The sequence below is a fragment of the Theropithecus gelada genome, chromosome 8 (genome assembly GCF_003255815.1).
Source record: "Theropithecus gelada isolate Dixy chromosome 8, Tgel_1.0, whole genome shotgun sequence".
NCBI lineage: Eukaryota > Metazoa > Chordata > Mammalia > Primates > Cercopithecidae > Theropithecus > Theropithecus gelada.
The window spans coordinates 37,093,871-37,164,922 of record NC_037676.1 but is presented as its reverse complement, the minus strand read 5'-3'; the positions used below and the strand labels follow the sequence as shown (position 1 = coordinate 37,164,922).

Genomic DNA, 71,052 nt, shown 5'->3' with positions numbered 1-71,052 from the left:
ATTTGCCCTAACATCATTAGGTATAGTAACAGTAGGTTGCAATGCAGCCAAGATGGCAGTACAATCTTCTGCTACCCTTTGATATCATATCATAGTGCAAAATGTTGTTCATCGGCTGATAACAAAGTCCAAACTGGATACAGGAAAAGCCATTTGAGGCTGACAGTGTATGTAATAGATGAATGTGCAGAACAGTCCCATGTCCTTTGTGAGAAAGGACTGGAAGGAAAAAGTGAAGGAAATTAACTGTTTATGGTGCTGCATTTACAGATCAATTTTGTTTTTATTTCCTTGAAACGGAGTCTTGCCCTGCCACCCAGGCTGGAGTGCAGTGGTGCAGTCACATCTCGCTGCAGCCTTGAACTCTCGGGCTCAAGTGATCCTCCTGCCTCAGCCTCCCAAGTAGTTGGGACCACAGCCATGCACCACTACACCTCGCTGATATTTTTTATTTTTTGTAGAAATGGGGTCTCACTGTGTTGCCCAGGCTGATCTCAAACTCCTGGCTCAAGCAGTCCTCCTGCCTCAGCCTCCCAAAGTGCTAGGATTACAGGCAGGAGCCACCACACCTGGCTTGTTTTTCTTTCTAACTGAATTCCGTGTCATAGCTTATACAGTAGATAAAAACAGGAGAGGGAAAAAGCCAGCGGTCACCTTTGGTAGTGACTGCTCTGCAGCTGAAACATGCAGCTCTGTGAAGCAGAGCGGTGCTTCTCACTAAGCTCACTCACCACATGCCACCAAAGGAAGAGTCAGGGAGGTTAGGGCCCTTCTAGTTTAACCATTCATTTCTTTTCTCTTACTATAATCTATTTTTATCAATAGACAAAGATTAAATATTTTAAAGACCATTGGCTTATGTTCTTAATGATTTTCCACAATCAGAAAACGTGATGCAGTACTTCTCTTCAGATAGTGACTACCAACAGTTCTGTGACACCAAGAGCTATAAGAAGGGCTAGTGGAAATTTGTGGGGTGGAGGGAGGGAGGGAGAATAGGACAGAAATCTGATAAAATAAGCCAATACATTTTTGTTTTTCAAGATATTTATTTTCCTCTAAAATATATTTGTAAGACTGGTAAGTCCTTATAGAGAATGTTGACCTAGACTGAATCAGCAATGCTTTTGAGGTGAAAAGGTTAATGATTATGTAATTATAAACACAAAATGTTGAATGTATAATATTTGCTCTTATTTTAAAAGGAGCTTATCACTGTATGCCTATTAGAACAGCTAAAATGATAAATAGTGGCAATACCAGATGCAGGCAGGACGTGGAGAAGGTGGATCTCATGAACTGCTGGTGGGAGCATATGACGGTAGACAACTCTGGACAATAGTTTGGCAGTTTCCTTAATAAGGAAACATACACTCACCATATGGTGCAGCAGACGCACTCCTGGCCATTTATCCAGGAAGATGAAAATCTATGTCCACACAAAAACTTTCGCCAGAATGTTCATAGCAGCTTTATTTGTAAAGCCAGTATCTGGAAACAATTCAGATGTTCCTCTATGGGTGAATGGCTAAACAAATGGCAGAAACACTACTCAGAGATTTAAAAAGAACAACCTGTTGATATACTCAGCACCTTGGGTAGATCTCAGGGGAATCTGCCTGAGTTTTTTTCTTTAAAGCCAACCTCAAAAGGTTCTGTACTGTATCATTCAATTATAAAACATTCCTTTTTTTTGTTTGTTTTTGTTTTTGTTTTTTTTTGAGACAGAGTCTTACTCTGTCACCCAGGCTGGAGTGCAGTGGCGCGATCTCGGCTCACTGCAGCCTCTGCCTCCTGGGTTTCAGCGATTCTCCAGCCTCAGCTTCCTGGGTAGCTGGGATTACAGGCATGTGCCACCACGCCTGGCCAGTTTTTGTGTTCTTAGTAGAGGTGGGGTTTTCACCATGTTGGCCAGGCTGGTCTCGAACTCCTTGACCTCAGGTGATCTGCCCGCCTCAGCCTTCCAAAGTGCTGGGATTACAGGCATGAACCACGGCGCCCAGCCAAAACATTCTTGAAATGACAAAATTCTAGAGATAGAGAACAGATGAGTGATTGCCAGGGGTTAGGATGGGATGAGTGGAGGAAGGATGGAGGAAGGGTGTGATTATAAAGGAGTATCACAAGGAATCTCTGTGGTGAGGCACCAGCTCTGTATCTTGATTGCAATGGTGACTACGTGATCCTATGCCTGCTAAAACTGCATAGAAATATATATAAACACAAATGCATGCATGTAAAATTGGTAAAATCTGAATAAAGTCTGGATTATACCAATGTCAGTTTTCTGGTTTTGATATTATAGTGTAGTTATGTCAGTTGTTACCATTGGGGGAAACTGAGTGAATGTTCTCAAGATTTCCCATGTACTATTTTTGCCACTTCCTCTGAGTGTCAGTAATTACTTCAAAAGAAGCTTAAAAACAAAAACAGAGCTCACTTGTTTCAGATTCAGATCTCTTCCAGGTCTTACCCCGAAACCTGCATAGCCACAAACTAGTAAAAGTCTGTTATAATATAGCTTCAAAGGCTAAAGTTAGCTTTATCCCCAGATCCCAGCGATGTACCACATGTTGTCAGTTGGACTATAAAAATAGTATTGTCAGCAAGAAAAGACAAGCAGATTGTCACCTTCTGAGGCACTTATACCAGAAAAATAATGCCACCTGTATGCCTATGAATAAATAACCATTTCTTTCTAGGGTTGAAGTTATATTTTCAGGGTTCTCTTTAATTATTTTGGGTTATACATGCGTCATTAAGCAATGCTTTATATAATACACTGATTTTAAGTTACGTATTGCACATTTATCTCCAGGGTGAATTTGTAAATGAATACGTCGGTGAATTAATTGATGAAGAAGAATGCAGATTGCGAATCAAGCGAGCCCACGAGAACAGTGTAACTAATTTTTATATGTTAACTGTTACCAAGGTAAAATTGCTTTTTTTTTTTGTAAGAAAAAGGGATTTGTTTTTGTTTTTGTTTCGTAGTCTTAATTTGAACTCAGTTTCTTTTAATTTGATTTTTCTTCAGGTAGAGCATAATGATTTGCAGTAGCTAGTGTGCTGCCTACTATAATGTGCCAGTTATACCAGAGTACAAAAATGAATGATACTGAAGCTTTGCACATGTCATGTGAGACAGCACTGTGAGTGAAAATAAAACCAAGAGCAGGGTTAGCATATCTGGATTTTAGTCTGAGTTCTTTGTCAAAAAAGTCCTGGGCCTCAGTTTCTTTATTACTGAAGGAGAGAATCAACTCTGTGATTCTAAGTTATAAGCCACCGTTATTAAAGTTCTACTGTAGCCAAAACTCCAAATTGTTTTGTATATTAAAACTTTTTGGCAGGGCACAGTGGCTCACGCCTGTAATCCCAATACTTTGGGAGGCTGAGGAGGGCAGATCACATGAGCTCAGGAGTTTGAGACTGGCCTGTGCAACACAGGAAGACTCTACCCCCCTGTCTCTACAAAAAATAAAAATAAAGTTACCCAGGTGTGGTGGCACGTGCCTGTGGTCCTAGCTCCTCAGGAGGCTGAGGCGGGAGGATTACTTGAGCCCAGGAGGTCAAGGCTTTAGTGAACTGTGATCACACCACTGCATTCCTGCTTGGGCAACAGAGCAAGACCCTGTCTCAAAAAAAAAAAAAAAAAGAGGAAAATAATGAGTTCTGTCATAAGAAAAATGACAGTAAAACTGCTAGTTTAATCCCTGCAGTTGTAAGACCTATTTGATACACATTACATCCATTATCTCAGTTAACTTTTTTGTCAGTTCTCTCATTTACAGAGGACAAGAAGCTGATGTCCAGCCATGATAAGTGATTTGTTGACTATTTTGTTACAGTTTTAAGAACGAAGACTAGTACCCATGTTTCCTGTGTTCTAGGCTATCATATCTCTAAAACTGAGATTCAGAGTGTCATTAAAGTAAGAAATGGAGCTTAAAAGTATTTTAACTGATATGTCATTGTTTGAAAGTTTTACAACTTTCATAAACATGTTTCATAAACATCAGTTAAAATGCCATTCTTTATGATTGCTGGGATCTGGCTCCTTCAACCCTATCCTCCCTGCCAGTGGCCCCTCCAGCCAGCGTGACAGCACTTGAGAGGCTCAGTTCTGTGGAGCTTATCCAGATTATTAGAGTTCAAATTCAGGAAACCTGAATATTCAGCTTTTTAATGTATTGTGAACTTTAAAAACAGAGCAAATAGATAAGCACTGGAGAATATATCCTACACAGTAGTCCTTCCATCAGACAGATCTCCAAGTTTTGTTTCTCATTTTTCTTTCTTCTTTCTGGCCTAAGCTCTCATGTATCCCCTCCTATACCAGTTTTGCTTCCTGCTTGGAGCAGAAAAGGGGGGCTGACAGCAAAACACCAGAGTAGTTATCAGAACTTTGAGCTCTCTAATCAGAAAATATCATTCCTAAACCTCTGACCCACTAATCTTCTAAATAGCATTATTCCGTGGTCTGTTTGTTTCTAGAAGCAAACTTAAAAAGCAACTAAATCCCACTTTATCCTAATTACTTTACTTTGACTTGAAGGTCATCAAATAAAGGAAAGAACTTAGTAAATTGCCCAGGCAGTCTCACATTTCCTGATTTGTCAGTTGTCAGACACCAGCTGGTAGCAAAATGCTGCTGCCTGTGATCCTTGACTGAGTTGGATGTTTCTGGGAGAGACTTGATTTATGAAACAGGTACCTTTCTTTTCTTTCTGAAGGATCGTATAATTGATGCCGGCCCCAAAGGAAATTATTCTCGCTTCATGAACCACAGTTGTAATCCCAACTGTGAAACACAAAAGTGGACAGTGAATGGAGATGTTCGAGTGGGACTGTTTGCTCTCTGTGATATTCCTGCAGGTAAAAAAGTGACTCGTTCCCCATGCTTTCCTCCCTAGGAAGAAAGAATATCCTATAGAGCCAGGACATGGTTCTTCAAGGCTTGATGCCTAAGAACTTATTCAAATAAGAGGAAGGTTATATTTAGAAAACGTATTCAAATAAAAGGCAGGTTATATTTAGAATTGAGTGTTAGCTGCCAGTGAGAGGCAAAACTCTATAACCTCAGAAAGGAATTTAGTGAGAACTTTTATGTAAGAGTGGGTATGATAGGATTCTGTGTCCACAGTCCTGCTGAATGAATTCTCCAAGTAAGCTGCTGTCCGTACAGTGTAACCAGATGTTTTAGCTGTTGTTTTCTTTTTAAAACATATTAACAGTAATTAGCTTGTGTCAGCAGCAACTGGTTCCTTAGTTGCTGGTATTTTTTGTTGTTGTTTTCACTTTGAAAGATCATTCTGTTTCAAATTAGACATAAAAGCCTCTGAAGCCAGAGCTGCTGTTTTCATTTTTCCTTACCCATCCAGCATCTGAACAAAACTTGGTTTCTCCTTTGTTTAGTTTGTAGAAAAATAGGTGAGAAGAGAAATGCTGTAGCTAAAACAGATTTAAACTGTGTTTCTAGAACTCATTGTGGATTGTTTAAGCCCAGCCAGAAGAAAGCTTAGGAGTCCCTAGTTTGAGTCCCTGGATCTTTGGTGTATGCAGTGAACCTTCATTTTGGATCTTTATTTGATCATAATATAACGCAGTAATTACTGGAAATAGTATTGTCACAATTCCATGGTCATATTGTTCATTTAGAAACTAGTGTGACTTAGCTATAGAAAAGAAGGCTGAACTAGAACCTATTCTCCTGCAGATTCTTAGATGCTGTCACATTGGTTTCAACCACTGCTTTGAAAAGGACATGACTTCTTTTGAGGATGTGTAGTTTTGCTGTCCTTGTTCATGGGTGGGGATGTTTTTCTCCTTTTCTTTTTTTACCATCACTGTTATCAATGAGGTAGAACACTGGCAAGGGAAACGCCTTCATGCCAGAATGATGTCTCTTTTTTCATCAGGGGAATGTGCCTGTGAGAGCATTTCTCTTCCCCATGACTCGAGTTTGAATAATTATTTCTCCTGTGTTTCAGGGATGGAGTTAACATTTAATTATAACCTAGATTGTCTGGGCAACGGCAGAACGGAGTGCCACTGTGGGGCAGATAACTGCAGTGGTTTTCTAGGAGTGCGGCCAAAGGTCAGTCTTGCAGGGGAGCGCCCCCAGCCAACAGGAGATAAGGAGTAGGGCTGTTAAGGAGTCTGTCTGGCCGGGCGCGGTGGCTCACGCCTGTAATCCCAGCACTTTGGGAGGCCGAAGTGGGTGGATCACGAGGTCAGGAGATCAAGACCATCCTGGCTAACATGGTGAAACCCCATCTCTACTAAAAATACAAAAAATTAGCTAGGTATGGTGGTGGACGCCTGTAGTCCCAGCTACTTGGGAGGCTGAGGCAGGATAACGGCATGAACCCGGAAGGCGGAGCTTGCAGTGAGCTGAGATCGCGCCACTGCACTCCAGCCTGGGTGACAGAGTGAGACTCCGTCTCAAAAAAAAAAAAAAAAAAAGAAGTCTGTTTGTGTGTTTGTGACCATCTCAGGAACCTGCTGGCAGTTGGGCACCTGGATTAGTTTGTGGGTCATCAGCTGGGCTTATCAAACATTTAGACTGTGACTTTCCAAGGAAGCTTGTTTTGGTAACGTCTGTTAGGTTCTGAGAATGTATTTTATTTCAGGTTGAATATGAAATTAGCAAAAAGCTAATTTAAAACTTTTAAAAAAATCCACAAAATACTAAGGGCCATTGAATTATACACTTTAAAATGGTGAATTCTGTGGTATGTGAATTATACCACAATGAAAAAAATTAACAGGTTGCCTAAAGTTTGGATTTACCACTACCCTTGCAATTAAAAATAAAAAGCACCTGGCTGGGCGTGGTGGCTCACGCCTGTAATCCCAGCACTTTGGGAGGCCGAGGCTGGTGGATCATAAGGTCAGGAGTTCGAGACCAGCCTGACCAACATGGTGAAACCCCATCTCTACTGAAAATACAAAAATTAGCCAGGTGTGGTAGCACACACCTGTAATCTCAGCTACTCAGGAGGCTAAGGCAGAAGAATCGCTTGAAACCAGGAGGCAGAGGTTGCAGTGAGCCAAGATCACGCCATTGCACTCCAGCATGGGTGACAGAGTGAGACTCCGTCTCAAAAAACTAACTAAATAAAAATAATAAAAAGCACCCTATTCAAAAGTCAATGAAGGCCAGGCGCAATGGCTCATGTCTGTAATCCTAGCTCTTTGGGAGGCTGAGGCAGGCGGATTGCCTGAGCTCAGGAGTTCAAGACCAGCCTGGGCAACACAGTGAAACCCCATCTCTACTAAAATACAAAAAATCAGCCATGTGTGGCAGCACGCGCCTGTCGTCCCAGCTACTCAGGAGGCTGAGGCAGGAGAATTGCTTGAACCCAGGAGGCAGAGGTTGCAGTGAGATGAGATCACCCCACTGCACTCCAGCCTGGTGACAGAGTGAGACTCAGTCTCCAAAAAAAGTCAATGAAAGGCTGAGGCAGGAGGATCACTTGAGCCCAGAAGTTTGAGACCAGCCTGGGCAGTATAGCAAGACCCTGTCTCAACAAAAAAAATTACAAAAATTAGCCAGGCATGATGGCATGCGCATGTAGTCCCAGCTACTTGGGAGGCTGAGACAAGAGGATTGCTTGAGCCCAGGAGGTCAAGGCTGCAGTGAGCCAAGATTGCACCACTGCACTCCAGCCTGGACAACACAGTGAGAACCCTATCTCAAAAAATAATAATAATAATAATTTTTAAGTCAGTGAAAACAAAACTTTATTTGTGTTATAGTATTTGTTGCAGCATAAGGCCTTCTGATGTTTTTAGGTAATTGTACAACAGATGAATTTAAATGAATGTGAGGTTGTAGGGTTTTCCTATCTGTGTCCAGCTTCATGCACTGTCTGTGATGTTTGAAACGATGATCCTTTCTTTCCTGCCAGTCGGCATGTGCGTCAACAACTGAAGAGAAGGCAAAAAATGCTAAGTTAAAACAGAAGAGACGAAAGATCAAAACAGAACCAAAGCAGATGCATGAAGATTACTGTTTTCAATGTGGAGATGGTGGAGAGCTGGTCATGTGTGACAAAAAAGACTGTCCCAAAGCATACCACCTCCTATGCCTTAACCTGACTCAGCCACCATATGGTAAGCTGGACCTTCAGGACCCTTTCCCTAACTTGTGTCTTTGCTAACTATGTGTAACTCAGAATATATTCCATGCCTTGGGATAGGAAATGTTGAATAGAGCAAACAATAGCAAAAAATTATGCTGGCAAAAAAATCTTTTCCCTTACACATTTGGGATACCCTGTGGTTCATCAAGGATTGGTTTCTTCTTGTATACTGTTCCCATAGGTGGGTAGTTGGTACCTATGGCGTTGGGTTTTGGCCAGTAGCTCACATCCGTCCTAAATAATACACCCAGATCTGTGTTTGGTTGAAATTTGGAGTTGTATTCAATTGAATTCCATCTCCAATTAGAGAAAAAGGAACCTGGGTTTTTCATGGGTAATCAAGACAGGCACTAACTTGGGCACTTCTTCTTCCTCCCCTTCTCCCCGAATTAGGAAAGTGGGAGTGTCCGTGGCATCAGTGCGATGAGTGCAGCAGTGCAGCTGTTTCCTTCTGTGAGTTCTGTCCACATTCATTTTGTAAAGATCATGAAAAGGGGGCCCTGGTTCCCTCCGCCCTGGAAGGCCGCCTCTGCTGCTCGGAACATGACCCCATGGCTCCTGTGTCACCAGAATACTGGAGCAAGATCAAATGTAAATGGGAATCACAGGATCATGGAGAAGAAGTAAAAGAATAAATGTGTGGTGTCCCCTCCTTTCTATTTACGTGAAAAAAAGCAAATAGATCATGCATTTAAAAAGAAGAGACTGCTACAGTGCATACAGCCTTTGCCATCGGAACTGCCTTATTAAAGCCAAAATGGGAAACCAGTTCATGCAGGCAGAAGCAGTTGGTGGTGTCTGGTTTTTCTGTTTTGTTTGGTTGGTTTGGGGATTCTTTTGTGGAGGGTTAAATTCCCTTGGTCTTTTCTTGCCTTTTATTGTGCTTCAATGCCATTGCAGCTTGAAAAAGAAATGTTTTTGCTTTTAAAATAAGAACAAAGAGAAAAGAAAGTTGTGTTAATGAGATAAATTTAAAGTCTAAGATGTGTTCCTTGGTTGTATAAAGCAAAAGTAGCCATCATTCCTTTATTTATTTTCATTTTTAGGAATTTCAAGAAGTGTAGTTCAATAGTCTAATGAAGTGTGTGTGTGTTTTAAGTAGGAATCTGAGAAAGCCCTCTAGGAAAGGGTGTGATAAGCTTTATATACCTCTTTACTGAGCAGTAGGTAGGCTCACTTCTCTTTCCCTTCAGAATGCTTTTCATAGACTTAGAGAAGGGCTCTATGGAAGTATTAAATCTGGCCTCTTAAAAACAATGCCTCGGTGGATTTTACCTCTGTGTTCTTAAACAAGGTGGGCTTTGTACTATGGTAACTTTACCTAGAAAGGTATATGGTGTGTTTCCTTGGTGGAAGGGAAAAGAGGAATGGATGTGCTCACTGATTTTTGAAACGTTCTCCATTGACAGGGATGGTTTGGATTTTCGATGAAGTGCGTTTCTGTGGATATGAAGCATAGTTGGAATGGTCACACCTATTTTCCTGACACTGATAAAGGCAGCTAAAGGGGGATGAAGGCACAAACCAAAAGTTGTATCATATAAGCACCATTTCCTGTCCAATTTTATTGTAGACCCTGGTCTAAATTGGAAAGAATTACAGGCATTTTATTTTTTGTCTCTGTTTTCCTCTCCTACTCAAACATTTTTTTTGTCACCTGACCATTCAGTCATGTTTCCTGGTAAAACCACACAAGTGAGTTTGAATTGTATTTGAATAGATCTTTTTGGTTGAGTTCCTAATTTAGGGGGTGAAAGTTATAGGGGCATCCCCAGGTTACATGTAAAGAATTTCTATTATTATCCAGTACTTAAGATTGCTCCCATTGAGTAAGGGGAAGAACTTCTACTTTTAGAGGGTACATAAGAGCCACACAAACACACTTCATCTTAGGAAGCACTTGGAGAAAACTCTCAAGAAAGTCAGTGTTAGCAAAAATGGTTGACGGTGACGCTTGACTCTTATAGACGCGAGTATACCAAGATGTCTGCTCACCAAACTCACTTGGCTTTTAATGCTTAGGAATATCTATATTCCAGTATTCCTTGTATGAAATAATTAGTAATGTCAGACATTGTTGTAACACTGTACTAAGTAGAAGTCTAGGGTTAGCTTGAATGAACGTTAACTTTCTCTGTGAATTTTGACTGCTTACAATTGCTGGTACCTGGTTAGCATTTATTTTCCCTCAAGTACCTAGTAACCTTATGAAGGTAGGGAGGGTAGATGCTCTACCACATTCCTTCAGCTGTACTGAGTGTTCCATTTGCTTATCAATTTAGAGCTCTTCTATGGAAAGAGGGTGAAAAGCTGTTTTGTGCCTCTTTTTTTTGTATGTAAATGTGCAATTATACTGGATTTTCTCTTGTAAAAAACAACACTACAGTTCTTTTACTGAAGCTCCTAAACTGCCATTTGCCTGACTCCAGCAATTAATTCTGCGGTGACTCATTGGGCTTCCAATACTTCTGTTGATTAGATATGGTCCCAAAAGAGCAAAATGGAAAATGCAATCCATGTCACCAAATATAATTGCTACAAGTAAGATGAAATACAGCTCACCAAAACACTAAACTTTGCTCTTGAGCAATTATAGAGTTTGATGTCCTTTTAAAAAATAAGAAAACCTAGGTTTTATCATACTAAAATTTTATTTTGTATATGATGTTTGGTTTTTTAAACTTACTAACATAAGGATTTCCTTTAATATTCCAAATACAGTTCTTGTTGAAACAGTATCCAACATGAAATCTTATCTCCTTGCTTTTAGACTTAGTGCTATTTACTATCTAATGACTTTTATATGGTAAGCCAGGGTACATCCTATATACTACAGATACCTTAGGTTTCAGTACTTTTATGCAGCTTCTTCATTGTGTCATATCTGTAACAGAGCTCTGATGAAATTAAAAAATATATGATTAATAGGATTGTTTCACCATTTCAGAAATCAGAGTATAAAACAAAATAGCTGCCGGGTGCAGTGGCTCACACCTATAATCCCAGCACTCTGGGAGGCCGAGGTGGGCAGAACACGAGGTCAGGAGTTTGAGACAAGCCTGACCAACATGGTGAAACCCTGTCTCTACTAAAAATACAAAAAGTAGCTGGGCATGGTGGCACATGCCTGTAGTCCCAGTTTCTCAGGAGGCTGAGGCAGAAGAATCACTTGAACCCAGGAGGTGGAGGTTGCAGTGAGCCAAAATCGTATCACTGCACTCCAGCCTGGGCCACAGAGCGAAACTCCTGGTCTCAAAAAAAAAAAAAAAAAATGCTAACCATAGTTCTGAAGTCTTTGGCCATGAGTGTTCTTTAATGGTCTAAAAAGCGGTTTTAGTCATGCCGGTGCCAAGGAGCTCTCCTCACATCTCCATAGCGTCAATGTTGACCTATTTTATATATTTTTAAGTTGCAGATTATAGATACAGAAAGAGAAAATTGTCCTTTATGTGTGCATGAGTATACATGCACTGTGCCTGTGCTACACCAATGAAATATTCCAAAAGACACATTGCTCACTCATAGTCTGAAGTTGATATTTGTTAACTTTTAAATCTATATGTGGTCAGTGTAAGTGGTTGGTTTTTATTCTTGTCAAACAATGAAATAACTTAAAGCAGCATGGGCTAATGGTGGTATTTTTTTTTTTAACCACATGTTAATTTGTTGAAGGAAGAAGTGAACATAAGATTTTTGATAATCAGCCTAAAGCTTCAGAAATTGGATCATTAAGAGCTAAAGATGAAATCCTGGGAAACCTTCCCAGGCACTGTGCAGGGGAGGGAGGGGCTGGACCGCCACTGCTGTGAGGGAGGAATGGGAAGAGCAGCCCCTGGCTGGGTGAGAAGGGCAGAGTGGATGGCCCTTCATTCCTGGAAGGCTGAAGCAGCCAGAGGCAGTGATTCATCTCTTTAATGTCTAATCAGGGAGAGATACAGGAGTGACGTGAGTTTTATTTTCATTTTTGTTTTAACAAGTTCCCACTGTATGTTAATTCTCAAAAATGATCTGGCCTAATCTATAGAACTGGCTGAGTTTGAGAATCATTTAAAATTTGGAATTATCTATACAAGTCAGGAACATACCTGAAAGCTAAAACATTTAATGGAGGCAGGGGGGCTGCCCCCAGCTCCCTTCTGCCATTTACACAAAATATTTGAAAACATGTCTGTAAATAATGTTGTAGAACTGAGATACTGAGTATCATGTAAAGGACCCTCAGATGGGACAGGCTGTTGAACAACTTTCCTAGATCATGAAGTGGAATTTCCTTTTTGAGTAGTTTCTTGCATGGTGTATTCCAATAGTTCAAACCCAGACCTACAGTTTGCAACCAGGCCATCTGTAGACAATATAATCTCTGGACTGCCCAGGACTTGTTGCTTGTCTTTCATTTCATTTTAAATACAAAGCTCTTCCTTTAGCATTCACCTTAAAGTCAAGGTGCTGGCTGCCACCTGCCATGTCCTCTTAGAAGATAAGAAAACAGTGGCTATGGAGCCCTCACGGCTGGGAAGCTGACATTCTATGTACTTCCACATGAGAAAAAGGACATTGGAAAGTTGCTTTATTTCTGGGCAGCGTAGACTAAAGTTACTTTTCACAAGGCTGATGCATCCAGCCACCCCCAGTTGTCCAAGTTGGTGCAGACATGAATTGATGAACTGAAACACTTTCCTTTGGCCTAGGGCCACCTAGAATTGGTCTCTGGTTATTTGTAAAACAAAAAGTAGAACTTGGTTCCATTTTCAGAAGGACTAGGGAATACTATAATTTGACAGCTTTGCAATGAATTAACAAATACTGAAAAGTTGGAAATGTGTATATACTGAAATCTCACCAACTTTTACCTGGGGTGGGGTACCAGGAGAAAGGGGGTTATAATAGGGTAAGGGGGGGGGATAATGTTTACCACAGGTACGAAGTAGTCACTTTAACATTGAGACCTCTGCCTCATTGAATTCAGGTTTTTTAAGTACTTGAAACTCTTCAGATTCTCCTTATTTTACAGTTTCTTTTTACATTTATGAAGTAGAAAGCATTGTTTTGTAAACCGTTTTGAAAATAAGTAGCCTAGTCTCTTATCCTCTTTAGCGTGGATTAAAGGTGAAGTTTTGCAAATGGGAGAGTGTTCACAGTAGATAGCTCGGATTGACTGAACACATTTGAGGAAGAGACTCCTGCATGAGATACCAGCATTTTTACAAATACTTCTTATGTACGTTCTTTATTTTGTCATTTTGTCAACCCTGTCCCCAAGCACATCTTCTTTCCTTTTACTATGTCTATGTAGGGAAAAAAAACAAAAAAATTGCACTTACGTTACACTCGCAAAATGTGGGTAATCTGTGTCTTTCAAAAAACATTTCTGTTTTTTGTTTTGTTTTGGTCAGTCCATTGCGTAAGTGGCAAGTTTGGGTGCTTGTGGCAAGTATGTATGAAGTGGGAGGGGGATGAGAATTGCCTGTCCTTCAGTAGGCTGTAAAAGTAATTTACATGTAAGTAAAAAGGGAAAATAGAATAGATGCCGAAGTCATTTATTCAGTCTTTAAGTTTTCTTATGTGGCATTACTGCATCTGCTAGTTAGTGAGAAAGCACCCTAAGCTTTTACTGCTCCCCTCCCTGCCTGCCAACACACTTGATGTGTGCAAACAGCCCTCAAGTATCTGTCAGATTACCTATAGAAGGTATTGATAAGGTATTCTTGTCAGTTTAGAAATGGACTGGATAAAACTTACTTTGTTGTCATTTTATCTCATTTGTCCTGTTACATGCCCTATGTTAAGAAAATCATATTGCCACTAATAACCAAGATGCTAAATGAGTATTACAACTGGCTAATATCATTTTTTATATACAAGGGTATGTGTATATTTGGAATTGATACAAGAAATTCATTTGTACCCATTTGAGTGATATTGCACAACAAAACACAGATACCTACAGACTCTGTTTTCATTTTCTCGTGTTCTTTATGATGATGATCTTTGTAGATTGGTTATTTCTGTACTTTATCTGTAATAAACTTTGTAGATCCTGTGAACTGTTATTTTGCCTAAATCACTTGAGACTTGAGTCTTTAATAACAAAGCATCAATATTCACTAAAGTCAATCTCTTTTGAGTTTCTGTGACTTGGCTAGAAGCTCTTGACACTAAGGGATTAGTGTTCATTTTCCCTGGGGGTGTTCCATTAGGGCATTACTGTATAATGACTTGATGTTGCCACATAGACTTCAAGATATATAATATTTTGAGGATTTTGTTGATTGGCCTATGTTTTATTGCATAGTGTGAAATGTGTAAAGCTTGGTTAACCTGTATATAGATAGCTTATTGTTGACTAGTTACAGTGTATTTAGGATTGCCTATAATATTTAAGCTTCTTTACTGATGTGTGTGCTGGTAGGAACATATAATTTTTGTACATTATATTTACTGATGTTGCCTTTTTTATTTTACAAATACTTTGGAATTCCAATGTGTTTTTTGCTTCCGTGAGGATTAATTTGGAAAGGTTTTTAATGACATTCCACTGATTTCAGATTTTGCTTGAGATTGACTTCAATAAATTGTCCTGTATGTTCCAAATTAAATATATGGGCTTGTTCTTTGCCAGTAATTTTTTGCTACAACACTCTGAGCAGGAGGCCATCCTGGGTGGGAGGACTAAATGACACAATCTAGCCAACCTCAGCCAGTGTAGTTTCCTGCAGAATGCGGCTGTGTTGCTAGGGAACCAGGATCTGAGAGCGAGCTGTTTGGTTTTCTGTTTAGAGGCGAGGTCCCGGGAGAAGGCTGCTCCCCGCGGTTGTGTGGTTGGGGTGTGGAGAGGAGCTGCTCATGGACCGCACGCCGACCTACTCGGCTGAAACTGGGGCGTTGGCTCCCTGCTGAACGCACCGGAGGGCAGCTCCGCTGACTTTGCGTCCCCTTTGCCCTCGGCACAGCTGCCAGGCCGGCTTCCTGGGCAGCGGCCGGAGCGCGGGCGGCTGGGAGAGGGGGCGGGGAGCAGTTCCCGGCCCGGCCCTCCCGGCGGAGGCGGCCACGTCAGCGCGGCGTCGCTCGGCGCTCGTGGCCGGATGGGGAAGGCGGCGGCGGCGGTGGCCTTTGGGGCCGAAGTGGGCGTGCGGCTCGCGCTGTTCGCGGCCTTCCTGTAAGATCCACGGCCGGGTCCGGGCGGCCCCGCTTCCCAGGCAGGCAGGCGGCAGGGGGCGGTGGGCCGGGCAGTGGGGAAGCAGGGAGGAAGCCAGGCGACCTGCTCTGCGCTTCTTTGTTCCCCTCTAGGGTGACGGAGCTGCTCCCCCCGTTCCAGAGACTCATCCAGCCGGAGGAGATGTGGCTCTACCGGAACCCCTACGTGGAGGCGGAGTATTTCCCCACCAAGCCGATGTTTGTGCGTGGAGAAAGATCGTCCCTCTTCCCTCCCCGAAACCGGGCTTCCCGCGGGCACCTGTGCTTTTTCCTCCGTGGAGACGGCCTCTGTAGGGACCTACTACCCACTCCGCTGCTATGCGCTGGGTTCCGCCTCCTAGGGCTCTAGTGTTTAAGATCCTGATTGAGAGAGGAGGCTGTCCGAGCCTCTTTCGGCTGATACAACGTTTTCCCGGGTGCTCTGTGCCTCAGCCTGAGGTACCGGGGCCCGAGCCGCACAGTTGCTGCTGTTCGCTGGTGGCGCCGCCTGGCTCCCGGTTATGCGCTTTCAGACACCTTATGTTAGCGCTAGTGAGTCCTGCTGTTTCACGTCCCTCTTTCCTGTAGGAGCTACTTTAACCATGAGTGTGGCTTTTTTTTTTTTTTTTAATTGTTTTTAACCTCTGACATTCTAATTCAGGTTATTGCATTTCTCTCTCCACTGTCTCTGATCTTCCTGGCCAAATTTCTCAAGAAGGCAGACACAAGAGACAGCAGACAAGCCTGCCTGGGTGAGCACTAGTCCTTTCTGGCCGGTGTCTTCGTGCTGGGAACCTAGGAACTCGTTGTGGGGTTCAGCCACGGTGAGCCTGTGTGGAGGCCACTGAGTTCTGCATTCCTAAAGGAACTCCATCCCCGCGGGAGAGGAAAATAGCACTGCAGGGACTTGGTTATGCAGGCTACACCGCAGGCAGCCCTGTGCCTAAATGCACTGGGTTATTTGTACTTCAGAAATGTCTTTGGCCTAGTACAAAATTCTCGACTACAAAAGTGATCACTGAAGACCTTAATTATTTTTGGGCCCAGGTCTTGTTGGATTCTATCCATCTCAGAAACAGTACGGCTGCTCTCTTAATGAGGCTATGACCATGCCTTTCCCCCTAGACAGATCCTTCTAACTTAGGGCTTTGCTTTGCAGCTGCCAGCCTTGCCCTGGCTCTGAATGGCGTCTTTACCAACACAATAAAGCTGATCGTAGGGAGGTAAGTGACGACAGCTAACCACCTCAGCGTCTGCTTCAGCCCTTACCCACCAGGACAGTGGTGGTGTCCACCACACGTCTTTCTCATTCTTTTCCCTTTATCTTCACTCTGATTTTTCTTTTCTCATTCAACGCTTACTCCCTTCCCCATACCTCAGTCCTCCAGGTGACACCTGGGCTCTTTTCTGCCCTGAACAGCATTTCCCACCAGCGGCCACAGCAGAGCCGGTCAGTGTCCTCTCGAGCACCTCCTGAAGCTGCAGTGTCATTTGCTGTTTGCCCTAGAAACTAATCATGTACTGGAGTGGGGTTTCCCCCTAATTTAAATGCTGACCTTGGAAGTAAGACTTTTCTGTTAGTGTGGTGACTATACTAATCCAGTTACTTTATTTTGCCTGGGGCACTGTTTGACCAATAGTTAACAGGATTATTAATGTCTGCTACAACTGAAAAATAATTTCTGGAGTTAATGATTTACGTTCCAACCATGCTTCTTGCTTCCAGGCCACGCCCAGATTTCTTCTACCGCTGCTTCCCTGATGGGCTAGCCCATTCTGACTTGATGTGTACAGGGGATAAGGACGTGGTGAATGAGGGCCGAAAGAGCTTCCCCAGCGGACATTCTTCCTGTATGACTATCATATGGACTCTACCCCTATGCTTGTTTTCATGTCATTGAATTTAACCTAGAAAGCTAGTAGGCTAGTAGGGATGGGAAAATCTGACTACTCTTGTTTCTAGAATTTGGAAACCCCACCCCCTGCCCCCCCCCCCCCCCGCCCCTTCTTTAGTAACTCCACAGTTTAGCAAGTCTGAGCCTTGACTATCTCGGTAAATATTACAGAACAGAAAGAATTTACCTTTATAAGATTTGCACAGTTAATTATTATTATATTATTTGCCTAGATCCTGCAATCTTGTACTAGCAGTAAAAATACCTTTAACGAAGAGTTTATGTGTGTCAGGTGCTTGGAAGCATTTTCATTTACCTAATTATAGCTCACAATAATCCAGTGAGGTGGGGACTATTATTTTTATGAGTCCCATTTATAGATGAGGAAACTAAAGCATCAACAAGTTAATTCATATAGCTAGTATTCTGAAAACTATACTCTGATAAAACATGAACTTTGGGCCGGGCGCGGTGGCTCAAGCCTGTAATCCCAGCACTTTGGGAGGCCGAGACGGGCGGATCATGAGGTCAGGAGATCGAGACCATCCTGTCTAACCCGGTGAAACCCCGTCTCTACTAAAAAAATACAAAAAACTAGCCGGGCGCCGTGACGGGCGCCTGTAGTCCCAGCTACTCGGGAGGCTGAGGCAGGAGAATGGCCTAAACCCGGGAGGCGGAGCTTGCAGTGAGCTGAGATCCGGCCACTGCACTCCAGCCTGGGCGACAGAGCTAGACTCCATCTCAAAAAAAAAAAAAAAAAAAAAAAAAAACATGAACTTTGGGGCACTAAGTCCTTCATTTTTCTTTTTGTTTCCCTTTCCTTCACAATGATTTACACTAGAAGTATACACAAAAAAGGATTAAAACATCCTCATGGCCGCGTGTGGTGGCTCATACTTGTAATCCCAGCAATTGGGAGGCCAAGACATGCAGGTCACTTGAGGCCAGGAGTTCGAAACCAGACTAACCATGGTGAAATCCCGTCTCTACTAAAAATAAAAAAATTAGCTGTGCGTGGTGGCACATGCAAATAGTCCCAGTTACTCAGGAGGCTGAGGCAGGAGAATCGCTTGAACCCGGGTGGTGGAGGTTGCAGTGAACCGAGATGGTGCCACTGCACTCCAGCCTGGATGACAGAGCAAGACTCTGTCTCAAAAATAAAGAAATAAATAAAAACATACTCATGCTTCCTAGCCTCCTATGTGGGGATGAATGAGGTAGCTTCCTTTAAAAGACACACCACTTAAAAGTTTTTCTTGTTCCAGTTGCATTTGCTGGTCTGGCCTTTGCTTCCTTCTACCTGGCAGGGAAGTTACACTGCTTCACACCACAAGGCCGCGGGAAATCTTGGAGGTTCTGTGCCTTTCTGTCACCTCTACTTTTTGCAGCTGTGATTGCACTGTCCCGCACATGTGACTACAAGCATCACTGGCAAGGTAAGCAAAGTACTCAAGCCATGGAAGCTTGCATATTTCACTCATTTTATTCTTAGCACCTAGCATAGAGGAGACGGTTACTAAATATCTGCTGAATGAACAAAATAATGAATATGGATGGTCTGGGTTCTATACTAAGAATATACATTTAAAATTATAGGAAAGATAAGATAAAAAGAGTTTACCAAAGATATCCTAATTTTTCCATTATTTGAAGCATTGTAAGTTCAAGTTAAACTGCATCTACAGGAAATTTAAAACCTCAGAGTTCAATTTACTCTCTTAAAAATTAGGTTCATTGTCATAGGACTTTTGTTCAAAAACATAAGTAAAATTCAAGAAAACGTAAAATTATAATCAAACCAAACAAGTTTAAGCTGAATGCTATAGTAAGTAAAATATCCAAATTGTAGAACACCTGGCTGGGCGTGGTGGCCTACGCCTATAATTCCAGCACTTTGGGAGGCTGAGGCAGGCGGATCGCCTGAAGTCAGGAGTTCAAGACCATCCTGGCCAACATATTGAAACCCCGTCTCTACTAAAAATACAAAAACTGAGGCCAGGCGCAGTGGCTCACGCCTGTAATCCCAGCACTTTGGGAGGGTGAGGTGGGTGGATTACCTGAGATCAGGAGTTCAAGACCAGCCTGACCAACAGAGTGAAATGCTATCTCTACTAAAAATACAAAATTAGCTGGGCGTGGTGGCACATGCCTTTCATCCCAGCTGCTTGGGAGGCTGAGGCAGGAGAATGGCTTGAACCTGGGAGGTAGAGGTTGTAGTGAGCCGACATCGCACCACTGCACTCCAGCCTGGGCAATGAGAGCAAAACTCTGTCTCAAAAATAAATAAATAAAAATACAAAAATTAGCCAGGCATGGTGGCACATGCTTGTAGTCCCAGCTACTCAGAAGGCTGTGGCAGGAGAATCGCTTGAACCCAGGAGGTGGAGGTTGCAGTGAGCTGAGATCACGCCACTGCTCTCCAGTCTGGGTGACAGAGTGAGACTCTGTCTAAAAAAAATAAAAAATTATAGAATACCTTCAAAACCACAATTCCAAAAAAACGTTGGAAGTACTGCCCACAGGTCCTCAGGAACCCTATTTTAAATAAACTAGTTTTCTGCAAAGAGAAGCAACTTTTTTTTTTTTTTTTTTTTGTGATTCTCCTGCCTCAGCCTCCTGAATAGCTGGGATTACAGGCATGTGCCACCATGCCCGGCTAATTTTTGTATTTTTAGTAGAGATGGGGTTTCACTTGGCCAGGCTGGTCTCGATCTCCTGACCTCGTGATCCACCTGCCTCGTCATCTCAAAGTGCTGGGATTACAGGCGTGAGCCACTGCGCCCGGCGAGAAGCAACCCTTAAAATACTTCATTCCTTCCTCTAGGACCCTTTAAATGGTGAAAATGGGTAGATAAATAGCAGTAAGTGGACCTTTGTTACTCTTCTGAGTTAGAAAAATTCTAATTTAGTACACTCAGAACAAAGCTTATTATACTTACTTAAGATGTGTTTTGATTTGGTGTTCAGAGAGCAACCTGACAATGATAATCCTGTAACTATGATAAAGTTGAGAATAAAAATATTTTATTTAGAAACCATAAATCTGGAATTGAGGTTATTTTAAGCACCACTGTAGAGTATCCTGGAGGGCCAGGTCCTCTACGCTACATGTGTTTGTAGTAGGATTTAGGAGCCTAATATTAAGAGAAGACATTGTTTCCACTCTCTTCAGATGTACTAGTTGGATCCATGATTGGAATGACATTTGCCTATGTCTGCTATCGGCAGTATTATCCTCCTTTGACTGATGCAGAATGCCATAAACCATTTCAAGACAAACTTGCACTTCCAACTGCACAGAAGCAGCCTGGGGATTCTTATTGTTTTGATATTTAAAAATTGAATCTGGCTGGGCATGGTGGCTCATGCCTGTAATCACAACACTTTGGGAGGCCGAGGAGGGTGGATCACCTGAGGTCAGGAGTTCGAGACCAGCATGGCCAACGTGATGAAACCCCGTCTCTACTAAAAATACAAAAATTAGCCGGGAGTGGCAATGTGCCTGTAATTCCAGCTACTCGGGAGGCTGAGGTAGAAGAATTGCTTGAACCTGGAGGCGGAGGTTCCAGTGAGCCAAGATCGTGCCACTGCACTCCAGCCTAGGCAACAGAGCGAGACCCTCCTCAAAAAAAAAAAAAAAAATTGAAACCTTAATGGAAAACAGGTGAACTAGCCCTCCTAACTGGACCATGCACAAGACAAGAAATTCTGGCCCTTTTTTCCTCTTCCAAGGTGCAAGTGAGGACATAAGCTACACTGTATTCTGCCTCCAAATGATTACACACTTTTGTCCCTGCTCACACAGATCTATCTTGAGGAGTTACGGTTCTTTTCTACTACTGTATGCCATACATTCTAGTAAAAGGATCTTTCAAAGGTGTCCAACACCTTATAAATCTGGTCTATCAGATTGATATCCGAAGATCTACAGTGTTTTTACATTTAATTTAAACGCCATTCTTAGAAAGATCTTGTCACAAAGAAGCCTTTACATAGCCCCATCTTATCTCAGAAGCTAATTATCAAAACTTAATTTCCATTTCGTATAGCTCAAGATCTTAAAATCTAGGACATGGCCAACTAAATTACTTTGATTCTGTTTACCTTCTCTGATGACAATTCCATCAAGCCTTAAATAGGAAAATGTTGAATCTGGGGTAATTTATCACTTTTGTGCACATCTTATCTGAGTCCAGCCATCTGGTACTGCTGTACATTTTGAACACCGTGGGTATAAACAATTTGTTGAATTACTAAGTGAACACAATAATAAAGAAGAAAATGGTCAGGAGTGTGGTTTCAGCACTACTAACAGATGACTGTTTCTACCTCATTTGACCATAACTGTGCTCGTGAGCTTCCTTCCTTCCATTCATGACTGAAGATCTGCTCAAATGCACCAACACTGCCAAGTGACTAAGGCAGAAAAGAAAAATGACAGGTATCATCATCTGAAGGACAGATTAATCTTTTTCTGCCTCTTCTTCACAATGGGATATAAGGAACAATTACAGGATGTCATCAGAACTGATGCTGTAGGACCTACAGCTCCCTTTCTCTTTATTGTGATTGTACTTTAAATATGACCTTGTCTTTTATGTGTATCTTCCTATATTTTCAATATATCTATCTTTTTCCTTCAGTAAACCTGATATTCAAATAAAATGGTAAATGTGTGCTTTTTAAAATATTTAAATTACATTAAGGGGCTGGAACTTTAGTAAAGCAAAACACTGAATTCCCCATCCGCCATAAGTGATTCAACTGCTGTTATCTATAGTACTGGCTAATATTTACAAATACCAAAGGAAAGTCTCTTATAATTGCCATGCTTTAAATTCTGAACTTAAATTCTGCCTATGACAATGAAAATACCAGTCAACGGGAAAGAATTTACATATTAGTTCTTTGCCCAAAACTTATTTTTTTGTTTTAGTAATACATAAAGGCAGATAAAATCGTGACTGTATTGATTTTCTTGACTTTGTGACGGGTGAGTCCAGGTAAAAGTAGGCCACTAGTCAGTATGGTTCCATTTTAGTATTTACTAAATTTTTAAATATAATCACGTAAAAAACAAACATTTCAAAAGTGCAAAATATTAGAAATCTAATCAGTGCTATTAATCTTTCCATGCAAACAATCTCTTTTGCTGAGATAAGTGATACTAGTTCTGCAGCTGGGAATATGTACAAAATGATGCTATACCAGACTTTAAAAATAGGCTTGGTCTAGAGATTGCACATAATACAAATGAAGCAGTGCAAATAATATATGACTAAATACAGGATTTCAATCAAGCTTATTATCCTGGGAATATACAGCTATAATACCATGAATAGACAAGATATAAAGTTCTTTCACAGTTACCCACCCTTCACCACTAGGAAAGAAACATTCCTTAATACAAAGAGTAGTTTATCTGGCTATCCAGGGCTATGCTGTCCATCTTTGGTTACAGGGACTCCCTCTGCTTATCCTTTGGTTTACTCTTAAACAGCGCCTGTTCTGCCAATAGGAAGAGTAAACATAAATTTGAAGACCACAACTTGGCAAAAGCTTCCCCTTAATATACAGTGAATACTTAATTCTCAATAACTCAGAGTTTATATACTTTTTAAAAAATAAAGTATTCCATATATCTGAAACTTAGTGGCATACTTAGCATTAGGCTATAAGGAGATGACAAAGAAAGGCCAGGCCTGACCTATACCCCAACCTTACCTCTACAGTCTCCATGGTGACAGTAATTACCCTTCATTTTCCTTTTCTCTCCAGAAAGGGATAAAGATCACTGCTGTCTAAGGAATGGCTTAGTAAATATTAAATGCCAGTGGCTTCGGAAACCATAACATTTATAAAAAAATTTATAAACAGTAAACCACAGCTCGCCTGCCTTTGCCACTCTATAAACAGAGGCCTGTGGAATCTGAGAGCAAGTATAAAGGATTATCATAAAGAGAACTACAAAGACAGTGACAAACTCTGACCAATGAAGAAGAAAAATCTACAGCAAAGTAGTGAAAAGATGCCTTGACAAAATTAGTGTGCAGTCACTTATGTTCTTAGAAGTAAACCTCACTTCATATGTTGCAGATTCGGCTGACACTGACTGCAATAGCTGTTTCTTGGACCCTACAGAAATAAGTTTTTCTTTCAGAATAAGTTAAACATTTCCCCCTAGCCAAACCTACCTGCCAACCAATGCTGCCTATGCCAAGAGCCTTTTAAATATGCTTTGCAGATTATGGATGCCTAAGAAGGAAAGAGGATACACAATACTACCTTAGCCCAAGTAGAAATGGCAGGTGACAAATTCTGTTTCACCATAAAGGCACCACTAAAAGATTTTATTTAGAACCTCAGCAGCCTGTACAGGCTACGTAATTTCAGGTTCATCAGCTTTTACAACTACTTTCAACATAAGAATAGAAGCTATTAGCAAATAACTTATATCAAATATAAAAGGGAGGCCTAGGATATACAACATCTTTGCTTTATAAAGATGCATCTAACATGAACTAACTTGTCAACTTTAGACTATTACAGCAGCTCAAACAGTTGCAAAAACAATGAACATCAGTGATTTCTGGCAATAAGTCTGTCAGTCAGTTCTAAGAGAGTAAACAACACTTTTTTAAAGCTACATTTTAGTCTTTCTTCATATACTACACATAAGAAAGAAATGCAGGTTAAAAAATAAATCACCCAAAAGTCTTTTTCATATCCACTGAGACTTAGCCTTCAGTTCAATACAAACAAGAGATAAGTGTACTCCAAAATGCCTTCTAAATCTCAAGAATCTGTTTCCAAACTAGAACATTTTCTAAAGATAAGCAGTAAGTTCCTTAAAAACATGTCTACGCCACCCAAAACAAATCAAACCCAAAACAGGCTATACACCATGTCAAGTACTAATCAATAAAGTGTGGCACCTACAAACTATCATCAAAGAATTAAAGATACAAACCACCCCCAGCTATGAAGAAAAAATGGCAAGTGTTTATATGAAGCCAGTGGTTAAAAGTAATAAGGCCTTTTGCTTTTCCATTCATTTCCAAAGAGGAAGATTATCTTCCAAAGACCACAGTGGTGAGTAAGTGGCAGCCAACATGCAGGAAATGACGCAGCTGAGGAGAGGAAAATTGCAGCAACAAACAGGTGGATTTTCTGGGGAAGGATCCCTCAATGTCCGTCTAGGGAAGAAAGTGGGAGAAGAGCTGCAGTCACAACTGGAAGGCAACCACAGAGAATGCCAGAGTCGAATATACAGACTTTGTAATTTCACATCTAAAAGGCTGAGTAATTTGAATCTCAGGATGGGTGGTTGGTAATTAAAATCATAACTGTTGCCACAGCAATTCTTAGTAACAGAACCATTAAGACTCTGAGTTTAGATCCTAAAAAATGACAGGTGTCATTGGACAAAATCTCTAGCAAAACAGACATACACTAATCTTCCTCTAAATGGGCTACTGTGTTTTTTTCCCCATAAATTTCTACCAGTCCCTCTAAAAATGAATAGCAGCCTAGATCCTGGTGATAGACAATAGCAAGTATATTTACAAAGAGCTTGAGGCTCCATCGCTCATTATAACATGTTAATATGTAAGAATTACACTACATACATGACATTTTAAAACTTACATTAAGCAGGCATAGATGGGTTATTTTTACTGTAAAGGCTGATCAAGGAAGATACCCTGGGTTTGGTAGATCTCTTTGAGGACCAGCAATACTGTGTCTTCAGACTCCCTATAAAGAAAAAAATTATATTGAGAAAAGGAACTAACATTTGTGCCAAATGTTTTACATATATTATCTCATTTAATCCATACAACCATTTTGCAAGTTTATTTTTCACTTTTGCAAAGAAATGAGATTCAGAGGTAATGTAATTGGCAGTGGTTTAGAAGGTGACCTAGCAAAGAACTCTGGCATTAAATCTAGTAATATAAAAAAGCTAGTAAGAGAGGCCAGGTGCGGTGGCTCACGCCTGTAATCCTAACACTCTGGGAGGCTGAGGTGAACAAGTCACTACAGGTCTGGAGTTTGAGCTAGCCTGGCCAACATGGTGAAACCCTGTCTCCACTAAAAATACAAAAACTAGGGCCAGGCACGGTGGCTCACGCCTGTAATCCCAGCACTTTGGGAGGCCGAGGTGGTTGGATCACGAGGCCAGGAGTTCGAGACCAACCTGGCCAATATGGTGAAACCCCGTCTCTACTAAAAATACAAAAATTAGCAGGGTGTGGTGGTACGCACCTGTAGTCCCAGCTACTGGGGAGACTGAGGTAGAAAAATCGCTTGAACGTGGGAGGCGGAGGTTGCAGTGAGCCGAGATCACGCCACTGCACTCTAGCCTGGGCGATAGGTGAGACTCCCTCTAAAAAAAAAAAAAAACTAGCCAGGCATGGCAGCATGTGCCTATAGTCCCAGCTATTCATGAGGCTGAGGCAGGAGAATTGCTTGAACCCAGGAGGCGAAGGTTGCAGTGAGCCAAAGGTTGCAGAGAGCCACTGCACTTCAGCCTGGGCCACAGAGTGAGACTCTGTCTCAAAAAAAAAAACAAAAACAAAGAGGCCAGTAAGAAATAACCAAGAATTGTTCCTTTTCCACAGAGATCATTCTAGAGACACTACTGAAGAGTTATCCAGTTGGTCACCTTAATTTTTAAAATATTATGCACTTTTTGGAAAAGGTAATACAATCATAAGGTTCCAAATTCCAAAAATATAATAAAGTAATGAAGTCTCCCTCCCACCTTTGTTCCTCAACCACCACCAGTTCCCATCTTCTGACAACCAGTGTTATCAATTTCTCATGCATTTTCCAGATATTATTCTATGTATGCACAAGCAATTACTTACATCCACAGTTCATAACGAAATTTGATTTAAAAAGATTAACATTCATGAGGGACTGCCTTAAGGATATAAGGCTCTAATTCTTCTAGATCTGTGGTTCAACATTTATGGAGTCATGCATCCTTTTGAGAATCTAATGAAATTATGGATTTCTCCCCAGAAAGGATCACATTGCAACCACAATTATAAATGTGTATTTCACTGGATTCATAGACTTCCCTCATCTCCCACAAACTCATAGACACAGACCCCAGCTTAAGAAATTCCTGTATCAACAAGTGGGAATTAGCTCTATCAGATATTAAAATGGTACATAAATAAGCAAATCAATAAATAAGAAGTTGAGAAATAGTCCCATTTATGTATAGGAATTTAATTAAGTGGCCATGCACGGTGGCTCACACCTATAATCCTAACATTCTGGGAGGTTGAGGCAGGTGGATCACCTGAGGTCAGGAGTTCGAGACCAGCCTGGCCAACATAGTGAAACCCCATCTCTACCAAAACTACAAAAACTAGCTGGGCATGGTGGCGCATGCCTATAGTCCCAGCTACTCAAGAAGCTGAGGCAGGAACATCATTTGAACCCAGAAGGCAGAGGTTGCAGTGAGCCAAGATCATACTACTGCACTTCAGCCTGGGTGACATAGCAAGACTCTGTCTCAGAAAAAAAACCAAAGAATTTAATTAAGTTAGAATCTCAAATCTATTAATAGTGTTGAGACATGTGGGGAAAAAAGGACCTGAATCTGAATCAGATTTATATGTAAAAATGAGATGATAAAATATTAGAATAGCCAGGCATGGTGTTGCACACCTGCAGTCCCAACTACTCAGGAGGCCAAGGAAAGAGGATTGCTTGAGCCCAGGAATTCAAGGGCCTAGTGCACTAAGATCATGCCTGTGAAAAGCCACTGCATTCCAGCCTGGGCAATATAGCAAGATCCTGTTTCTTAAAAAAAGAAAAAATAAATAAATACATATATATATATATATATATGAATATACTGTGTTGGCTGGGTACGGTGGCTCATGCCTATAATCCCAGCACTTCGGGAGGCCGAGGTGGGTGGATCGCTTGAGTTTGAGACCAGCCTGACCAACATGGTGAAACCCTGTCTCTACTAAAAAGACAAAATTAGCCAGGTGTGGTAGTACACACCTGTAATCCTGGCTACTTGGGAGGCTGAGGCAGGAGAATCACTTGAACCTGGGAGGCAGAGGTTGCAATGAGCCAAGATCACACCACTGCACTCCAGCCTGGGCGACAGCGTGAGACTCCATCTCAAAAAACAAAAACAAACAAACAAACAAAAACTGTGGTAAGAATTTTTTTAGAAAGTAAGGAAGATCTTTCTGAGTATGACACAAATTCCAGAAACTAAAAAGCAAATGTCAACACATTATATTACATAAAAATAAAAATTTTGACCAGACACAGTGGCTCATGCCTATAATCCCCACACTTTGGGAGGCAGGTGCAGGTGGATCACCTGAGGTCAGGAGTTCAAGACCAGCCTGGCCAACATGGTGAAACCCCATCTCTACTAACAATACAAAAATTTTAGCTAGGCATGGTGGCGCATGCCTGTAATCCCAGCTACTCAGGAAGCTGAGGTACAAGAATCGCTTGAACCTGGGAGGCAGAGGTTGCAGTGAGCCAAGATCATACCACAGCAGTCCAGCCTGGGCAACAGAGTGAGACTCCTTCTCAAAAAAAAAAAAAAAAAAAAAAAAAAAGTTGTTGGCCAGATATGGTGGCTTACACCTGTAATCCCAACACTTTGGGAAGCCAAGTGGGAGGATCACTGGAGCCCAGGAGTTCAAGACCAGCCTGGGCAGCATGGCAAAACCCCATTTCCACAAAAAAATTTAAAAAATGAGCTAGGCATGGTGGTACACACCTGTGGTCCTAGCTATTCCCAGCTGCTCGGGAGGCTGAGATGGGAGGATGGCATGAGTCCAAGGTCGAGGCTGCAGTGAGCTATAATCACACCACTGCACTCCAGCCTGGGTGATAAATAGAGGGAGACTCTCTCACAAAAAAAAAAAAAAAATTCTGATGCAGAGCAAATGAAAACTCTCAAACATTGCTGATGGAGATGTAAACTGCTGGTGGCAAAACAGTTCGGCAGTTTCTTTCAAAGATACACCTCCATGTAGCATCCACCCATTCCATTCCTATTTCCCAAGAATATGTGCTGGTCAAGTCTTATAGAACGTTCCTAGCAGCTTTATTTGTTAATAGCCCAAAACTGGAAACTATCCAAATATTCATCAACAGGTGAATGGATAAACTGTGATGTATCAATATAATGGAATACTACTTAGCAATAAAAAGGAACAACCTATTGATACACACAACATGGATTACGTCTATAATCCCAACATCTTGGGGGGCCAAAGCAAGAGGACTGCTTGAGGCCAGGAGTTTGACACCAGCAGGGGTAACATAATGAGACCCCATCTCTACGAAAATAAATTAAAAAAAAAAAAATTAGGCCCAGTGGCACATGCCTGCAGTCCCAACTTCTCAGGAAGCTGAGATGGGAGGATCCCTTGAGCCTAAGAGGATCCCTTGAGCCCAGAGATCTAGGCAACAGTGAGCCATGATTGTGTCACTGCACTCCAGCCTGGATGACAGAACAAGACTCTGTCTCAAAAAAAAAAAAAAAAAGAGCTAAATGCCAAAGAGCAAAAGTATATACTGTAGGATTCCAAATACAAGTCATAAGCAAACTACAGTGACAGATCAGTGGCTCCCTGGAAATCAGGAGAGAGGAAAAGAAGGAAGGGATTACAAAAGGCACAAGGAAACTTTTGAGAGTGATGAATATGTTAAGTTGATTATAGTGACGGCTTCACAGGCATATACATGTCAAAACTCATCAAATGTGTATTCTTTTAATATGTGCAGTATATTGTACATTTTTCACCCAACAAATTGGCAAAGATTTAAAATTATTAAAACTGTTGGAAAAGCTGTGGAGAAACACACACTTTCATACATTATTGCTGGGAGTATAAAAAGGTACAACCTCTTATTTGGCAATATTTATCAAATTTTACAAATGTGCATACCCTTTATGCCATTGATTCCGATTTGAAGTATTTTACATTACAGATATACTCATGAGTAGGTGAAATGACACGAACAAGGTGTGTGCAAAAGAAAAGGAAAGCTGAAAGTCCATGAGTGGAGGACAGCTTAAATAAATTATGGTGTATTTAGACAATGGAAGACTATGTAGCTAAAAAAAATGAAGAAACTACATATAATAGGTTAAAAAATGCCAAGATATACTAGTAGAAAAAACAAGGCACAGAACATTGTCTTTAATATGACACTATTTGTATTTTTAAAAGAAGGGAAAGAATATATTCACATACATATATTTATTATGGAGGCATAAAATAGTGGCTAGAAGATATTTTACAGTAGCTGTATATGGGGAAGAAACTAGTTGCAAGGAACAAAATTAAAAAGAAGCTTTTCATTATTTTTCTTTCTTTGAATTTCAAACCATATGAACGTGCTGCCCACACAAAAATATTAAAAGAACGCTTCTTTCTTTTCTATCAAGCCAGATCACCAGAGATCATTCTTAGCATTATTTTAGTCCCTTACAAGATTGCTTTTAATGAACTGCACTTCGATTTTATGTCATGGCCTCTACTGTATTTATTACATACAAATGATAGTGATTGCATCAGATAATTCCTTATCAGAATTCAAGAGAAAAATTCTTCTTAGGACCTTTGAGCTTGTTTTTTTTTTTTTTTTTTGAGATGCAGTCTCACTCTGTCACCCAGGCTGGAGTGCAGTGGCACGATCTCGCCTCACTGCAACCTCTGCCTCCCAGGTTCAAGCAATTTTCCTGTCTCAGCCTCCCTAGTAGCTGGAACTACAGGCATGCACCACCACACCTGGCTAATTGTATCTTTGGTAGAGACGGGATTTCACCATGTTGGCCACTTTCATTTTTAAATGTTCTGAGCTTTCATTTTTAAAACACTTATCTCTGACCCACCTTATTTTCCTTGCTTTATTTTTATAAAAACTTCTTCAGGGATTAATTTGTATTCTTTTATACTATTCTTTTTTTCAGACATGGTCTCGCTCTGTCACCCAGGCTAGGGTGCAGTGGCACCATCATGGCTCACTGCAGCCTTCAACTCCTGGCCTCAAGCAATCCTCCTTCCTCAGCCTCCCAAAGTGCTGGGATTGTAGGCATGAGCCACCATATCCGGCCTGAATTTCAATAAGCACATTAATCCATTCTACAATCCATCAGGTAACCAATTATATTTAATAATAATTCTTCCCAGACGTGGTAGCTGATGCCTGTAATTCCAGCACTTTGGGAGGCGGAGACGGATTGATTGCTTGAAGTTTGAGACCAGCCTGGGCAACACGGCAAAACCCTGTCTCTACAAAAATTAGCTGGGCATGGTGGTGCACAACGGTCATCCTACTTATTAGGGAGACTGAGGTGGGAGGATCACTTGAGTCCAGGAGGTCAAGGCTGCAGTGAACTATGAGCATGCCACTGCACTCCAGCCTGAGTGACACAGCAAGACCCTGTCTCAAATAATAAAATAAAATAATAATTAATTCTGTCATATTATAATGACAGTAATATTTTTTCCACTTCATTCATGTGCACCTAAATGGCCAGAAGACACATTTTTAACACGAAGCTAATTGAATTTATGGTTGTTGGCATCATTAGCCTCATCCATGTTCTACCCAGCTGCAAAATAAAGTAACAGTGTGTTTAAACCAGATTCTTGAAATGACATGAAATGACATGATTGTGCTTGTGCTGTCTAAATGAGAAGTCATTTTAATCCCAAAGGTACACAGGTCTTCTTTTTTGAAACAGGGTCTTGCTCTGTCACCCAGGCTAGAGTGCAGTGGTGTGATCATGGCTCACTGTGGCCTCAAACTCCTAGGCTCAAGCGAGCCTCTTGCCTCAGCCTCCCAAGTAACTGGGACTGTAAGTGCATACCACCATGCCCAGCTAATTTAGTTTTTGTAGAGATGAGGTCTTGCTATGTTGCCCAGGCTGTCTCAAACTCCTGAACTCAAGCAATCGTCCACCTTGGCCTCCCGAAGTGCTGAGATTATAAGCCTGAGCCAATGCACCTGGCCTATCCTCCTTTTCCTACATCTATCAAATATCTATGAAACAGGTAAATAAACAAAACAAACAAAAATAAACAACATTTACCAGTAGCACAGATGGCTTTGTAAAGCAAATAAATACTCATTAAAACTTTCAATAGGCTTCTCCTGTAGCACATAGTCAATGCGTTGGCCTCCATTCAGCATCCCCACATTGATAGGCAGGACTTCTTCTTTAACTGCCACAGAGGTCTCTTCTGGGTTAACATCTGGATATGGAAGAACCATAATAAGAATCTAAAACCTTTGGCCTTCAGGGTTATCCTGTTAACTTCTCCTCATACTCCAAGTTTACCGCAGAGAGTAAACTGTTCTCTCTCTCTGTTCAGAGAGCTCTCTCCCATCTTCCTCCTCTCAATCTCCTTCAAGCTCCTTCTCAGGTCACAGTAATTTTGTCCAATCCCCTTTTCTGCTTTTGCGCAACACATCTCATTACCTATACCATTGACAGCTAGGTCATTTGCCTTGGGTTTATAATAAATGCAAGCAGGAATAGAGCTCTTTAGAAGTTGAAAACTAAAGCAAAATAATGCAGTATTAACTATGACATTAAATGTTAAATTAAATTAACTATGAAAAACACCACACCATGGCATCCCTCTTATCTGGCAGCTGGTCAACGTGTACAGTGTCACTGACCACTAGGCTTCTCTGAAGTTGATTCAGGTTCTGCTTCAGTTTCTTCTGCCGCTTCTGAAACTTGTAAGGCAGGGTATGGAGCTCTGGTAAAAGACTTCCAGGCCATCCGCAGCGAACCTAGCAAGTTGTTCTTAAGGTCCATACTCATTCTGGTCAAGCCCTCTCTCAGTTCTGAAACATATAAATAAAGAACATTAAATAACTTACAAAGAGTTTAGGGTCCAACACAGCTGAACAGAGTGAATGATGCCCTTTGCACTGGCCAAAAGGTCTAGAATTATCAAGTTCTATGCTCAGACTTACCTAAGTGCATCCGCTTCCTGCCTTTATGATGTGGGATCAGCATTGGCTCAAATTCCACTCCTGGGACCACCATTGGTTCAATCCTATAGGCCACAGGATCAAACTACATAGAAAAAACAAGAGCTACATTTACCTCTGCTGAGTACAGTCTGGAAACTATGTAACTTCTTTTTTTTTTTTGAGATGAGGTCTCGCTCTGTCACCCAAGCTGGAGTGCAGTGGTGCAATCATGGCTGAGGTGCACTCCAGCCTGGGTGACAGAGCAAGACCCTGTTTCAAAAAAAAAAAAAAAAAAAAAATCAATACCTGAGGTAGCAATCAACTCCTGGGCTCAAGCAATCCTCCTGCCTCGAACTCCCAAAGTGCTGGGATTACAGGCATGAGCCACCATGCACAACCAGAACTATATATCTTAAGCAAGAATAATCATAAGTTCATTTAAAAAAATGTACAGCTCTGTTCCATCACTTCTAAATCAATACTATTATAAGTTGTCTCATTGCTAGAGAATGGAATAGGAAAAAAAAATCAACACAACAGAAAATCCTCTGTTCTTTAACAATAAGCCCTGTTATTTAGGTAAAACCACAATAGCTATACAATGCTTACAGGGTGATAAATATTGAAGAAACCTTTGCACGTCGGAAATCTGTAGTTGGGATCAATTCTTTTTAGTCCTCGGACAGTAAGGAACATTCCAATGGGAGATCCAAAGGCAAAGAATATTTCTGGTTTATAGATGAGCCGGGGATATTTCACAGACACCTCAAAGGAGGAAAATAAAAGCAAATCTCATTAATAACAAAAGTTACATCTGTTTCTACCATACCAATAGCAGGCGGTAAAATGATCAGAAAGAATTAGTTACCTGCCCAATGCCAACATCCAGATAATCACTATTTCTAGTATTACTGCTACTGCAGAACTCAGATTCTTTGGGGATGTTTGCCCCTGAAGCAGGCTGCAGGGTTGGTCTATTAATACCCTAAAGAATAAAAAATAGTTATGTGGAGAAGCTGGGCATGGCAGCACGCACCTGCAGTCCCAGCTACTCAGGACCCTGAGGTAGGTAGGAGGATTGTTTAAGCCCATGAGTGCAAGTCCAACCTGGGCAACATAGTCTCTATTAAAAAAAAAAAAAATTATGAGGAGCTACTATATAGTAAAAGTACAGACAAAGGATTATATAGTTTTCTACTGGTTTGAAAGGACCCTTAGGAAAGTTCTGAAATGGCAGCCAAAAATTCTAGGAAGATTTCCTCAGAAAACAAGATTAAATTATTGCCTTAAATTGTTAACTGACATTCTTACACGCTCTAAAATGATGAAAGTCATACATAGCCATTTCGGCAGCAGTTGAAACTTTAGGCAACAATCATAAGAGAAAACAATAGCAGGGTACTGTGGGAAGATAATGCTGAGGACTGCTAGAGTTCTATGAAGTGCTGTGCCTCTGTAATCAAGTAGGATGTCAATGGGCTGGGCCAAGAACTGAGTCTTTAAAAAGAACTGAGCCAGGCCAGGCGCGGTGGCTCAAGTCTGTAATCCCAGCACTTTGGGAGGCCGAGACGGGCGGATCATGAGGCCAGGAGATCGAGACCATCCTGGCTAACACGGTGAAACCCCGTCTCTACTAAAAAACACAAAAAACTAGCTGGGCGAGGTGGTGGGCGCCTGTAGTTCCAGCTACTCGGGAGGCTGAGGCAGGAGAATGGCGTAAACCCGGGAGGCAGAGCTTGCAGTGAGCTGAGATCTGGCCACTGCACCCCAGCTTGGGCGACAGAGCCAGACTCTGTCTCAAAAAAAAAAAAAAAAAAAAGAACTGAGCTACCTGCTAAAAAGTTGGAAAAGAACTACCTACTGGCCGGGCATGGTGGCTCATGCCTGTATCCCCACCACTTTGGCAGGCTGAGGTGGGCGGATCACTTGAGGTCAGGAGCTTAAGACCAGCCTGGCCAACATGGTGAAACCCCATACTAAAAATACAAAAATTAGCTGGGTGTGGTGTCGCACACCTGTAATCCCAGCTACTTGGGAGGCTGAAGCAGGAGAATCACTTGAACTCAGGAGGCGGACGTTGCAAGTGAGCCAAGATTGTGCAACGAGCGAGACTCCGTCTCAAAAAAAAAGAAAGAAAAGAACTAACTAATAAGACATGGAAGAGAAATTCAGTGACCAGAAGAACTGAATGTGGAAGTACTGTTACAACATAGGTAAACCTTGAGAATATCATGCTAAGTGAAAGAAACCAGTCACATGGCTCAAAAGGTCACATATTGTATGATTCCATTTATATGGAATGTCCAAAATAAGCAAATCTGTAGAAACAGAAAGTAGACTAGTGGTTGACTCTAATTAGTGGTTGACTCCCTGGGGGCAGGGAGCAATGAGGAGCGACAGCAAATAGGTATGGGGTTTCCCTAAAGGAGAATGGAAATGTGCTGAAATTGGATAGTGGTAATGGTTATAAAACTCTATGAATACACTAAAAACCATTAAATTGTAAACTTTAAAAGGGGGAATTTTATGGTATGTGATGTGAATTATATATTGGTAAAGCTCTCATGAAAAGAAAAAAAGCAAAAAAATAAATAAATAAATGGAAGGAGAATTCCAGAGGAAAGAAGACTTCTGAAGCTAATGACACTTTTAAGGACGTAAAAAAAAAGACGGGCCAGGAGCGGTTATTCATGTCTGTAATCCCAGCACTTTGAGAGGCTGAGGCAGGTGGGTCACCTGAGGTCAGGAGTTCAAGACCAGCCTGGCCAACATAGTTAAACCCCATCTCTACTAAAAATACAAAAAGTTAGCTGGGCATGGTGGTGCGCACCTGGAATCCCAGCTACTCAAGAGGATGAAGCAGGAGAATCGCTTGAACCCAGGAGGTGGAGGTTGCAGTGAGCTGAGATCACCCACTGTATTCCACCCCAGGCAACAGAGCGAGATTTCATTTCAAGAGAAAAAAAGAAAAAAAAGAAAAAGAAAAAAAAAAGGATGTAAAAAAGAAAATGTGTTTAATTTCTAGAAAGAGAGCCAAAGATTGGCCAGGCGCAGGTGGCGGGCACCTGTAGTCCCAGCTACTCAGGAGGCTGAGGCAAAAGAATCGCTTGAACCTGGGAGGCAGAGGTTGCAATGAGCTGGCATCACACCACTGCACTCCAGCCTCAGTGACAGAGCAAGACTCCGTCTCAAAAAAAAAAAAAAAAGAGCCAAAGATCCATTACCAAAAAACTGCTTGACTTCCCAGAATAAACATCCCGCAAAATACAAGGATACACTATGGACATCAAAGAATTGCTTGGTCCAACAAGCTGTATTAGGCACATACCGTTGCGTTTTTTCTGGTACTGAAATAGTTTAATATCTTCTTTCTTGGTCCTAAAGGAATTCCCATTTCCTGAAGATCTCGGTCTGTACATAAAGCCTATGCACAGAAAACCAAGTCTTTCTTATTTCTAGACAAAATAAAATCAATCCTGTCCCCTAAGAGGATTAAGACCTAGGCACTCTGTTGCTGCCTGTCTCTCTAGTAGTAAAACATCATATAATAACTTCCAGAAAAAAGGACCTGTTTTATTCATGAAACACCCTAAAAAAGAATAGAAAATATCAATACTTGTAATATCAACATTACAATAATACAGACAACATTGTGTTATTGTAAAAAAAAAAAAAAAAAAAAAAACCCAGAGAAGTTGGGTATGTAAGGACTTCAGGACATAAAAATCTTCCTTGATTTCTATACTGACTTAGATGTCACATGCCTGAGAAGGATTATACTCCTGCTCATGAATGCAAGCATTGAGAACATACAGCAAACACACAAGTACGCAACAGGTTAACGATCAAGATCTCAAGTGTCACTCATCTTTTTTTTTTTTGTTTTTGAGACGGAGTCTTGCTCTGTCGCTCAGGCTGGAGTGCAGTGGCACAATCTCAGCTCACTGCAACCTCCACCTCCTAGGTTCAAGCGATTTTCCTGCCTCAGCCTCCCAAGTAGCTGGGATTACAGGTGCCTGCCACCAGGCCCAGCTAATTTCTTGGTATTTTTAGTAGACGCAGGGTTTCACCATGTTGACCAGGCTGGTCTCGAACTCCTGACCTCGTGATCCGCCCACCTTGGCCTCCCAAAGTGCTGGGATTACAGGTGTGAGCCACCATACCTGGCCAACTGTCACTCATTAGGGAAGCCTTCCTGCACCTTCTGAGACCAGGTTAATTCTTACAATACGGTGTACTTTCCCTACTTAGTTCTTATTGTAATTGCAATGATGTGTGTGATTATTTAATATGTGTCTTCCCCAGTAAACTATAAACACTATGAGGTCAGGGATCATATGTCTTATTTACCAGTCTATCCGGTACTTGGTATAGTAAGCATTTTCTAAATATCTGTTACATGAGTGAATGTATCACAAACCAGAAAAAGGCCAAACAAAAGTGGAAAAAACAAAAAACAAATAAACAAGCTGGCTGGGCACCGTGGCTCACACATGTAATTCCAGCACTTTGGGAGGCAAAGGTGGGTGGATCATGGGGTCAGGAATTCCAGACCAGCTTGGCCAACATGGTGAAACCCCGTCTCTACTAAAAATACAAAAATTAGCCAGACATGGTGGCGGGCACCTGTAATCCCAGCTACTCGGGAGGCTGAGGCAGAAGAACTGCTTGAACCCCAGAGACAGAGGCTGCGGTGAGCTGAAGATCACACCATTGAACTCCAGCCTGGGCAAGAGTGAGACTCCAACTCAAAAAATAAATAAATAAAAAATAAACAAGCAAATAACAGTAGAGTTCTTGAAAGTACAATAGAAAATTAGAGTTGGAATAGCTAATGGTTATTTATTTGTTTGTTCTTGCACTCATGTTTTCTATGAGCCGTACTGGTTAGTCTGCTCCACTGCTCTATGAATATCAATATGGCCATCTGAACTTTGAACTTCGAACAAGGCAAAGGTCACTTGATATGATAAAAAGCAAATAAATAATGCTAAGGAACATTAATGATAAAGTATTTATGACTAAAAAGTGTCTAAAGGGTATGCACTTAGTAAACATGATGAACAATAAAAATACTGAAAATGGCTTAGCATAAAGTTTTAAAAGATTATTTTTACCAGAGCTTCCTTATCTACTTTCTCCTTCTCAAAGATATCAAAGAATTCAGAGAGCTGAAGTTTCTTCAAATCTTCCTCTAGTGTAGGTGTATCTCCTTGATCCATTACAATATTTAGCGAATCCTAAAAATTAAATTATAAAGCTCATATTTTCAAAATTCATTTAGTTTCCTTTATACTATTTTGCAGTAAAGAAATACATAGATTTCCACAGCAATGTATCTTAACTTTAACAAACTGTCATTTATGCAAGATATAAATTAAGAGGTTCCAAGGTTTTGCGACTTCAATTGAAAACATGTTTTTAAAGAAATGAGTAAAATATTCATCATCATTAACAAACATTTGCTGAATTTTAAGGGAGCTCGGTGCTTAAGAAATTAGGAAAATGGTGCTTAAGAAATAAAACAGTCTAGACTGGGCATGGTGGCTCACGCCTGTAATCCCAGCACTTTGGGAGGCCGAGGTGGGCAGATCACAAGGTCAGGAGTTCAAGACCAGCCTGACCAACATGGTGAAACCCCAACCCTACTAAAGATACAAAAATTAGCAGGGTGTGGTAGTGTGTGCCTGTAATCCCAGCTACTGGGGAGGCTGAGGCAGGAGAATCATTTGAACCCTGGAGGCGGAGGTTGCAGTGAGCCAAGATCGTGCCACTGCATTGCATTCCAGCCTGAGCGACAGAACGAGACTATCTCCAAAAAAAAAAAAAATAGAAATAAAACAGTCTAAGACAAAAGCTCTGCTCTGGAGGAACTCATGGTCCAACAGGAGAAATAGGTACCAAATCAATCCTATAGATGATACATGGTTATAGGAATTTTTACTAAAAATGTTTAAACATCAAGTTCCCCAATACTTTCGAACAGTTTCTATAAATCATATCAATTTGTAGCCAATTCATTCATTTGTTCATATGCAAACTTCATTTAGCTCAATGATTCCGTAACTCAGCAGTGCATATTTTTGAGACGGAGTCTCACTCTGTCACCCAGGCTGCAGGGCAGTGGCACGATCTCTGCTCACTGCAACCTCCACCTCCCAGGTTCAAGCGATTTTCCTGCCTCAGCCTCCCAAGTAGCTGGGATTACAGGCACACACCACCATGCCCAGCTAATTTTTGTATTTTTAGTACAGATGGGGTTTCACCATGTTGGCCAAGTTGGTCTTGAACTCCTGACCTAAGGTGATCCACCAGCCTCAGCCTCCCAAAGTGCTGGGATTACAGGCATGAGCCACCACACTTGACCAGCAGTGCATGTTCACAAAAGAAAATAAGATAAACAATTATTATTTGTAGAAGCATATTATTATCTTGCTTCTATAATCCAAGAATGACAGAGATAATTAAAAGTCTGTTAAAATGGAAATAAGTGTAAATGTAATGTCATGACATGAAACTAAACTCAGCTAAAAACAAAAAATAAGTCTAAAATCTATAAATCCTTACTAAAGAAAACTACAAGAAAACCTAGCTGAACATCTAAATTACCTTTTCACTGTCAATATCCCCCAAAGAATCTTTCTGATTTGTTAGGATATCAAACAATATAAGCGAACCTATAAGTAAAATAGAAGAAGGGACAATTTCTAAGCATTAGCACTAAATGGCTGTCTGTTATACAAAAAAGTCATAAGCCAATTACATATGTAAGCAAATCTACACAGCAAGGAGTCTTTCTTTCCAATTTACCACCACCCTTCCAACCCCTTCCAAATTTCTTGATCAGAGACCACTTCCAGACCTCTGAATTTCCTACTGATAAAAGACACTGTGCTTCAAAAACAGGTGTCTTTAAAATGTGATAGTCTTCTCTGGTCACACAGAATTCATTTTGTTACCTAAACTATGACCAGCAATGGATACACCCCCTTTGAAATCAGGGTTCCTCTGCAGAAAAAGTGTGTATATTCGGTTCATTTCAGAAGCAACTGTGTCCACAATAGTCTGACAGTAGGTGGGGCTATTGTAGAAGAAGACATCCAGAATTGTGTCATTGGTGAAGTGCCTGAGGCGGTTAATGCTGGGCAGGGTTATTCGCTGCAGATCTCTGAAAAAAGGAAAAATAATTTAAGCAGGAAACCTAAATACATTTAATAGCCACTTCCAATTTTAAGCCTTCAAGCTTAGACTTAAACATTTTATAAGAAACAATTGTCGATTTATACGAAAAAACAAAAAGAGGACAAAGGAACATGTGTAATGAAGCCAGAGGGATGTGATCAGCAAAATTCAGAAAATATGAAACCCTACAAGTCAAACCCATTTCTTCCATACATAAACTACAAGAAAACAATAGATGTAGACAGCGAGGTAAGTGGTAATCAAGAAATTAAGAGACTTTTTTTTTTTTTTGAGATGGAGTCTTGTTCTGTTGCCCAGGCCGGAGGGCAGTGGCACAATCTCAGCTCACTGTAACCTCCACCTCCCAGGTTCAAGCGATTCTCCTGCCTCAGTCTCCCAAGTAGCTGGGATTACAGGCGCCTGCCACCAGGCCCGGCTAATTTCTTGGTATTTTTACTAGAGACAAGGTTTCACCATGTTGACCAAGCTGGTCTCGAACTCATAGCAATTGCAGGCATGTGCCACCATGCCCAGCTAATTTTTGTAGTTTTAGTAGTGACGGGGTTTTGTCATGTTGGCCAGGCTGGTCTCAAACTCCTGACCTCAGATGATCCACCTGCTTTGGCCTCCCAAAGTGCTGGGATTACAGGCATAAGCCACTATGCCCAGCCCAAGAGAGACTTATAATAAAAGATATATCAACTAATTGCAATGTATGGACTTATTTGGATCCCAGTTTAAAATGTGTTTGTAATTATATAAATATGTACATAAAAATTAATGTGTATATATAATTAATGTATATAAAAATATGTATATAAAATATAATAGACAACTGGAAATTTGAACACTGACTAGGTATTTGATGACATTAAGAAATTTTTAAGTGTGATAATAGTGTTATGGTTATACATTTTTTAAGTCCTTTAAAATACACTGTTCAGGGCCGGGTGTGGTGGCTCACGCCTGTAATCCCAGCACTTTGGGAGGCTGAGGCGGGCAGATCACGAGGTCCAAAGTTTGAGACCAGTCTGTCCAACAGAGTGAAACCCCGTCTCTACCAAAAATACAAAAAATTAGTGGGGTGTGGTGATGTGTACCTGTAATCCCAGCTATTTGGAAGGCTGAGGTTGGAGAATCACATGAACCCAGGAGGTGGAAGATGAGGTGAGCTGAAATCGCACCACTGCACTCCAGCCCAGGCAACAGTGCAAGACTCCGTCTCAAAAAAAAAAAATACTGTTCAGGCTGGCGCAGTAGCTCACACCTGTAATCCCAGCACTTTGGAAGGCTGAGGCGGGTAGATCATGAGGTCAGAAGTTTGAGACCGGCCTGGCCAATATAGTGAAACCCTGTCTCTACTAAGAAATACAAAAATTAGCTGGGCGTTGTGGCACATGCCTGTAATTCCAGCTACCTGGGAGGCTGAGGCAGGAGAATTGCTAGAACCCAGGAGGCAGAGGTTGCAGTGAGCTGAGATCATGCCACTGCACTCCAACCTGGGTGATAGAGCGACACTCCATCTCAAAAATAAAATAAAATAAAAAATAAAATATACTGTTCAGACCAGGCACTGTGGCTCACACCTGCAATCCCAGCACTTTAAGAGGCCAAGGCAGACAGATTGCTTGAGCCCAGGAGTTCAAAACCAGCTTGGCCAACATGTTAAAAGCCCAACTCCACAAAAAATAGAAAAATCAGCTGGATCAGGCTAGGCACGGTGGCTCACGCCTATAATTCCAGCACTTTGGGAGGCCAAGACGGGCAGATCACCTGAGGTCAGGAGTTTGAGACCAGCCTCACCAACGTGGAGAAACCTCGTCTCTACCAAAAATAGAAAATTAGCCGGGCGTGGTGGCGCATGCCTGTAATCCCAGCTACTCGGGAGTCTGAGGCTGGGAATTGCTTGAACCCGGGAGGCAGAGGTTGCGGTGAGCTGAGATCACAACACTGCACTCCAGCCTAGACAAGAGCGAAACTCCATCTCAAAAAAAAAAAAAAAAAAAGGAAAAAAATCAGCTGCGAGTGGTGCCTAATGCCTGTAGTCCCAGCAGTACTTGGGAGGCTGGGGTGTGAGGATAACCTGAGCCCGAGGAGGTCCAGGCTGCAGTGAGCTGTGATCACACCACTGCACTCCAAAAAAAAAAAAAAGATACAAACTGAAACATTTACAGATGAAATTACAGGATGTCTAAGATAAAAACCATATGGCATGAAAGGGCAGTAGATAGGGTATGAAGATACAGATGAGGCAGAACCAGCCATGTGTTGAGGCTTGTTGGGGCTGGGTAATCAGTACACAAGGATTCATCATATATACAATTTCTGTGAACAAAATTATCTCTAATAAAAAAAGTTTTCTAAAAAGACAAAACAAAAAATGTAAAAGGCTTTTCCTGGAATTCTCAGCAGTAAGGTTTCTTGATTACATGTCAAACGATAAAGAGCTCCCTCTCTCAATGCACAATTTCTAAAAGCAGAAAAAGGTGTGAGTGCCAGGTGCCAAAAGCAAACAGAATTTGTATCTGGCAGAGGAAGACTACATTGACAAAATCTAATAACCAGTTAAAGGTTTCTTAAAATTCCCAGAAAGATTCAAGTATACAACTACTTCTGCAATTTATAAGGGCTATGCCCTTAGTAACCTGTTAGCATTTGCTCAAATATTAAAGAATCCGAACCCCACCACAATGAAGTGTTTGGCAAATGAATATACCCAAATCATAGTGTACTGAGAACTGAGACAGAATCAGAAAAGCCATTTCTGAGACCAGCATGGTCAGCTCATGAAACAATGCTGACTACTTCCTGCATCTCCTGGTTCTATTCTAGAACTATATTAGAAACACACTACTTGCTGAAGAGCCCCATATCCTCAATTTAAGCAACCTTCTCTGTCATTACCATAAAATTTACAAACAAAACTAATGGGCTTGTACCTTAAGAAAGCCGTCACTTCAAAGTCACTGTACCAATTATTCCCTAAGTTATAAATGCTAATAGTTTAATGTTTGAGAAATCCTCCCTTTTTTCTAAATTTGGACAAATATTATTTAAATATAATAACAAAAGGAATAACAAAATACTTTGTACATCTTGGGGTATGCATGGCTTTTGACATCTGAAAATGGAAATGGTTATACACTATGGGAAGATAGCAACATTTGGCTTTAATGCTAAAGATACAATGAAGCTGTAATAGTAAATACTAGTGAGCCAGTAAAACATACTGAAGATACACACAGCTCTCTACTCCTAACCAGGGTTAATTAAACCAAGGGACTGATCAGTATTTAACAGCATATCTCTAAGAAATTTTAAATATTCAGCCAGCTATAGCATAAAAATGTCCCCAAGCATAGCAATGATCAGAAAATATATTATTATCACAGCTAACAACTCAAAGGTATTAAGTATTACTCACACATCCACACCAGTAGAATGCAAAGGACTGTGCCAATTGACTGGAAGAAATTCTACCCTCCCAATCTGCTGATTTTCTTGGGCTTTCTTAAAATGTGTCTGTAGCAAGTTCAAGGAAACACTGCGAAAATCATTAACTGGAAAAGAAAATTAACTTATGCATCAACAATGAAGTAATAAATCTGTAGAATCTGGATGCAACAAATCATGTAATTATACTCTAACTACATTTGCACAGAACACATACTGACTTCTGTCAAAAATAAAGTGGTATTCAGGAAAAATTATGAATGCATATAGGAAAAGATGTTTCTTTAATAACTTTTTTTTTTTTTGAGATGGAGTACTGCTCTATAATCCAAGCTAGAGTGCAATGCCGAGATCTCACCTCACTGCAGCCTCCACCTACCCGGTTTGAGCAATTCTCCTGCCTCAGCCTCTCGAGGATCTGGGATTACAGGCGCATACCACCACACCCAGCTAATTTTTGTATTTTTAGTAGAGATGGGTTTTGCCCTGTTGGCCAGGCTGGTCTTGAACTCCTGACCTTAGGTGATCTGCCTGCCTTGGCCTCCCAAAGTGCTGGGATTACAGGTGTGAGCCACCACACCTGGCCTAACAACTTGCTTTTACCGTACAAAATATTTCATCAAAAGAAGGCTAACTTCAGGCCAAGAGCAGTGGCTCATGCCTGTAATCCCAGCACTTTGGGGGGCCAAGGTGGGTGGATCGTATGAGGCCGGGAGTTTGAGACCAGCCTGGCCAACATGGTGAAACCCCATCTACTAACAAGACAAAAATTAGCCAGGCATGGTGATGTGCACCTGTAATCCCAGCTACTCAGGAGGCTGAGGCAGGATAATCACTTGAACCCAGGAGGCAGAGGTTGCAGTGAGCTGAGATTACGCCACTACACTCCAGCCTGGGCAAGACAGCAAAACTCTGTCTCAGGAAAAAAAATAGTATATTTAAAAACAAAAAAAAAGGAACATGAAAAAAAAGAAGGCTAACTTCAAAACGTCAGCATCATGGGAACTGTTACAATTTTTTGTTTTTTAATCACATGACAATACAACAACAGTCTTGCAGTTGAATTCCTATCCTAACTTTCTGGTTCTTATAAATAGCACCACCCAATACTTTAAAGAAAAAAAAAATACACTGTTGTTTGAAATTCATATCACATCAATCTCAACCTTCCACAATACAATTCTAGTTTATGTTTAGAACCATTAGCCAGTAGAATAAGACACCCTAATTGGAATAATTAAACTTTGAATACTATCAGGTTTTAGAAGACACTTTCTGTTTTTTTTTTTTTTTTTTTTTTGAGACACAGTGTCACTCTGTTGCCCAAGCTGGAGTGCAGTGGCCTGATCTTGGCTCACTGAAACCTCCACCCTCCCAGTTCAAGCGATTCTGTTGCCTCAGCCTCCCGAGTAGCTGGGATTACAGGCGCCTGCCACCGTGCCTGGCTAATTTTTGTATTTTTAGTAGAGACGGGGTTTTGCCATCTTGGCCAGGCTGGTCTTGAACTCCTGACCTCGTGATCGACCCGCCTCGGCCTCCCAAAGTGCTGGGATTACAGGTGTGAGCCACTACGCCCAGCCTAGAGGACACCTTTCAAAATCTAGTTATACTAATGACTTAAATCCTCCAATTACAATATCAAAGGTTTATCACAGTATGAATTACAAAAATGATTGATGCTTCTGTTATTCATTAAACTCTATCATCTTTATGGTTCCCTGTAAATTTGAAATGGTTAGAAATAGGACTGTCACATCATAAAACAATTTTATAGGGATTAACTGCTTGTTCATTCAAGATTATTACAATAGTTAAGAGTATAAACTATTAGCCCCAGGAATTTCCTAGCACTTCAGGTCTAAGCTGAGAAGCTTTACTACCTTGCCACCTGTCTTTAACTCTCTAAATCCTCTTATGCAGCTAAGACAACAGACCAAAGACAAGGCTTTATCTCAGCTCACAAGAGCACTGATTAATATTCTCTCACATGCTTTGCAAACCTACCACACTGTACAATGCTTCGAAAGCGGAGATCACAAGCTGGTCCAATCCCATGGACTACAAAAACCAAGTGATCTATTTGTAAAGGTTCTCCTGTAAATGAAATTAAAAAGAAAATTATTCTGTATAATTAGTCATGTATTCTAATACCACTCATCATGAAAAGGTTATAAATATGAGCAAGTTAAAAGATGAACAGATAATTTAAAAGATATAAAATAGTCCTTTAAGTACATAGCAAAAATACACTGATTTTACTTGGTTTCTAATTTATCTTGAAATAAATCTGCAAAATTTTTTTCAGGATTTTTTTCTTTGTTTCTGAGCTCTGAAAAAGAAAACTTGGCTGGGTGCGGTGGCTCATGCCAAAAAAAAAAAAAAAAGTTCTTTTTTTTTTTTTTTTCAGGTTTTTTTGTTTGTTTGTTTGAGACCGAGTCTCGCTCTGTCACCCAGGCTGAAGTGCAGTGGTGTGATCTCAGCTAGCTGCAACCTCCGCCTCCCGGGTTTAAGTGATTCTCCTGCCTCAGCCTCCCGAGTAGCTGGGACTACAGGCGTACACCACCACGCCCGGCTAATTTTTTGTATTTTTAGTAGAGACAGGGTTTCACTGGGTTAGCCAGGATGATCTCGATCTCCTGACCCGCCTGCCTTGGCCTCCCAAAGTGCTGGGATTACAGCCCTGAGCCAACACACCTGGCCTTTTTTCAGTTTTTAAAAACTTTTTTTTTTTTTTTGAGACAGAGTCTCACTCTGTCACGTAGGCTGGAGTGCAGTGGCATGATAAACACTCATTCCAGCCTCAACCTTCTGGGCTCGAGTGATCCTCCTGTCTCAGCCTCCAAATTAGCTGAGACTACAGACCTGTGCTACCATGCCCAGTTAATTTTTGTATTTTTTGTAGAAATGGGGTTTCACCATATTGCCCAGGCTGGTCTCGAACTCCTGGGCTCAAGTGATCCTTCTGCCTTGGCCTCCCCAAGTGCTGGGATTACAGGTGTGAGCTACCATGCCCAGCCTGGTTTTTAAAACTTTTTATTTTTAAGTAACTAGAAATGTACAGAAAACTAGAAAGCATAGTACAGACACTCCCACGTACTTTTTACAGACATTCAGCTTTTTAACAATTACATTTGCTTTATGATTCTTTGTGTGTGTACACACACACACACATTTATTTTTCTGAATCATTAGAGAGCAGGCTACATACATCATGAATAGTATTGCCAAATTTTACCCATCCTACCATATGTGCTAAGCAGTTTTAAAAGATATTTTTACATCTATTAAGATTCTTAGACAAAGTGATGCTAATCTCAACTTAGAATAAACCCATACGATTAAAGATGATTTTTAAACCTTGAGGTAATCTAAATCCACAGAAAAAGGTCAAAATTTAAGGAGTAAACAAATACATCATAAGGTAAGAAAAAATAAATGGTTAACATTACCACAATGAATGTCAACAGAGATGTTCTCAACTCCTCTCTTCACAGTTCTTGGTCGACCCTGCTCTGTGGGTGCTGAACCCCAATCATCAGATCCTGCAACTGGCTGGTAATGCACCATAAGCTTAAACAGAACAGATCAGAGAAATAAAAATATTCTACAACACAATCATCTCTATACAATGCAGTTTTAAGTGTAGAATGATGTCTTTCAAACCACGCAGTCAAATGTGAACTGGAGTTTTGATATGCAACTCGTACAGCTTAAAATGAGAACCCTGAAAATATATTAGGCTAATGGATCTGTCAATAGTGCCCTTCTACATGGAAGACATGCTCACATAATATGTCAGTGATTTTCTTGTTCTACAGTGGCATACTTTTCCCTAAGAAAATTATTTTGTATAAGCTGAGTTGGGTAAGTAACAGTAGTAGCTACAAGTTTTTAAGTTTCATAGTTGTGAATTCAATATAAAATGTGACAAAGGTTATCCTACATAGAACGCTTAGCAAAAGAAACCAATTGAGCTCTCCCTAACAGTGCAATTAACTTTTTATCCCAACAAGATAAATGCTTTGTTTTACCTTTGGATTGTGTAAAATAATAATTTCTCTGTTGGGAGATTCCAGTTTCTTTTTCCATTCATCCAAAGTTACAGCAAGCATGTAAGTTTCCTTAAAAGAAAACACATTTCATTAGAGTTCTCTAGTAGCTTTCCTATTAAAACTGAACTTATTCACAAGAATACTACTGTATTAATGAGTTTCAATAAGAATATCCTACTCCAATTTATCAAATTTATTTTTAAATCCTTTTTTTTTTGTTGTTGTTGTTTTGTTTTGTTTGAGACAGAGTCTTACTCTGTTGCCCAGGCTGGGGTGCAGTGGCGCAATCTCAGCTCACTGCAACCTCTGCCTCCTGGGTTCAAGCGATTCTCCTGCCTCAGCCTCCCAAGTAGCTGGGATTACAGGCACCCGCCACCTCACCCAGCTAACTTTTGTATTTTTAGTAGATACGGGATTTGGCCATAATGGCTAGGCTGGTCTCAAACTCCTGACCTCAGGTGATCTGCCCACCTTGGCCTCCCAAAGTGCTGGGATTACAAGCATGAGCCACAGCACCCAGCCTATTTTGAAATTACAACAGATAGTAGCACCAGGACAAAGGGGAAAAAACACACACGCACACACACACACACACCCCCTCGCACTCCTAATTCCATCATCTACACTAGATAATTACTGTTCACATTTTAGTATATTTGTTTTTTTTTTTTTGAGACGGAGTCTCACTCTGTCGCCCAGGCTGGAGTGCAGTGGCCGGATCTCAGCTCACTGCAAGCTCCGCCTCCCGGGTTCACGCCATTCTCCTGCCTCAGCCTCCCGAGTAGCTGGGACTACAGACGCACGCCGCCTCGCCCGGCTAATTTTTTGTATTTTTTAGTAGAGACGGGGTTTCACCGGGTTAGCCAGGATGGTCTCGATCTCCTGACCTCGTGATCCTCCCGTCTCAGCCTCCCAAAGTGCTGGGATTACAGGCTTAAGCCACCGCGCCTGGCCTAGTATATTTGTTAGTATTAATGTTCTAGACCACGCGTGGTGGCTTATGCCTGTAATCCCAACACTTTGGGAGGCCAAGGCAGGAGGATCACCTGAGGTCTAGTATTCAAGACCAGCCTGGCTAACATGGCAAAACTCCATTTTTACTAAAAATACAAAAATTAGTCGGTGTAAGTCAGGCACAGTGGCTCACACCTGTAATCCCAAGTCGGGAGTTCGAAACCAGCCTGACCAACATGGAGAAATCCTGTCTCTACTAAAAATACAAAATTAGCCGGGCATTGTGGTGCATGCCTGTAATCCCAGCTACTCAGGAGGCTGAGGCAGGAGAATCACTTAAACACAGGAGGCGGAGGTTGTGGTGAGCTGAGACCGCGCCACTGCACTCCAGCCTGGGCCACAAGAGTGGAACTCCCTCTCAAAAAAAAAAAATTAGCCAGTGTGGTGGGGCGCGCCTGTAATCCCAGCTACTTAGGAGGGTGAGGCAGGAAAAGTGCTTGAACCCAGGAGGCAGAAGTTTCAGTGAGCCAAGATCGTGCTACTGGACTCCAGCCTGGGCAACGGAGTGAGACTGTCTCAAAAACGAAAACTAACAAACAAAACAAGAAAAAGGCCAGGCGTGGTGGCTCACGCCTGTAATCCCAGCACTTTGGGAGTCTGAGGCAGGCGGATCACGAGGTCAGGAGGTCGAGACCATCCTGGCTAACACAGTGAAACCCCCGTCTCTACTAAAAATACAAAAAATTAGCCAGGCGTGGTGGCGGGCACCTGTAGTCCCAGCTACTCAGGAGGAGGCTGAGACAAGAGAATCGCTTGAACCTGGGAAGCGGAGGTTGTAGTGAGTCAAGATCGCGCCATCGCACTCCAGCCTAGGCGACAGTGAGACTCCGTCTCAAAAAAAAAAAAAAAAAAAAAAACAAATACTAATGCTCTACTCCAATTTAAAGAAAAATTTCAGTTTTCAGAGCAAGAAAAATAAAAGCTAAAAAAGATCAATCCTGTGACCATAGCATAATAGACTTTGCGTGTGTGTGTGTATTTTTTTTTTGTAGTGATGGGGTCTCGATTTGTTGCCCAGGCTGTTCTCAAATTCCTGGGCTCAAGTCATCCTCCTGCCTTGGCCTCACAAAGTGCTGGGATTACAGACAAGAGCCACGGTGCACAACAGTTTTTTTTTTGTTTTTTTTGTTTTTTTTTTGAGATGGAGTTTTTCTCTTGTTGCCCAGGCTGTAGTTCAATGGTGCGATCTCAGCTCACCACAACCTCCCCCTCCCGGGTTCAAGCGATTCTCTTGCCTCAGCCTCCCGAGTAGCTGGGATTACAGGCATGCACCACCATGCCCGACTAATTTTGTATTTTTAGTAGAGACTAGGTTTCTCCATGTTGGTCAGGCTGGTCTCAAACTCCCAACCTCAGGTGATCCGCCTGCCTCGGCCTCCCAAACTGCTGGGATTACAGGCGTGAGCCACCAGGCCCAGAGTCCTGTTTTCTTTTTTTACACCTTAAAACAACACAGCCATTTCCATTGTATTCTAAAATCTGAAAAAGGCCGGGCACGGTGGCTCACACCTGTAATCCCAGCACTTTGGGAGGCCTAGGCCAGCAGATCATTTGAGGTCAGGAGTTTGAGACCAGCCTAGCCAACATGGTGAAACCCCATCTTTAATAAAAATACAAAAAAATTAGCCAGGCATGGTGGTGGCCACCTGTAATCCCAGCTACTTGGGAGGCTGAGGCAGGAGAATCACTTGAACCCAGGAGGTGGAGGTTGCAGTGAGCCAAGATCGCACCATTGCACTTCAGCCTGGGCAACAGAGTGAGACTCCATCTCAAAAAAAAAAAAAAAAAAAAAAAATCTGAAAATAAGACTACTTCATCCTGAAACTTGCTTGCAAATAGAAATGCTTTATCATGTTTTATAATGTGATACAGACAGAACCAAACTCTTTCTGGAAATTTCACAAAATAAATTACAAAAGAAAGATTATTAAATAAGAGAAGGAAAGAATAAGTAAAAAAAGAGTCAAAAGAATACCTCTAAAACTTGGCTGAAGCTCTCCGAGTAGGGAACATACTTATTGTCTTTGTCCCCCTTGTAAAACCATGTACATCGTCTCACTTCCGATGCTAGTTCATCCCAGTATACAGCATACCGCATCCTTTCCCCCAAATGAACATCATATCTGCCCCCATCAGTAGGAACAACTCTCCCATTACAATCTTTTCCTTTCAAGGATTGAAAAGGGGAAAAGAAGTACATATTTCAAAATATATCTCCCAACATACAATTCTGAGTTATACTCTAAATAATGTTATAAAACACATGAATGAACAGTTCCTACTTGGCTAAACACCAAACAAAATGGAATTTAATTCATATCTTTTTCACTACCTACTTTACAAACCGTCAAAACCATTCCTGATTTTAATGAAACATGAAAAAAATATTACCCAAACAGTTTTGTTCTTTTTCTGAGGAAAGACAGCAGCGCCCCTTAAAAAAAAAGTATATAATGTGATTTTTCTGAGTTTGCTTGGGAACCATAAGGTAAATTAATAACCATCATGATGATTCAGTATAAATAAAATCATTCTTGTTTTATAAAAGAAAAGTCAAGTGACAAGTTAGAGAGTTCATTCTTCTGCACTGTGACACCCCACTCTATACATACTTTTTTCTCTTTTTTTTGAGACAAGTCTCACTCTGTCACCCAGGCTGGAGTCCAGTAGCACAATTTGGCTCACTGCAACCTCCGTCTCCCGGGTTTGAGCAATTCTCCTGCCTCAGCCTCCCAGGTAGCTGAGACTACAGGCACAGACCACCCATCTGGCTAACTTTTGTATTTTTAGTAGAGAAGGGGTTTCACCATGCTGGCCAGGCTAATCTCGAACTCCTGACCTCAAGTGATCTGCCCGTCTTGGCCTCGCAAAGTGCTGGGATTACAGGTATGAGCCACTGCACCCAGCCTTACACATTCTTTATAAAACAAAACATAAGCTAGAACATTAAAGATATTACTGGGGCTCTGGGCACAGGGTGTAACACGCCTGTAATTCCAGCACTTTGGGAGGCCAGGCAGAAAGATTGTTTGAACCTAGGAGTTCAAGATCAGCCTAGACAATATAATTAGGTCCCCAACTCTAAGGAAAAAAAAAATTATTGGGTAACTATGCAGAAATAATAATAGATACTGTTTTCAAAATACAGACCAAATTCTGGAATATTATTTTATTTTATTTTATTTTTTTTTTTTGAGACTGAGTCTGGCTCTGTCGCCCAGGCTGGAGTGCGGTGGCCGGATCTCAGCTCACTGCAAGCTCCGCCTCCCGGGTTCACGCCATTCTCCTGCCTCAGCCTCCCGAGTAGCTGGGACCACAGGCGCCCGCCACTTCGCCCGGCTAGTTTTTTGTATTTTTTAGTAGAGACGGGGTTTCACCTTGTTAGCCAGGATGGTCTCGATCTCCTGACCTCGTGATCCGCCCATCTCGGCCTCCCAAAGTGCTGGGATTACAGGCTTGAGCCACCGCGCCCGGCTCTGGAATATTATTGATTGGCTAGGTATTAGTGCAGAAGTTCTATATAAAATGCTGTAAGAAATTATTTAACTGGAAAAATCTAAAATTTAGTTTTCATAGCACTCACTATAAGGACCATTATACTATAGTTTGAAGAGGGGGAAGTCTTTGTCTATTCCAAGTCATAATTTTCACCTACCAGAGTTATATGCCTCCTCCAGCTGCTGTGAATCCTCAGAGTTGAAAGGAATCCATGTCTCCTTAGAATCTATTATCTTACAATAAAACCAATGGGGAGAAACTGGTTCATACAAGCTGCCAGCATCCATGTCTATTAGCTCAAAGGAACTACATGAGTTTGGTGATGGGGATGGATCTGACTGGGACAACTGCTCCTGTTGTGACTGCACTGATGACATTTCGCTCTCTAAAGACAAAAGAAAACTATCAGGAAAATGATTTTAACTGTGTAACTGTTCGCACACATATCACAAGCACAAAACTAATCATTTTACGGAGCCATTTCTGCAACAACAACAACAACATCATCTACACAATTTAAAAGAAAAATAACATAAATTAGCAGCTGGATGGGTGGAAGCTTTAAATAAAATAATTCTATTAGATCAACCATTGCGCGGAGTTCCCAATTCTCTCGGAAAACTGGGTAATTTTACTCAGTCCATAAGTTATAAAACAAACCCAGAATTACAGGACCACATGCTCGAAACTTGATTGCAACAAAAACATTTTACCCTAATTTCCAATCTAAATGTAGTTAAAGGCAGAAAATTTACTCCAAGTCAGCTAGGTCATGCCCTGTCCTAGTAACGCCAAGGTTTTGGGCTCCAGGCCCCTACCATTACACAACTAACAGAATCTTAAAATACAAAAAAAATAAAACTACTCGCTTAGGAACCAATCATTTTTGATGGATCCTTGAAGTCGATTAATGGGCGGTGGCACAAATTCGGAAAAGAAATCTAGCCCGGGGCCACGGTGCGCACGCGCACGCCCACTTGCACAGCCAGAATCTCAGAGGAAAGGTAACGAGCGACCTCAAAAGCCTCCTCCCGCAGAGGCTGCTCTGACCAGCTGTTTCTACCTCTCCAACACTCCTTCCATTCGGCAATGACCAGCGCCGCAGGCACCAGAGGGACACTTCTAAGTTGCCCCGTAGGGCAGGGGGCAGGAGCGCATCTCACGCGGGCCCAGCGGGACGGTAGACGCCGGCTTTCGGCTCCATTGTCCTTTTCCCCGCACAGACTTACCTCAGCCACCTTGGCGCGCCCCTAGCCCCCGCGACCCTAGGCCCTGGCGCCCCGCTCCGGGCCCTCGGAGCTCGGGCTCAGGTTGTCCGCCCGCAGTCCCGCGACAGCAGCAGGACAGCCAGTGCAGACCACAGGGTAAACAGGGTTCACAGGGTGCCCAGGGTTCCCCCAGGCTAGGGGCTTCCGCATCCCGGCCCCGCAGCGCTGCACCGCCCACCGGCACCCAGCCCGGCCTCCCTCGGTCCAGCCGCCCGACGCGGACTCACCTGGCGGCCCCGCCACTCCTCAGGCTCTCCTGCCCTCCCTGAGGGGGACACGGCATGGCCCGGCCGCGGCCTTTACCCCAGCCCGGGCGGGGCGCGGCGGAGCAGGGCGGAACCTGCGGCCCAGCCGGGCTCGCGCCGAACACCAGGCGCCACGGCGCTCCCAGTAGGCGAGTAGCGGGCCCGGATGCCGGGCGAAAAGGTGAGGCGGCGGGGAGCGCGGCGCGCGACCGCGGGTGGGGCGCGCAGGGCCGCAGGGCACGGGTGGCAAGTGTCGCGAGAGGTGGAGGGATTCGCGCGAGACGTGGCTCCTCCTGCGGGCAGGGAGGTGCAGCGCCGGGCGGCGGGCGGCTGGCGGCTGAGGTCTAACTGCCAGGAAGAGTTTCGAGTGTCCGTGGCGGAAAGGGCTTTCGGGAAAGTTGGCCTGATCCTCGTGATACGCTGCAGACCCTACTAGTGCGCCAGGGTCGTGTAGGGGACCACCGGACACAGGGACGCCGCGGTCCTGGGATCAGCGGAGTAGGGCGGAGGGCGCAGTCGCCCCGCTCCTTGCCTCTGTTTCTGGGTGCTGAGAACGGGTGTCACTGGCTTTTGCCAGGAAAAAAGGCTTTGGCCCCTCCTCCGTGCATTTATTATGATTTAGAGGTTACCAAAAAGGTATCCCTAAAAAATGTGGTGTTGGCGCCTGGGTCAGAGCTACTCAGGAGGCTGAGGCTGGAGGATCGCCGGAGCCCACTGGTGTAGGTTGCATGAGCCCAGATGGCGCCACTGCACTCCAGCCTGGGTAACACTGCGCCACTAGTCTCTAAACAAACAGTAAAAAATATATATATATGTATGTATGTATGTGTGTATGTATGTATGTATGTATATTTAGAGGCAACCTTAACAGGATTTAAAAGATGCCAGGGAGGTTGGAGATGAAATACTGCTGTCCAAACAGGCAGACATAACTGAGGTGAAAAGTTGAAAGGGGCTGGGCGCAGTGGCTCACGCCTGTAATCCCAACACTTTGGGAGGCCAGGAGTTAAAGACCAGCCTGGCCAACATGGTGAACTGCCATCTCTACTAAAAATATAACAATTAGCCAGGGGTGGTGGCTCACGCCTGTAATTCCAGCTGCTTGGGAGGCTGAGGTGGGAGGATCTCTTGAACCCGGGAGGCAGAGGTTGCAGTGAGCCAAGATCACAGCCACTGCACTCCAGCCTGGGCAACAGAGGGAGACTCCATCTCAAAAAAAGAAAAAGAGAAATTTCCCGGAGTCATGAGGTCGAGTACAGGCCCTGCCCGACTCTCCTTAGTATTTCATTTTAATACCTTTTGGTATTAAAAATATATATGTTTTCCTATTTTCTAACTAGATTATAGGGCAACGATTTCGGGAATTTTTTTTTTCAGTAGTTTTTTTTTTTTTTTTTGAGACGGAGTCTCACTATGTCGCCCGGATGGAGTGCAGTGGCGCAATCTCGGCTCACTCTCGGCTCACCGCAACCTCCGCCTCCCGCGTTCAAGCGATTCTCCTGCCTCAGCCTCCCTAGTAGCTGGGATTATAGGCATGCGCCACCACGCCTAGCTAATTTTTGTATTTTTGGTAGCGATGGGGTTTCACCCTGTTGGCCAGGATGGTCTCGATCTCTTGACCTCGTGATCCGCCCGCCTCGGCCTCCCAAAGTGCTGGGATTACAGGCATGAGCCACCTTGCCCGGCCTATTTCAGCTTTGTTCTTTCTTCAGAAACAGAAAAAGAAAACAAATTTTTATAACACATTTTTTTCTCTCTACAAATTAACAGCCACACACAAATATCCCCAACACCTTCCCTTCAAATTTATTACACTTAGAATAGTTTCTGCAAGGCCGGGCACGGTGGCTCACGCCTGTAATCTCAGCACTTTGGGAGGCCCAGGCAGTACGATTTAGCAAGGGTTGGAGCTAAAATCACGAACCCGCACAGTGTGACTTCAGAGCCTGCACCTAAGTAACTTGCCTAAAATCAGTCAGGTAAGTGACAGAACTGGAACTTTAATTTAGGTTCTCTATCTTCAAATCCTGTTGTAGCCTCTATACCAGCTGTTCTCAAATTTGGAGGGCTGTCTCAAAAAAAAAAAAAAAAGTGGATTGCAATGTGTAGTTTGAAAATATATCAGTAAACTTTTCATATTCTGATACTATTAAAATCCATTGGTCTGTCTTGCAGTTTATTTTTGTTGTTTTGAGTAAAGTGAAAGCAAGTTTATTAAGAAAGTAAAGGAATAAAAGAATGGCCACTCCATAGGCAGAACAGCCTATCCTGCACGTTGAATGGATCTTTTTACCCATGTGTGACTTAAGCCATCATGTATTGGTCATTTGGGAAATACCAGTTCACTGAGCTATGCAGATCTTCCAAATGTTAATATATTTTATTATACATTTTTTTTTTTTAATTACTGATCTCATCAGAAAAGTCTTTAATATTGGGAAGCTGTCAAGCTCGGAGTAGCAGGTACAAGTTTTCCAATATTCTGCTTTTTCTTGACAGCTCAAATTTTATCATTGGCAACAAATGATAAATTGTCTTCCTTGAAATGGCAAGTCTCCTTTGTTTTCAAGTAAAGTTCTGCTAAATACTTACATACAAATAGCCATAGTTTGTCCCTTGTACTTTCAAATAAAAATGATGTTGCATGAAAAAAGAGCATCTAGTTCAGCTTCCAATTCAAATAGTCACTCAAGTTCTTTTTCTTCAAGACACCACCATCTTACTTTTGGTATGCAACAAAATGGTTGTATGGGCCACAGTGGCTCATGCCTGTAATCAAGCACTTTGGGAGGCTGAGGCTGGCGGATTGCATGAGTCCAGAAGTTTGAGACCATCCTGAGCAACATGACGAAACCCATCTCTTAAAAAAAAAAAAAAAATTGGCCGGGCGCGGTGGCTCAAGCCTGTAATCGCAGCACTTTGGGAGGCCGAGACGGGCGGATCACGAGGTCAGGAGATCGAGACCATCCTGGCTAACACGGTGAAACCCCATCTCTACTAAAAAATACAAAAACTAGCCGGGCCAGGTGGCGGGCGCCTGTAGTCCCAGCTACTCGGGAGGCCAAGGCAGGAGAATGGCATAAAACCCGGGAGGCGGAGTTTGCAGTGAGCTGAGATCCGGCCACTGCACTCCAGCCTGGGCGACAGAGCGAGACTCCATCTCAAAAAAAAAAAAAAATTAGCTGAGCATGGTGGCACAGACCTGCAGTCCCAACTACTCAGAAGGCTGACATGGGAGAATGGCTTGAGCCCAGGAAGGGGAGGTTGCAGTGAGCCATAATCACGTCACTGCACTCCAGGCTGGGCAACAGAGCCAGACTCTGTCTCAAAAACAACAGGTTTTGTTCATAATTTTGTCATATAGAATGTGAAAAAGATGTGAACTAATGAGTTAAGAGTTAACAAAAGTAATCATTTTTACTGATTCATGAAGGGTATTCTTAAGCGAAACTGGCACTATTATTATTAATGCATGGCAGTCAAGAATACAATGACTGACAGTGAAATTTATTTCTACTGCCTTAATTTATGCTACAGTGTCCACACTCTTAGCATTGCTTTTGCATCAATAGTACAAACGTCAACCCAGCAAAAAGGGCAAATCATATCTTAGTATCACTATGAAAATAGTTTCAGGCCATGCGCAGTGGCTCACACCTGTAATCCCAGCACTCTGGCAGGCCGAGGCAGGCAGATACTTGAGGACAGGAGTTTGAGACCAGCCTGGCCAACATAGTGAAACCCCATCTCTACTAAAAATACAAAAATCAGCTGAGCATGGTGGGGGGCACCTATAATCCCAGCAACTCGGGAGGCTGTGGCAGGAGAGTTGCTTGGAGGCAGAGGTTGCAGTGAGCCAAAATTGTGCCACTCCAGCCTGGGCAACAGAGCAAGACTCCGTCTAAAAAAAACATACTTTCCACTTTGGGAGACCGAGGCGGGTGGATCATGAGGTCAGGAGATCGAGACCATCCTGGCCAACATGATGAAACCCTGTCTCTACTAAAAATACAAAAATTAGCCAGGCATGGTAGCACGCATCTGTAATCCCAGTTACTTGGGAGGCTGAGGCAGGAGAATCACTTGAACCCGGGAGTTGGAGGTTGCAGTGAGCCAAGATCGCCACTGCACTCCAGCCTGGTGACAGAATAAGACTCTGTCTCAAAAAAAAAAAAAAAAAAAAAAAAAACTTTTGGCCATGCGCGGTGGCTCATGCCTGTAATCCCAGCACTTTGGGAGGCACGGATCACCTGAGGTCGGGAGTTCGAGACCAGCCTGAACAACATGGAGAAACCCTGTCTCTACTAAAAATACAAAATTAGCCGGGCGTGGTCACGCATGCCTGTAATCCCAGCTACTAGGGAGGCTGAGGCAGGAGAATCGCTTGAACCCGGGAGGCAGAGGTTGCATTGAGCGAAGATCGCACCATTGCACTCCAGCCTGGGCAACAGGAGCAAAACTCCGCCTCAAAAAAAAAAAAAAAAAATAGTTTCAAACTTGTTACACCTGCAAGAGTCTCTAAGACTCCCAGCATCCATAGACCACCCTTTGAGAACTGCCCTGGAGCTTGGAATACAAAAGTAACAATACAATACCTACCCCTGAAGGAGTTCAGTCTTAATAGTAGAGACAAACCATTAAACAAATAACTGTATCTTCAGTGCTATAACAGAGGCAGGTACTAGATAAATTAGTAGTTACAAAAAAGGGAGTAATCACATATCCTGACATAACAGAAATTCTCATTCTTGGTAGAATCCAAAAATCAGCTTTTTTTTTTTTTTTTTTTTTTTTTTTGAGGTAGGATCTTATTCTGTTGCCCAGGCTGGAATGCAGTGGTACAATCATAGACTGAATTCCTAGGCTCAAAGCGATCCTGGGTTCAAGTGATCCTCCCACCTCAGCCCTTTAAGTAGCTAGGACTACAGGCATGTGCCACCATACCTGGTTAATTTTTTTTATTTTTTGAGATGGAGTCTCGCTCTGTCGCCCAGGCTAGAGTGCAGTTGGTACAATCTCGGCTCACTGCAACCTCTGCCTCCCAGGTTCAAGCGATTCTCCCACCTCAGCCTCCAAATAGTTGGGACTACAGGTGTCCACCACAACGCCTGGCTAATTTTTGTATTTTTAGTAGAGATGGGGTTTCACTGTGTTGGCCAGGCTGATCTCAAACTCCTAACCTCATGATACACCCGCCTTGGCCTCCCAAAATGCTGGGATTACAGGCCTGATCCACCACACCCGGCCATACCTGGTAAATCTTAAAATTTTTCTTAACAGACAGGGTCTCACTACATTGCCCAGTCTGGTCTTGAACTCTACGCTCAAGTGATCCTCACACTGTGGCCTCCTAGAGTGCTGGGATTACAGGCATGAGCCACTGTGCCCAGCAGGAATCTGCATTTTAAATAGTTACCACACATGATCTGGATGCAAGTATTTGGGATCCACATAGTATAAATTTTAGGTTCCCCAAAAATCTGTGTACATAGGTAGTTTCAGGCAAATAAGATATCTTACTGTGCCCCTTAAAAATAAAAACCCACGGCCGGGCTTGGTGGCTCACTCCTGTAAAAACTTTGGGAGGCGGAGGTGGGTGGATCACAAGGTCAGGAGATCGAAACCATCCTGGCTAACACAGTGAAACCCTGTTTCTAATAAAAATACAAAAAATTAGCTAGGCGTGGTGGTGGGCTCCTGTAGTCCCAGCTACTTGAGAGGCTGAGGCAGGAGAATGGTATGAACCTGTGAGGCTGAGCTTGCAGTGAGCCGAGATCACGCCACTGCACTCCAGCCTGGGTGACAGAGTGAGACTCTGTCTTAAAAATAATAATAAATAATAAAAACACACTTAATGTTACTGGCTGTTGTCTGTGGTTGTGTATCAGCCTTTTACCAGATAAGCCTTAACAGGTAAAATGTAAAACAATTTCTACTTTTTCCCTTTCAATGTTCTAGTGCAAGAGGCAGCAAATTTTTTTCTGTAAAGGGCCAGATAAATTCTTTAGGTTTTGTAGGCCATAAGGCTCTGTCACAACTAATCACTTCACCTGTTGCATCACTAAAGCAACCAGAGAGGAGATGTAAACTGATACATGTGGCTGTGTCCCAGTAAAGTGCAGGCAGGGGTTTAATTTGATCTCAGGTAGTAGCTTGCTGACCCCATGCTCCCTAGTGCAGAAGATAATGCTAATGGCCAGTAAGTTGTCTGAAGAGCAAAACCAAGAATGTAGGGGTCATAAACAACTGAATCTTATATCTAAAGCTGGAATCATTGTTTTTAGAGGCAGAAGTCCTCAATCCGAGATTGACACCTAGGCATCCAGAGTGAAGAAAACTTCACAGTTGTCTCTGATGCTGACTATAAAATAACAAGACCAGGGCTTTGGGCTCTGACAGCGATTTTCAAACTTTCACTGCTCACTGCAGCTTCGACCTCCCAGGCTCAGATGATCCTCCCACCTCAGCCTTCCAAGTAGCTGAGACCACAGGTGTGCACCACCACATCCAGAGAATTTTTTTGTTATTTGTAGAGACACGGTCTTACTATGTTGCCCAGACTGGTCTCAAACTCCTGGGCTCAAGCGATCCTCCCACTTTGGCCTCCCAAAGTGCTGGGATTACAGGCATGAGCCACCACGCCCAGCCCTAAGGAGGTTCTTAAAATGTAGATTTTCAGATCCAACATGATGTGAAACATAGATTCAGAAACACAGATTAAAACGTAGATTTTCAGAATCCAACAAGATTCTGATTTGACTAGAACATTTAATCAGAGGGGTCCCTATTGTGATGGTTAATTTTAGGTGTCAGCTTGACTAGATTAAGGAATACCTAGAGAAATGGTAAAACATTACTTCTGGGTGTGTCTGTGATGTGTCTTTGAGGGTGTTTCCAGAAGAGATTGGCATGTGAGGTGGTGAACAGACCTCTCTGAAGGCACAGAAGATGTGAAGATAACTTTGTGTCCCATGTGAATGCTCACCAAAGGGTGACCTCTGCAGAAGAGAACTTTAATAACCAAGTAGAAAGGATGACCTATTCTGTGTATACTAGTCAGCCTCTGGCCCCTGCCACCCCTGTCATTGCTCATGAAGAAACTGGCCATGGTAGCAGGCATAAATGTTTTGCATGACTCAGCAACATGGACTCCCACTCACCAAGGCTGACCTGGCTATGGCTACCTCTGAGTGCTCAATCTGACAGCAACAGAGACCAGCACTGAGCCCCTGATTATGGCACCATTACCTGGGGTGATCAGACAGCCACCTGGTGGCAGGCTGATTACACTGGAAGGCTTCCATCAGGGAAGGGGCAATGTTTTGCTCTTACTGGAATAGACACTGGATAGGATTTGCATTCCCTGCCCATAATGCTTCTGCCAAAACCATCATCCCTAGATTTACAGAATGCCTTACCCACTGTCATAGTATTCCATACAGCAGTGCTCTGACCCAGCAGTGCTCTGACTCACTTCACAGCCAAGAAAGTGTGAAAATGGGCTCATGCTCATGGAATTCACTGGTCTTACCATGTTCCCCACCATCCTGAAGCAGCTGGCTTGACAGAGTGGTGAAATGGCCTTTTGAAATCACAGTTACAGCACCAGCTAGGTGGTAATACTTGGCAGGACTGGGACAACCTATAGGTGCTCTGAATCGGCATCCAGTATACGGAACTGTTTCTCCCATAGCCAGGATTCATACATCCAAGAATCAAGGGGCAGAAATGGGAGTGGCACCACTTACCATTATCCCTAGTGACCCACTAGCAAAATTTTTGCTGCCTATTCCCAAGACTTTATGCTCTGCTGGCAGGTCTTAGTTCCGCAGGGAGGAATGCTGCCACCAGGAGCCACGATTCCACTGACCTGGAAATTCAGACCGACACCCAGCTACTTTGGGCTCCTCATGTATCTGAGTCAAAACGCCAAGAAGGGAATTACTATGTTGCTGGGGTGACTGATCCAGACTACCAAGGGGAAATTGTCCTATTACTCCCTAGTGAAAGTAAGGAAGAGTAAGTGGGGAATACAGGAGATGCCTTAGGGCATCTCTCAGTATTACCATGCTCCGAGATTAAGGTCTGTAGGAAACTACAACACCCCAATCTAGGCAGGACTACAAATGGCCCAGACTCTTCAGGAATGAAGGTTTGGGTCGCCCTGCCAGGTAAAGAACCACAACAACCATCTAAGGTGCTTGCTGAAGGCAAAGGGAATACAGAATAAGGGTTTTAGCTGGTACTTATAGCTAACTTATCCTACAAATGGGCAGTAGTAGTTATAAATACCAACTAAAACCATGTTACAGAAACAAAGACTGTTTCATTAAGAAACAGTCACATACAGGCTAGGTGCGGTGGCTCATGCCTGTAATCCCAACACTTTGGGAGGCCAAACTGAGCAGATCACTTGAGGCCAGGAATTTGAGACCAGCCCAGCCAACATGGTGAAACCCTGTCTCTACAAAAAAAAAATAATAATAACAATAATAAAATAAGAACAAAAATTAGCCAGGTGTGGTGGCACACACCTGTAATCCCAGCTACTCGGGAGGCTGAGGCAAGAGAATCGCTGGAACCTGGGAGGTGGAGGTTGTAGTGAGCCAAGATCATGCCACTGCACTCCAGCCTGGACGACAGAGTGAGACCCTGTGTACTAGCCTGTTCTCATACTGCTAGTAAAGACATACCCGAGATGGTAATTTATAAAGGAAAGCAGTTTAATTGACTCACAGTTCAGCATAGCGGCTGCGGCCTCAGAAAACTTCCCATCGTGGCAGAAGGGGAAGCAAATACGTCCTTCTTCACTTGTCATCAGCAAGAGGTGCCAAGCAAAAGGAGTAAAAGCCCCTTACAAAACCATCAGATCTCATGAGACCTCACTATCACGAGAACAGCAGCATGGGGGTAACTGCCCCCATGATTCAATTACCTCCCACTGGGTCCCTCTCATGACACATGAGGATTATGGGAACTACAATTGAAGATGAGATTTGGGTGAGTACACAGCCAAACCATATCACTCTGTATCAAAAAAAGTCACATGTGTATATTTATTTATACACACACACACACATACTTTTTTTTGAGACAGGAGCTCCCTGTCACCCAGGCTGCAGTGTAGTGGCATGATCACAGCTCACTGCAGCCTTGACCTCCCAGGCTCAAGTGATCTTCCCACCTCAGACTCCCAAAGTGTTGGGAGTACAGGTGTGAGCCACTGTACCCAGCCATATGCATATATTGAGCAATATCTGTTTTCATTCCTTATTTCTTTATAATACAACGTAAGACATACTGACTTTACATCAATATTTAAGTATTGTTAATTTTACATCATAGTATTTAAGTTATGGGATATCAGGAAAAGAGTAAACATCACCCAAGAACTTCACCTTCTCTTCTCGGGATGGGATTAATGCATTTCTGATTGTACATAGGATAGTTGTGTCATGGTAGGCAGAAATAATACCTTGCTATTATCTTTGAGATTAAATATTGCTTAAGGAGATGCATATGGGTGCCAAGTTGATAAGAGGTAGACTTGTGATGCTTAATTTTAGGTGTCAACTTGACTGGATTAAGGAATACCTATAGAAATGGTGAAGCATCACTTCTAGGTGTGTCCATGAGGGTGTTTCTGGAGGAGATTGGAATGCGAGTCTGTGGATTGAGTGGGGGAAGATCAATGTAGGAAGGCAACATCCAATCAGCTGGGGTCTCAGAACAAAGAAGACAGAGAAAAGGGCCAGGCGCGGTGACTCATGCCTGTAATCCCAGCACTTTGGGAGGCGAGGTGGATGGATCACCAGGTCAGGAGTTCGAGACCAGCCTGACCAACATGATGAAACCCGGTCTCTACTAAAAATACAAAAATTAGCCAGGCGTGGGGGCACGTGCCTGTAATGCTAGCTACTCAGGAAGCTGAGGAGAATCACTTGAACCCAGGAGGCAGAGGTTGCAGTGAGCCGAGATCAGTCACTGCACTCCAGCCTGGGTGACAGAGCGAGACTCCATCAAAAAAAAAAAAAAAAAGAGAAAAGAAAAGAAAAGGAAGGAAGGAAGGAAGGAGAGAGAAAAGAAAGAGAAAAGGGAATTTCTTCTCTCCCTCTCTGTCTCTCCTGGAGCCTGAGACACTCTCCTGACCTTGGACATTAGAACTCCAGGACTTGCACCAGCAGCCTCACATGTTCTCAGATAGAATTACACCATTGGCTTCCCTGGTTCTGAGACTTTCACACTTGGACAGAGCCATGCTACTGGCATCCCAGGGTCTCCAGCTTGCAGATGGCATGTCCTGGGACTTCTCAGCCTCCATAATCATATGAGCTAATTCCCTAATAAATCCCCTGTCATCTATCTGTCTACACTGTTAGTCCTGTCTCTCTGGAGAACTCTAAGAAAATTAATCTATACTTTAATCAAGAATATGCAGGCTACAGCTGTGAGGCAAGATGCTTTGAATCAGGAAACAAGAAGACTTGAGCTTTCAGCTGTACCACTTACTGATGAAGTAAGAATGTTAGAATTAGAAGAAACCAATTAGAGACATCCAGGGTGATGTTATCTTCCAGCCCAAACTCAATGGTTTTTAGAAGCTCAAAAACCAGTCATGAAAATGCATTTTATTACTTTACAGCCACAACTGAAAAGTTCCTGCCCTCAACGTGAATAATTTCTCTTAGATATTTCGCTTTAAGGAGTGATTTATATTTATGATTTCTCTTACTTAAATGAGGGCCACATTTTGAGAGCAAGTAATAGCTTCAGTTTAAGCTGTGCAGCAAGGTGGCTCTCCTCTAGCCCTGGGAGGTTTCCAACAAGCCAAAGTTTCCTCTCAGCTAGGGTTGCCAGACTGAGCAAATGTAAATGTAGCAAATGGAAATATAAAATGTAAAATGTTTAGGAAAACACAGGAGAAAATCTCTAGCAACTAGGGGTAAGCAATGAGTTCTTAGAGACTTGACACCAAAAGCTCCATGCTTTAAAGGAAAAAATGATAAACTGGACATCATCGGAATTAAAAACTTTACTCTGTGAAAGACCCTCTTAAGAGGATGGAAAGACAAGCTACAGACTGGGATAAAATTTTTGCAAACTATGTATCTGATGAAAGTCTAGTATCTAGAAAACAAAGAACTCTCAAAACTCATTAATGAAAAGGCAAAAAAAAAAATTGAGCTAAATCTTGGTTTCTACTATCATTCTTCAATTAGAGGACGCAGGACTCATTGGAGAAATAACTGATTCTTGGACTGGAACAGGAAAAATACAGGATGAACCTGGAGCATCTCATAGTAGCAGAAAGTTTAGAAGGGCTTAAAAAAAAAAAAAACCACACACACAAAACAATGGGTGTATGTCAGAAGGATAATGGAATCAATGGAAAGAGCTTCCAGTGGCCTAAGTGGAACAATTAGAGCAATAAAATGAATAAGGCAGCATTAGAGCATAACCCAAAGTATAAAATAAATATCCATGAGTCCATACTTAATAAATAAGAGATTAGGCCAATCTTCCTTGTAGGGAAATTCCAAATAATTTACATAGATATTCCACTCCCAAGAAGATGAAGAATAAGTTCCACACTCCTTAAGTGTACAGCTGTGTCTACTGACTTTCTTCCAGAATATAGTGTGAAAAATGGACAAAAAAGAGTATAGTGAAGAAGTCTGACCAACACTACCTCAGCCAGGTGATTAAGGTTAATGTTAACAGTACAAGTCATGTTGATAGCATATGCCGTTGATATGATTGATGAGAAGGGTAAGTCGCCTCTGTGGTCTTCCTCCCTAAAACCCATAGCCCCCATCTAATGATGAGAAAAACAGACAAATCCCAATAGAGAGATGTCCTAAAAAGTACTTTGCCAGTACTCGTCTAAACTGTCAAGGTCATCAAAAACAAGGAAAGCCTAAGAAAGTGTCACAGCCAAGAGGCCCCTAATGAGACATGATGACCAAATGTAAGGTAGGTATCCTGGATGGAATCTCAGAAGAGAAAAGGGATATTAGGTAAAAACTGAGAAAACTAAATAAAGTATGGCTTTTTGATAGTAAGAATCAGTATTGATCCATTATGACCGATGCACAACACTGAGTTAAGGTGTTAATAGGGGAAACTGGGTGAGGGGCATATGGGAATTCTCTGTAGTATCAAGTATCATCACAGTTTTTCTGTAAGACTAAACTATCCTAAAAGTAAAAGTTCATTAAAATAAACCTATTTAGAAAATAGGCAGAATACTTGCAATATATTTCACAGAAAAGAATATACAGATCACAAATTAGCACATGAAAAGATGTTCAACATCATTAACAATTAGAGAAATGCAAGTTAAACAACAATGACATATCAAAACACACCTATCATTATGGCCAAAATAAAAAATAGTGATAATACCAAATACTGGCAAGGATACAGAGAAACTCATACATTGCCTGTGAGAATATAAAATGGTATAGCCACTCCAGAAAAATACGGCAGTTTCTTTAAAAATTATACGTGCAACTAAACTAAGACCCAGAATTGCACTCCTAGGCATTATTTCATTTCATAAGAAATGAAATAGACGGAGTCTTGCTGTGTCGCCAGGCTGGAGGATCACTTGAGGCCAGGGATTCAGGATTAACCTGGGCAACATAGTCAGATCCTGTCTCTAAAAAAAGGTGTGTGTGTGTGTTTTGAGATGGACTCTCGCTCTGTCACCAGGCTGGAGTACAGTGGTGCGATCTCAGCTCACTGCAGCCTCCGCCTCCTGGGTTCAAGGGATTCTCGTGTCTCAGCCTGAGTAGCTGGGATTACAGTCATGTAGCACCACACCCAGCTAATTTTTGTATTTTTAGTAGAGACAGGGTTTCATCATGTTGGCCAGGCTGGTCTTGAACCCTGACCTCATGATCTGCCCACCTCAGCCTCCCAAAGTGCTGGGATTACAGGCGTGAGCCACTGCAACCGGCTAAAAGTTTGGTTTTTTTCTTTGTTTGTTTTGAGACGGAGTCTCGGTCTGTCACCCAGGCTGGAGTGCAGTGGTGCAATCTCAGCTCACTGCAAGCTCCACCTCCAGGGTTCACACCATTCTCCTGCCTCAGCCTCCCAAGTAGCTGGGACTACAGGAGTCCACCACCACACTTGGCTAATTTTTTGTATTTTTAGTAGAGATGGAGTTTCACCATGTTAGCCAGGATGGTCTCAATCTCCTGACCTTGTGATCCGCCCATCTTGGCCTCCCAAAGTGCTGGGATTACAGGCGTGAGCCATTGCACCCAGCCAAGTTTTTTTTTTTTTTTTTTTTTAAATGATAGAAGAGGCGGGGCATGGTGGCTCATGCCTATAATCCCAGCACTTCGGGAGGTGGATCACTTGAGGTCAGGAGTTCAAGATCAGCCTGGCCAACATGGTGAAACCACATCTCTACTAAAAATACAAAAAATTAGCTGGTGTGGTGGTGGGTCCCCATAGTCCCAGCTACTCAGGAGTCCAAGGCAGGAGAAACTCTTGAACCTGGCAGGTGGAGGTTGCAGTGAGCTGAGATCATACAACTGCACTCCAGCCAGGGTGACAGAGTGAGAGTCTTTCTCAAAAAAAAAAAAAAGAAAGAAAGAAGAAGGAAAAAAAGATGGAAGAAATGTAAAACACAATGTTTTAGAAGTTAGAAGAAAAAGCTCGCCAGGCATGGTAGCTCATGCCTGTAATCTTAGCACTTTGGGAAGCCAAGGTGGGTGTATCGCTTGAGCCCAGGGAGTTCAAAACCAGCCTGGGCAATTTGGTAAAACCCTGTCTCTACAAAAAAATACAAAAAGAAGTAGTCAGTTTTGACGGTGTGCACCTGTATCCCAGTTACTCAGGAGGCTGAGGCAGGATGATCAATTGAACCAGGAAGGCAGAGGTTGCAGTGAGCAGAGATTGTGCCCCTGAACTCCAGCCTGGATGACAGAATGAGACCCTGTCACACAAAAAATAAAAATAAAAGAAGATAAAGTTGTATAAATCTACAAAGTACCACAAAAAGGCAAAACGTTTAAAAAACAAAAAACAGAAAACATAAAATTAAAGAACCAGTCTGAGGCCTACAGTCAAAACAGTAGTAATTCTAGAAAGTAAATATCAGAGAAGACTGGGATGGAGGAAAGAGGGAAATTAACAAACAAACATAAAATCAAAAAATTTCATAGGACTTAATGGTATGAGTTTCCAGAATGAAATGGCTCCAGCAAAATGGATAAAAATGGCCCTACAACAAAGATACTCTTAAGAAATTTCAGAACAGATGGGCCCCCCCTCAAAATTCTATAAGCGTCTAGATAAAAATATCAGGTTTTATACAAAGGATCTGGAATCAGAATGGCATATGCTTCTAAACAGCAATTCTGGAATCTACAAGACAATATAACAATGCCTTTAAAATCCTTAAGATAATCATTTCCTAAAATTCTATACCCAGCCAAACTATCAATCCATTGGCTAGGTGGAACAGACATTTTCAAATACACAAGATCAAAATAAATTATTTCCCATGCACCCTTTTCCAGGAAGCACCTGGAGAATATGCTCCACCAAAATGAGGGAATAAATAAAAAGAGAAAGACATAGAATATGAAAAACAGAAAACCAAAAGAAGAGACAAAAAGAATTCCCAGGATGACCCTATGTACTATGCCAGGAACATACTAGTTTTCCAGTCAGAAGAGTTCAGGATAGACTTCTTCAGAAGTTTGAAATTGATAAAATATTTATTTTATATATATATATAAAATATATATATTTAAACATTTAAAAAATATATATAAATATATATTTAAATCAATATATTATATATTATATATAATATTTTAAATTAATACATATTATATATATTAATGGCCAGGGTGATCTCCTGACCTCAAGTGATCTACCCACCTCAGCCTCTCAAGGTGCTAGGATGACAGGCGTGAGCCACCGTGCCCTGCCAATATTAATAATTTTTAATCATTTTTTATTTATCTTAATTTTTAATTTTTTTAAAAAATAGAGACGAGGTCTCACTATGTTGCCCAGGTTGGTCTTGAACTCCCGGGCTCAAGCAATCCTCCCGCCTTGGCCTCCCAAAGTGCTGGGCATACAGGCATGAGCCACCATGCCTGGCCTTGTCTGAACATCTTGAGAGACTTAGACAACTGAGAGAAGGGAGATAAGCAAACAAAACAAATATGACAGATGATTAATTCCAGGGAAAACAAGTTGTTAGGAAAGGAAATCAGGTTACTATATAGCTAAACTCTGCTTAGCATTTACATAGTCAGGATAATGTACAATGAAACTACCAAATAAGAATATTGAGGCCAGGTGTGGTAGCTTGGGAGGCCAAGGAGGGAGGATCACTTGAGCCCAGCCAGGCATTTGAGACCAGCGTGGGTAACATGGCAAGACTCCATCTCTACAAAAAATTACAAAATTAGCCAGGTGTGGTAATGCATGCCTCCCAGCTACTGGGGAGGCTGAGGCAGGAGGATCCCTTGGGCCCAGGAATTTCAGGCAGTAGTGAGCTGAGAGCGTGCCATTGCACTCCATCCTGGGTGACAGAGTAAGACCCTGTCTCCAAAAAAAAATATATATATATATAGAGAGAGAGAGAGAGACAGAGACAGAGACAGAGAGAGAGAGAGAAACCTGGCCGGGCATGGTGACTCACACCTGTAATTCCAGCACTTTGGGAGGCCAAGGTGGGCAGATCACCTGAGGTCAGGAGTTTGAGACCAGCCTGGCCAACATGATGAAACCCCACCTCTACTAAAAATACAAAAATTAGCCAGGTGGCACACGCCTGCAATCCCAGCTACTTGGGAGGCTGAGGCAGGAGAATGGCTTGAACCTGGGAGGTGGAGGTGCAGTGAGCCAAGATCGTGCCATTGCACTCCCACCTGGGTGACAAAGCAAGACTCCATCTGAAAAAAACATAAAAACTCAATTGAAGCTGGTTGAGGTGGCCCATGCCTGTAGTCCCAGCTACCTGGGAGGCTGAGGCAGGAGGATCACTTGAGCCCAGGAGTTTAAGACCAGCATAGCAAGACTCTGTCTCTAAAAACAAAATTTTTTGATTAACAAAAGAAAAACTCAATTGAAAGTGGTTGCCTTTAGAGAAGGAAAAATGGGGGTGGGATCAGGAGAATGCTGCCTTTCATAGAACTGACTTTTTAAACTCGTAACTTCTACGAATTGAGGTAAATGCCTCACTTTTTTAAAAAAAAGAAGTAAAAAAAAGTAAAGTTGTAAAAGAAAAGGTCTATCAATGATCCATCCCCCAAAAACTTTTTTCATGCCTATTTAATCTATATTCTTCAAAATTTTTTTAACCTGCCTACCTTTAATGGTATTATTTACATTAACCAACTAAAGAACTGTTTTCAAAACCCCATTTGTAAAATCATTTAAAAGAATTCTGCACCAACATGTGGAGACACCTATAATCCAACCCCCATATACTTCATTAGGGCTTATTTGTTTAAACATTTACATTGGCATTCATACTTGGAACAACAGGGGTTATTTAAAAAAAAAGAAAAAGAAAAAAGAAAAAAAACATAGTTGTGTTTATCATGCCAGGACTGGGTAACTTTATTCAAGACTTTGACAAAATGATCCCCAAAGTAATATAAATGTAGACACTTTAAAAAGTCCAGATGCGAAATTTCAAGAAAACTTTGAATTCAATCCAAAGTCAGTATTAAGTCAAAAGTTGAACCAGTTCTACAAATTATAAATACTATTTTCCTTCTTAAGTTCATATATTTTCTGAGATAGATTACCAACTTAGTTTTCTTTGATATTGGTATTTGGAATAATTTTAACATGATTTAACATTTTTAAGTTCTAAATCTATACTTATCCTGAATATCTTATTATAGTTAAAAATATAAATCCAGAAGTGACAACTCTTCCTTACAGAATAATTCCAATAATAAATGTAGAAGGATTGAGAGAAATAGAAAATCACCATTAGAACACCACAGTAGTAACTGCCACAAGCAAGATCTGCCAATGGATAGTAAAATGAGCAAAAGTTTAAGCAGAAACGGGACATTTGCATAGTCTCAGGGTATCTCCAGCAAATATTCAATAATTACAAGGAAAACACAGTAAGTTTACAGTAGCAAATCCTAGCAGACACCACCTTAGCATAGTGATCAAGGTTAACAACACCGGAAATACATTACAACATCAGGTATCCCCTGTTACAATACACTGTCACAGACTGGAAGACGGGACTTAGACATGACAGCTAAATGCAAGGCTGGGTCTTGGAACAGTAAAACAACATTAGTGAAAAGACTGAAATCTCTACTTTTTAAACTTTCTACTTTAGTTAGTATTATATCAAGGTTAATTTCTTAATTTTGACATGTTCTATTGTTATGTAAGATGTTAATATAAGGGCAAGGTGGGTGCAGAGTATACAAGAACTCTACTATTTTTACAACTCTTCTGTAAGTCTGAAATTATCTCAAAAGCTTAAAAAATAACTGTTAGAAAACATACATGTATATGTGCATAACGTGTACATATATATAAATCAAGACTTCATGGAAATTGGCATCTTGGGCACTCAGTCAGTAAAAGAGTAGTGTTCTCTTCTGAATTATTCATTGTCTTACTGGTAACTTAGCTTTAAGGTCCTCCCCCTTCTAGACTTTTAATCTCAAGTATAAATTTCCATTTTCATAGAAAAGCCTTTTTTAAACATTCCTATATTAGGCCAAAAATAAAATCCTAGAATAAAATTATCACCATATTATCTTATAAAATCACTCATCCCAACCATAAGACCCAGCCAGTATTTTTACTACATTTCTTCTCATTTAATATGTTTGTATTGGTTTGGTTTGGTTTATGAGTGGAGACAGCTAATATATTTAGTATTTACTCATAGGCCTGACAGTCTAAGGGAAAAAAATTATCACCTGGGTATCTTATGAAGAAACAGCTGTTTTTCCAAGAACCAATATTGTGTACTCACCTCAGACATAAAAAGTTATTTACCAAGTCTCTTCTATCTAACAGCATAGAGCTACCCAATCAAGGCCAACAAAGACCCTTTCAATATCCTTTTCTTAAATTTGGCTCTAAAATGACTGTTAATAATGGTA

The 71,052-nt window shown here is 41.9% G+C and overlaps 4 protein-coding genes across 21 annotated transcripts in view; 2 read left to right on the top strand and 2 right to left on the bottom strand.

Moving 5' to 3' along the window:
* Positions 1–9,407, top strand: part of NSD3 (nuclear receptor binding SET domain protein 3) — a 108,786-nt gene extending 99,379 nt beyond the window's left edge. For 4 of the 5 annotated variants that reach the window (XM_025395401.1, XM_025395402.1, XM_025395398.1 and 1 more), the window contains 5 exons: positions 2,819–2,935; positions 4,737–4,878; positions 5,994–6,100; positions 7,917–8,121; positions 8,544–9,407. In XM_025395401.1, the coding sequence (XP_025251186.1) occupies positions 2,819–2,935; positions 4,737–4,878; positions 5,994–6,100; positions 7,917–8,121; positions 8,544–8,785 (813 nt within the window). In that variant the 3' untranslated portion in view covers positions 8,786–9,407. The remainder of the gene's footprint in view (positions 1–2,818; positions 2,936–4,736; positions 4,879–5,993; positions 6,101–7,916; positions 8,122–8,543) is intronic. The other variant, XM_025395400.1, reaches the window with a different exon arrangement.
* Positions 9,408–15,205: 5,798 nt separating this feature from the next.
* PLPP5 (phospholipid phosphatase 5) lies at positions 15,206–23,224 on the top strand. Of its 7 annotated transcripts, none has more exons than XM_025395413.1 (7): positions 15,206–15,306; positions 15,438–15,546; positions 15,985–16,075; positions 16,483–16,546; positions 17,050–17,174; positions 18,484–18,654; positions 21,603–23,224. In XM_025395413.1, exons 1-7 carry the CDS (start codon positions 15,233–15,235, stop codon positions 21,632–21,634), a joined length of 666 nt encoding a protein of 221 aa, XP_025251198.1. In that variant the 5' UTR covers positions 15,206–15,232; the 3' UTR covers positions 21,635–23,224. The 7 variants fall into 7 exon arrangements, with proteins under 7 accessions (XP_025251198.1, XP_025251197.1, XP_025251200.1 ...); XM_025395412.1 differs by having other exon boundaries at positions 16,039–16,075; positions 20,391–21,883; XM_025395415.1 differs by having other exon boundaries at positions 15,438–15,605; positions 20,391–21,883.
* On the bottom strand, positions 22,244–53,316 carry DDHD2 (DDHD domain containing 2). Of its 7 annotated transcripts, none has more exons than XM_025395404.1 (18): positions 52,910–53,316; positions 51,572–51,799; positions 49,892–50,082; positions 46,882–46,971; positions 46,300–46,420; positions 44,855–44,944; positions 42,822–42,957; positions 39,175–39,383; positions 38,825–38,892; positions 37,333–37,455; positions 35,544–35,639; positions 33,084–33,200; positions 32,825–32,980; positions 32,216–32,318; positions 31,913–32,083; positions 31,320–31,482; positions 24,866–24,973; positions 22,244–24,414 (listed from the first exon to the last, which is right to left on the bottom strand). In XM_025395404.1, exons 2-17 carry the CDS (start codon positions 51,789–51,791, stop codon positions 24,892–24,894), a joined length of 2,136 nt encoding a protein of 711 aa, XP_025251189.1. In that variant the 5' UTR covers positions 51,792–51,799; positions 52,910–53,316; the 3' UTR covers positions 22,244–24,414; positions 24,866–24,891. The 7 variants fall into 7 exon arrangements, with proteins under 7 accessions (XP_025251189.1, XP_025251190.1, XP_025251191.1 ...); XM_025395405.1 differs by having other exon boundaries at positions 22,244–24,450; positions 52,910–53,276; XM_025395406.1 differs by having other exon boundaries at positions 22,244–23,473; positions 52,910–53,276.
* A 16,177-nt stretch (positions 53,317–69,493) lies between these two features.
* The window catches only part of BAG4 (BCL2 associated athanogene 4), a 36,498-nt gene continuing 34,939 nt past the window's right edge, over positions 69,494–71,052 (bottom strand). For both annotated transcript variants that reach the window (XM_025395068.1, XM_025395069.1), the window contains one exon: positions 69,494–71,052. This exon is cut by the window's right edge and continues 1,703 nt beyond it. The gene's annotated coding sequence lies outside the window, so the exon portion shown is untranslated.

Bases quoted from the DNA above. Each gene is read 5' to 3' on its own strand.
- DDHD2 (XM_025395404.1), bottom strand. From the start codon at position 51,791: ATGTCATCAGTGCAGTCACAACAGGAGCAGTTGTCCCAGTCAGATCCA. The intron at 33,201-35,543 runs GTATGTGCCTAA...TTTATTCTTTAG, and splicing joins GTACCAGAAAAAACGCAACG to GGTATTAATAGACCAACCCT. The intron at 24,974-31,319 runs GTAAATGTTGTT...TTTTCTTTATAG, and splicing joins CAAAGCCATCTGTGCTACTG to GGAGTCTGAAGACACAGTAT.
- PLPP5 (XM_025395411.1), top strand. From the start codon at position 15,233: ATGGGGAAGGCGGCGGCGGCGGTGGCCTTTGGGGCCGAAGTGGGCGTG. The intron at 15,547-15,984 runs GTGCGTGGAGAA...ATTCTAATTCAG, and splicing joins TCCCCACCAAGCCGATGTTT to GTTATTGCATTTCTCTCTCC. The intron at 18,655-20,390 runs GTAAGCAAAGTA...CACTCTCTTCAG, and splicing joins CTACAAGCATCACTGGCAAG to ATGTACTAGTTGGATCCATG.